Here is a 71390-nt window from a genome sequence, read left to right as displayed (position 1 = left end):
GAATGGAAAAGTCATGAATACCAATATCGTTCCACTCATCAAAATCTACATTTAATATATAGACCATTTTTGCATTTGACAAAGTTTTGGGAAGGTGTAGTTTAAAATCCACAATTGACACATATAGTTTCATATAGTTTGTGTTAGTTTCAAGAATTGGTGGGTATTGTTAACTTAAACTTTCTCAAATGGAGAAGTCATGAATACAAAATTCACAATTCTCAAATATAGTTTCATACAATTCTCAGAATTCGTACATTTTACAACACATACTATTAAATATGACTTTATGTTAAGCCGACACAACAGTGAACTTCTTGACGTATGACCCTTGGTTATGATCCTGCCGTAACCATGGTGTATCCTCATTGTTTAATAGAATGCTTGGGTCTTTGTTGACTATGAAGGGCAGAATTCGATCATCCCTTTCGTAATCGCCTGACATGTCTGACTTGTCCTCAATTCCGACAATGTTTCTTTTCCCAGAAAGGACAATGTGGCGCTTTGGCTCATTGATGATTGAGTGGTCATCATTTTTTCCTCTCTTTGGTTTCGTAGACATATCTTTGACATAGAACACGTGACTCACGTCTGCAGCAAGGACGAATGGTTCGTCTTTGAACCCACTATTGTTAAGGTCCACGGTTGTCATCTCATACTCCTTGTCGACTGTTACCCCACCTCCGGTCATCTTCACCCATTGACACCGGAACAAAGGAACTTTAAAATTAGCTGTATAGACTAGTTCCCATATGTCTTCTATGCGTCCATAATATGTTTGTCTGTTCCCATTTGGATCCATGGCATCCACGCGTACACCACTATTTTGGTTGGTGCTCCTTTTATCTTGGCCAACTGTGTAAAATGTGTTACCATTTATCTCGTACCCTTTGTACGTGAGGACATGCCATGATGGTTGCCTGGCCAACAAATAAAGCTGCTCATCAATGTTTTCATCACCTTGACATTTTTTGCGCAACCAATCGCCAAAAGTTTCCATGTGCTGACGCATTATCCAAGCTTCATTCTTCCCGGGCCACTGGGACCGTAGGAAATCTTTGTGTACCTCAACATATGGTTCCACCAATGAGGAGTTCTGGAGAACTGTGTAGTGTGCTTTATTGAAGTAATCGTCTCTCATACCAATGTATGTTTTCTTCCCAAGTGTTCCCTTTCCGCTGAGTCTGCCCTCGTGTCGAGATTTAGGAATGCCAATTGGGTCAAGGTCTGGAATAAAGTCAACACAGAACTCTATGACCTCCTCTGTTCCGTAGCCCCTGGCAATGCTTCCTTCTGGCTGGGAACGACTATGGACATATTTCTTTAGGACACCCATGAATCTCTCGAAGGGGAACATGTTGTGTAGGAACACAGGACCGAGAATACGAATCTCTTTGAGGAGATGAACTAGGAGGTGTGTCATGATATCGAAGAAGGATGGAGGGAACACCAACTCAAAGCTGACAAGACATTGAACGACATCATTCTGCAGAGTAGCTAGTTGCTCTGGATTGATTGCCTTCTGAGAAATTGCATTGAGGAATGCACATAGCTTTACGGTGGCTAGACGTACGTGTGGAGGTAAAATTCCTCTTAAAATGACCGGCAGCAATTGCGTCATTAGAACATGACAGTCATGGGACTTCAAGTTCAGGAATTTCTTCTCTGGCACATTAATTATTCCCTTGATATTGGAGGAGAATCCAGATGGGACCTTGATGTTGCTAAGACATTCAAACATGCTTTCCTTCTCTTCTTTGCTCAGAGTGTAGCTAGCAGGGCTTAAGTAATGACGTCCATCATCTGTCTTTTCTGGATGCAGATTGTCTCGTTCTTTCATGCACTGCAAGTCTTGTCGTGCTTCAAGTGAATCCTTAGACTTCCCGTAGACACCCATGAATCCGAGCAAGTTCACACAAAGATTCTTTGTCAGATGCATCACGTCGATCGCGTTGCGGACCTCTAGGACATTCCAGTAAGGTAGCTCCCAAAATATGGATTTCTTCTTCCACATGGGTACGTGTCCCTTAGCATCCTTGGGAATAGGTTCGCTGCCTCGTCCCTTTCCAAATACCACTTTTATATCCTTGACCATTTCGAGTACATCATCCCCGGTTCGATTGAGAGGTTTGGTCCGGTGGTCTGCCTTGCCTTTAAAATGCTTGCCTTTCTTTCGTACTGGGTGGTTCACAGGAAGAAACCGACGGTGGCCAAGGTACATGACCTTTCGACATTTTTTCAAAAATACACAGTCAAGGTCTTCATAACAATGTGTGCATGCATTATATCCCTTGTTTGACTGGCCTGAAAGATTACTCAGAGCTAGCCAATCATTGATTGTTACAAACAACAATGCTCGCAGGTCAAAGTGCTCTTGTTTGTACTCATCCCACATGCGAACTCCTGGTTTGCTCCATAAAAGTTGAAGTTCCTCAACTAATGGCCTTAGGTAGACATCTATGTCATTGCCAGGTTGCTTCGGTCCTTGGATAAACACCAGCATCATAATAAACTTCCGCTTCATGCATAGCCATGGAGGAAGGTTGTAGATACATAGAGTAACTGGCCAAGTGCTGTGACTACTGCTTTGCTCACCGAAAGGATTCATACCATCTGTACTTAAGGCGAACTGCAAGTTTCTAGCATCATCTGCAAAATCTGGGAATTCTCTGTCTATCGCTCTCCACTGGGATCCATCGGCAGGGTGTCTCAGCATATTGTCTATCTTACAGTCTTCTTTATGCCACTGCAACAACTTTGCATTGTCCTTATTTCTGAACAGACATTTTAATCGTGGTATTATAGGAGCATACCACATAACCTTGGCAGGAATTTTCTTCCTATGACGTTCTTCACCCTCAACATCGCCAGGATCATCTCGTCTGATCTTATACCGTGATGCCTTACATACTGGACATGCATCCAAATTCTCGTATTCCTCCCCACGGTAGAGGATGCAGTCATTAGGACATGCGTGTATCTTCTGGATTTCTAATCCCAAAGGACAGACAACCTGTTTTGCTTCATACGTAGTGGTGGGCAATTCGTTGCCTTTCGGAAGCATCTTTTTTATGATCTTCAATAACTGCCCAAATGCCTTGTCAGATGTACCATTCTTTGCCTTCCATTGCAGCAATTCAAGTGTGATACCCAGCTTTTTTTGCCCCTCTTCAGCGGTGGGATATAGCGATTTCCTGTGGTCCTCTAGCATGCGCTCGAACTTGGCTTACTCTTTATCACTTTCACATTCTCTTTGTGCATCACGGATGGCATCACCAAAAGCATCATCGCCCCGATCATCTTCTGCCGCTACCTCTTCTTCATTATCTTCTCCCATTGCAACATCATTGAAGCCATCGTACTGAGCAATAATATTGGCATGGTCCAATTCTTCTTCTTCTTCTTCTTCACCTTCATCCATTATAATCCCGCTTTCTCCATGTTTGGTCCAACAAATATAGTTTGGTACGAAACTAAACTTTAATAAGTGTGAATGAAGAGTTCTTGAGTTAGAATATTCCGTCAAATTCTTGCACACGGCACATGGACAGCACATGAAACCGTCCCTCTTATTTGTCTCGGCCACACTTAAGAAATAGTGCACGTCATTAATGAACTCTTCGGAGTGCCGATCGGCATTATATATCCAATTACGTGTTACCATCTGCATTAAATATAACATATATATTATGAAAACCATGCACACATATAGTTTCTCATCTTATTGCACAACATGTCTAAGATACATAGTTGATTAATTCAGAAAAGCTTGGCTACAACAAATACAATCGCAACTAGCACTAAAAAAACCAAAACTAGAATGCACTTAAGCAACATAATTAGTTCGCGTCCGATCCCAACTATAATAGATAGATCATTCGCTTGATCAACATCATTGAACTCCTTTCGTCGGCTCACTGCCTCACCACCTTCAGCCTCAACCACCTGTGCAAAAGATTTCTTAATGTGTTCAATGTATTCTTCCTCCCAGTACCAACCTGTACATCCGCCGGTACCGTCCCACTGAAATTAAAAGAGAGAATCAAAAGTTTAATTAATATCATTTAAAAAAATATGCACATATATATAAGCAAATGTCTGGAAATAACTCACATTACGATCTGGACACTTGTAGAATATACGACCCTTGTTTACTCCCTCTTTCGACACTTTGTACTCCATCAAAATCTTCTGCCCACACTTGCCACAAGTAATGAGAGGGAGTTCCGGACGGTATCGCTTTTGAACCCGTTGAGAGACCGAAGACCCGGTCACGGTTGCCATCTACTATCCATACTCAATTTTTCAACAATTATAAATTCTACATTTACTAGTAAACATGTATGATTAAAGAAGAACCTAATAATATCCTTTATTTGTCTAGTTACTTCAACAAATCTTCTAAATTATACAATGGACATTATGTAGTAATAAAAATAAATCAAGTGATACTAACAACCCAATTAATTTGAACTATCCTACTTTCTAAGATCATAAAAAGATACTATAATTCATTCTTGCAAACTACATTAATACTAGGTCAACCATGAAATATGATATATATATATAATGATTCAAAATAACAACGTGGATTTGAGCTAAAAATAATGGGAACATCACAAGCCAAAAACAACATGAAAAAGACAAGAAAGACAAAAGTTAGTTACCTCCAAACACGAAGAAACGATGACGGAGTCGAAGAAGATCAACAATGGGCGTCGGAGATGAAGAACAAATGAGGAAGAAGAAGCTCCAAGAACAACAATGGTGAATGGTGCTCTCGGTTTCAAATGGGCAGAGAGGATGAGGGATCCGGCCTATAAACCGGACCTTTAGAACCGGTTCAGGGACAAAACCGGTGCTAAAGGCTTTGCCTCGGCCCGTGGCGCTGGCCGGTGCTAAAGGGGACCCTTTAGCACCGGTTGGGAACACGAACCGGTGCTAAAGGGTTCTTGCCCTGACAGCATGTGTCAGTAGCCGTTGGGCAGGACCCTTTAGCACCGGTTCATGTTACGAACCAGTGTTAAAGGGGACTTTAACTCCGGGCCGCAAAAAGGCCGAGGTTTTTGGCTATTTTGGGCATCGACCAATGCCTCATTCTGTAGTAGTGACCCTAATAAATATTTTTATAGTGCAGTGGTCTGGATATCATTATCTTTTGGCAAGGTCTATGATTAATTGTTAGTTTTCTTTTTGCTTTTTTTTGTTTTTCGTGTAATACTTGGGTGTGACCCATTTTAATTCGCGAACCTATGCATGAGCTTATTTGGCTGAAAAAAAGAGTGAAGTCTAATGGTATCAGATATATTGGGTTGGGATACTCTCACTAGCCATTTACTAGTATAATGATTGTACTGACGCCACGGCTTTATTTTGGGATGCACATAAAAACAAACGTGTTTTCTCCTAGTTCAACTTTTATACAATTTTATTTGAGCATGTATACAATCTAGCAAACACTTTTACTTAAGAAGGCATAATAAAGTTATATCTCGTATTAACCATCTAGGTTACATTCTGCCTAAGTCCTTAAACATGACTTAGAGATCTTCAAGGAAGCTATCAAAGTATTCATTTGCACAACTCTTCAAAATATCTGGCAAGAATTACATCCCCAGTGAATTTTATAGTTGTGCATAACAGATCTTGCCCATACTAACACTACGACACACATTAAATGCAAAATTAATTCTATCAAGTTTGAAGTACTTAATTAATTGTGCTTTGACAATGTTGTTTTCATAGCATTGAAGTCAGCACAAATTCAACAATGCATTGCATAAACTAATGCTACCCCAAAGAATATGTGGAAAAATAACCTTCAAGTCACTTGACACGAAGCAAGAGATAAAAATAAAGGGATATAAAGGGAGCCGCCTATGTAGGGAGAACCACGTGGCTTAGCAATGGCATGGTAAAACAGAAAAAATATACCAGAAATTCTAAGATGGGTGGGATTCGAAACTGTACACTCTCTTCTGTCATCATTCAGGTGTTACACCAGTAGATGTTTAAAATTGATGGGCACAATAGATGTGGTTTTTTCCTAGTTCTTTCTCACTTAAAGCCCCCCAAACCGCTAGTTTAATAAGAGGATAATTCTTAATAGTTTTGCCTGCATTTGGGTGTCTATCAGTCTATGTATCAGATATAGAGTTTGTTCTTGGGAACAAGAGAAAACATGAATCATATCTAAAAGTAAGTCCTTTCATATCAATATTAAACCCAGAAAAAGGTTCAGCAAATAGAACACCACAAACAGCTGCTCTCGGGAGTCCAACCTCCAAACAAGAATGCAGCAGCGTGCTCCTCATTCAGTTTGAGCGCTTGAATTACAGATGCCCTGTGAAAATCAAGGTCCACAAGTTAGTTCACGGTTAGTGGTTTTAAAGTAGTTCATGATTATCAAAAGATTACAAGTGCTTGGAACATATAGAAGTCATAATAATAATAGAGAAAAAGAAGTAAGCTGAAGGAGAGACGCTAGTTGAAATAAAAATAAAGTCACATCATGCAAAGGTCGAGTTTGCTACTTTGCTTACATAATTGCTTCGCCAATCGAGAGATGCTTAGAAAATTTCTTTTCATCACATATCTGACAAATATGAGCTGTTAGTCAATGCATATCGAACTAAATTGTATGATAATGTATCAAGAATTTCATAAGCATCTAAGCTAAAACATATTTATTCCAAAGAGTTTTCATGGCTTCCACGAAATACAGGGGTTTGTCTTTCTTCATCAGCCATCTCAAGTAATTAAGAAAAAAACTATTTTTTTCTTCACATGACTAATTTGGTAACAACACTTTGCAAATTGCATATATAAAAAAATTGCATTACATGTATTCTTCCTAATATCTCTGATTGACCAACTCCAACAGCAACCCCTGGGTACATCTGATCAAGAAGCCTCAGACACCATTTACATGAGAAAACATACTTCAAAGATGATGAAAACCTTCAGACACCATTCCATATTTCCCACACTTACCTTGGTCATGTCAGCAAGCAGAGAGTAGTGATACCTTGCAGTCCCCTGCTTTATCACTTGGCCAGTGGCGGACCCAGAAATTTTGTAGAGCCTGGGCGAATGTTATGGTAAATAAAGGATAGCAGATTGGTAGTGGATTAATGTTGAGATAGTGGATCATGAATAGCGGGTGCTATTGCGAACGTTGAGTTCCAATATCAGCATATGATAATTAAATGTAAATTTAAGCATATATATTATGAATAATAGATATAAATAAATATTTAAATGTACTCAAAGAACTAAGGTTTAACATATTTAAATTAAGAAAAAACATGGTGTTCCATATAAAGCCTTGTTTAGATGCTCATGTATCTACCTTAATACATATGTGTTAGGGTAGATTAACACACATGGATTAAGGTGGTTATATGGATATCCAAACAAGCCCTTAGTCATCATATATTAGATTTTATAAAGAAATAGATTATGGGAATCATAAATGGTAGCAATTTGTAGCTAGAAAATAAACATGCCCTATGACACTAAAATTAAACAAGCCCTTAGTCATCATATATTAGATTTTATAAAGAAATAGATTATGGGAATCATAAATGGTAGCAATTTGTAGCTAGAAAATAAACATGCCCTATGACACTAAAATTAATTTTATATTGAATTGCTAAAAAGGATTTTAATATACATTATATAAGAGGGTGTTCGGTTGGGGGTGTTAAAATTTAACAGGTACTATAGCATTTTTGTTTTATTTGGCAATTATTGTCTAATCATGGTCTAATTAGGCTTAAAAGATTCGTCTCGCAAATTACTCTCTAGCTAAATTTTTAGTTTCGTAAATAGTCTATATTTAATACTCCATGCATGTATCTAAACATTTTATGTGATGGAAGTTAAAGTATAACTCCCTAAACCAAATAGGACCTAAACTCTTAGAGCATCTCCAAGAGCTGTTCTAAAAACAATAGCCAAATCCTATATTTTAGCTATTAAGTAAAATAGAAAAGTTCTAAAAAAGATATATCATTCCAACAGCTTAGCTATTTTTTTGTTTATATATATTTAACAATGTCACGTTAACACACAGGTGATTGAAACTTTAACCGATCGACATCCCTTCGTGGCTGTTATTATTTTTGCGCCCACCACCATGCCCGATCAGACGGACCAAAGGCCTCGCTACCAGATTGACGTTCAGGAAGGGAGCTCGTGTATGCGGGAACATGCAACCACAGACGGGAAATCGGAGAATAGCGAGCGAGCAGGCTTGCTTTTTATGGCCACCGAAAAGCATGGGATGGCTAGCTAGCCAATTTAGAAACAGGGATACAATAGCTGTTGGAGCATCATTTTTGCTGCTTAAACTCTAAAATGGACTCCAAAACAAATTTAGCACATCTCTTGGAGATGCTCTTAGGTACTTAATTTTTTTGGGGAACTAAACAAGGGCCTTCATTTGCTCATGTCCGTCACCGAGCAGAGCCCGGGCAGGCGCCCAGGGTCGCCGGGCCCTAGGTCCGCCCATGCACTTGGCCATGCCACCAAATCAGGAGGACATGCGCGGGAAGCCAAAAATGTTGGGATCTTGTTTCACAAATTAGTTGAGGGCTCATCTAAGCTGATAGCATTTCACAGAAACAAAGTAATAAAATAGGCTCTACTACATTGTTTTAGGAATCTAGCTACATCTAGATCTCTATGCATATGTTTAGAATAGAGACTCGTTCATCAGAAGAAAAAAAAATGCTAGCCTATTTCTTATTCAACTGAATTTCAACAAAACGACATGGGCAATTTTTTGAGAGCAACAAACTAAAGATCAGTGAAGCTGAAGTCAAAGGAACATTCGGAAATCAAATATATGTAGATAAAATAAGAATGTCATTCATAGGGTCTGGAGTTCCCAGTTCCCTGCAACTTTCAAATACATTCACATGCTTACTTTAGTCTAAGCTAAGATACAATGAAAAGGATCGAACACTACGTGGGCGGGTAAGAAAATCATCACGTCAAAAAACTTGGGCTCATATGTCAGGATGTTAGGATACACTTTGGGCCCACTGTTATGGGGATGAGTATTTTGGGATACTAGGCCTTATGCTTTGCCAAGAGCTTGAGAGATTGAGGGGGTATTTTGGGATAACTAGGCCTTATGCTTTGCCAAGAGCTTGAGAGATTGAGAGAGACTAGAATTGTTTCTTCATAATTCATTACTTGATTATATCGAAAGAGTCTACAGATACTTATGTCCCTTCTACTCCACCTCTTTTGCTAAATAACCTATCTGGGACTAATATAAATTGTAAATACAAAGATAATTAAACTTATAAAGATAACTGGGCCGAACTATCAGTCTGTCGGCCCTGACAGCCTGTTGGCTGCCCATGACATCTCCCCCTCCCTTGAGGACCAGCTCGTCCTCGAGCTGCAGTGATAGTGGTCGAGGAAGGTGCCGAGAGCGTCCTGGATCCCATGGGAAAGACCCAACAGCGAGTGTCGCGTGGGCTGAAAAGAGGACGACGTAGCAGCCAACGAGTCCGCTGGGCGCCTGAACAGATGAGATGGCCACTGCAATTCATGGCACAGGTACGGTTGAACCGTTGGTGGTGCTGGTCGCTGCGTTGCCATGGTTGTTGCCGGAAGACACCAGACCTAGAACGCCACAGCAGGCAAGCTTGAGTAGTCAAACCATTCGGCTGTGATTTGCCAGCGCGCCAGAATGAGAAACATGCGTCTAATCCGCACCATGCGACGGACAAGAAATCCTTGCACCACTGCTTGCTCCTTCGATGCTTTTGTTGCATGAAAAGCCTGCACTCAGCGGCGTGCCAGGAGTCCCCGTACTGCTGTCTGGAGGCGTACAGCCGCCCGACGTTCATGTTCCTCCTTGTCCTTCGCCTGGAGACGCGCCCTGAGGCGATCTAGCTGTGTGGACACATCAGCAAGGATGCATAGGGTGTTGTCGACACCAAGGGATATCGGATGGAGCAGGTTGGGGCATGGAGGCGATTTGAAGCGTAGGTGTAGGAGCTCGGTGAAGCGACGCCAAGCCGGGGTGCCTTCATCATGCTGAACTTGGAGGAACCAAACTCGGGCGTCATCTTCCAAATTATGGGAAACCAGCCATACCTTTTCTTCCTCCATGATGCGCTCTCGGTGGAAGTAGGAGTCACATTGGTTGACGAAGCCAAAGGATCAAATTTCTGAGAAAATTTAGGGAAGTCCATCAATGCAAAACATGGTGGTGGCAGTGTGTGGTGGGGTGGCGGCGGGGGGTTGCGGCGGATCTGGATCGATGATTGCGGCGGCGGCGAATGGTGGTGATGGGGCTACAGCGCGGCGGCTGTGGTGATGGGGGTGCGGCGGTGGCCATCAAGGCAAAATGTGGTGGCGGCAGTGTGTGGTGGGGTGGCGGCGGGGGGTTGCGGCGGATCTAGATCGATGATTGCGGCGGCGGCGAATGGTGGTGATGGGGCTACGGCGTGGCGGTTGTGGTGATGGGGGTGCAGCGGCGGTTGGTGGCGTTGCTGTGGCGGCGCGGCATGATGGATGAGGTAGGCGACGCGGCGATCTGGATCGCTATCTGTTTTTTTTGAAACGGCTGATGGAGGATCTGAGGTGCTGGAGGATCCGGCTGATGGAAGAGGATCGCTGGACTACAGATGTTATGGGGATGGGTATTTTGGGATACTAGGCCTTATGCTTTGCCAAGAGCTTGAGAGATTGAGAGGGTATTTTGGGATAACTAGGCCTTATGCTTTGTCAAGAGCTTGAGAGATTGAAGGAGACTAGAATTGTTTCTTCATAATTCATTGCTTGATTATATCAAAAGAGTCTACAAATACTTATGTCCCTTCTACTCCACCTCTTTTGCTAAATAACCTACCTAGGACTAATATAAATTACAAATATAAAGATTATTAAACTTATAAAAATAACTGAGTCGAACTATCAGTCCGTCAACCCTAACAGTCTGTTGGCTGCCCATGACACTGATAGTTAACCACCTAATCAGATGCGTTAGATCAAAGGTGATTCCACCTTAGGTAAAACTCAAAACAATCAGTTGCCTTTGGTTACGACCATGTTCTAAATTGGCTTAAGCTTTCTAGCCAGCAGCCAAAATAACCTTGCAAATTAATGTCATGGTTTTTGATCAATATCACTGTTAGAAAAAATACTCTCAAGAGCTTTTTTAAAGAATCACTCTCAAAATCTTTGCATGGTGCTCTGTAAAAGTAGTTCCAAATGTTTTTATCCCGTAAATTTCAGACAAATTTATTCTATGTTAACTGATTAAATAAAATACATTGAAAAACCAATGGTAAACATACGCCGCATTTCTACAGCCTTGCTTTTGTCCACTTTCAGTCAACAGAAGTTACGGACACATATTATACCAAGTATAATATCTCGTCTTGAGCGAGCACCGACTGCTCCACCACAATTAAATCTGGATTTCGGTCACATCAGCAGTCAGCGCGCCGTTATAACCCTAATATTCTTCCTGATATTAAGGCCGAAATAACCAAACTCAACAGGAGGCACAGGAAAGATGTTCCTATATAAGGCTCTCCTTGCTAGAGTTCGTTCCAGAGGATTGATAGCCATTGCAACAGCCACGTCAGGTATAGCAGCATCAATATTGCCTGGAGGATGCACTGCACACTCGAGATTTAAAATTCCAATTAAAATTGGGAACAATAGCATGTGCAGCTTTACAAAGCAAAGTGGCACTGCAGAGTTGCTTCGTAGGGCATCTTTGATCATTTGGGATGAAGTTGCCATGACCAAGCGTCAGTGCATCGAGACACTTGATAGGTCCCTACAAGATATCATGGAGTGTGCTTTGCCATTTGGAGGAAAGGTCATGGTATTTGGTGGAGACTTCAGACAGGTCCTCCCTATCGTGACACGTGGGACAAGAGCACAAGTAACTAATGCTACTTTGCAAAGATCCTATTTATGGAATAAAACACAGAAGATAAGATTGTCACGTAACATGAGAGCACAGTGAGACCCTTGGTTTTCTGAGTACCTGCTACGAATTAGAAATGGAACCGAGGAAACGATTGGAGATGATTATGTTCGACTCCCTGATGACATTGTGATTGGTTATACTAACACAGAGGTGGTCGTCAATAAACTCATTCAAGATGTTTTCCCATCACTTGAAGAGCATGTAACATCAGCCACCTATATGAGCTCACGTGCCATTCTATCCACCAAAAATAAACATGTTGATCGGCTGAATGCAATGATGATTGAGAGGTTTCTGGGTGAGGAAAAGGTTTATCACAACTTTGACACTATTGTTGATGATCCTCAGAATCACTTTCCTATTGATTTTTTGAACTCAATTACTCCAAATGGCCTCCCCCCACATGACCTGAAGCTAAAAATCAATTGTCCTGTGATTCTTCTCCGCATCCTTGACCTGAACAATGGCTTGTGCAATGGAACAAGGCTTATGGTCAGAGCATTACAAGATAATGCAATTGATGCTGAGATCGTTGCTGGACAACATGCACGAAAAAGGGTGTTCATACCAAAGCTCCCACTGTCTCCCTCAGATGATATTTTTCTTCCTTTCAAGTTCAAGAGAAAGCAATTTCCAGTGCGGCTGAGTTTTGCCATGATGATAAATAAATCACAGGGACAGACCATCTCTAATATTGGGATCTACCTTCCAGAACCCGTGTTTTCGCATGGACAACTCTATGTTGGTTTATCGAGGGGGGTGCCAAGATCAACAACAAGAATTTTGGCAAAGCTAAAAGATGATTTGGATCCTACACGAAAGAGCACCAAGGTTTATAAAGACGTCTTAAATTGGTGATTAACGGTGGGTATACTCAAACCATTTTATCAGCCATCGTATGAATAAAATTGCTTGGTAGGTGCTTCATTTTTTTATTTTTGGACATGTCAGTAAACCAAATTACTCACTGTGCATATGCTCATAAAATTATTATTTTCAGGCACAATGGAGGAGACAAGTGGATGGTTTTCTAATATATGGAGATGCGTTGTTATGCTGTTATGGTATAATGCCCGTCAAAGAACAGCTCTGGCTCTTGATTTGTTCTTTATTTTTCCAGTGGATGGCCCTTGCAAAATGGGTAGGATATTGCGTGAAAAGATTGTCGGCAATCTCACAGCAGCCAGACTTTGCAATTAGCGTCGATGCCACTCTTAGCAGCTTTAGGATGCGCATGGATATCCGTATATTGGGCATATATGATATATGTGCATCTCTACTTTTATTGCCTCTGCTCACATTTGTGTCTTGAAATATAATATATATGTGGCATGATGACGTTTGTTTGTGTATTTGGGAATATGGAAACATGTATATATTTTATCTCCGTTAAGAGCAACTCCAGCAGTAGCCTCCAAAACTAGGTCCCTACTTTTAATTTGGGTGCTCCCCCTACTTCTTAGGGCTCAACTTTTTTGCTTCAACTCCAACAGTAGCACCCAAATTTAGGCCCCCAAACCTATCCCAGAGAGAATGATAGAAGGGACCCACTCGTCAGTGTCTTTTTATTCTTCCTCTTTCTTCTTCCTTTGGATATGGACACAATTAGAGTATTGAGCCGGTTACCGTAGGGTGTCATGCACATGTAAGGGTAGAGAGAGAGGGAGCATGCGCTGGGGCTAGGACACGCGATGGAGGATGGGGGCTGCCCTGTTGGGCCAACAAGAATGAGGTCTGGGGGAGAAATATGGGTGCCCAGCCAAATATGGGGTCTGGAGTAGGGGCTCTGCTGGAGTAACGTTTTTAGACTGGGCACTCATATTTAGCTATTGGGGCTCGAGTAGGGGCCCTGCTGGAGTTGCTCTTAACGACGATGATGCGTACTTACCGTTAAGGACTTGGACAAAATATAACTTAGATGGTTAAGGACTTAGCTTATTCTGCATTCTTTATGCTAAATGTTTCTAGATTGTATACATACTTAAATATAATTGTATAAAAGTTAAACTATGAAACAAAATCATTGGATGTTTTTATGTACATTTCTAAGATAAAACCGTAGCGTTACTAGTCCTAATAGTAATATTCTACTCTTCAAATTTGATTTTTAATTTTGTACCTAGTTCTTCGCCAAAACGATTTTTTAAATATTACGAAGGAAAATAATGCAACCCTTTACCGAGAAAAGCAAAATTGCTTTTTGCCGTGGTAAACCGCATCGGTTCCTGATTTGACGGCGCGTTTCAGTTTCCGATTAGCCTGGCCGGCGGCCGCTCGTCTGCCGCTATAAATTGTACCGACGGTGTGCGGCCGGCCCAGCATAACCAGAGAGATTGAGCCTATCTAAAACAGTCTCTCGCGGCGAGGAACAGAGCTACCAGTTCCCGTGAGAGCGGAAAAAATTCATTTTTTTCCCCACCTGCGCCGCCTGATATGGAACCGGCGACAGCCAACGGATCCAGATTCGGATCCGACTCGGGGCTTATCGCCGGCGACACCCGTGATTGGTCCCGCTTGCCGGAGGACCTGCTGGTCAGCGTCCTGCGGGCGCTGCACGTCGCCGATGCCGTCCGCTCCGGCGCCGTCTGCACCTCCTGGAACGCGGCGTACGCCGCGTTCCGACGGTTCCGCCTCCCGTCGCCGAAGCAGCCCCCCTGCCTGCTCTACGCGTCCGACGCCCTCGGCCCCGGCGCCGCCGCGCTCCACTGCCCGTCCACCGGCGCCACGCTGCGGATCCCCTTCCCGCGGGCCCCGCTCGCCCGCCGGCCCCTGCTGGGCTCCGGCCACGGCTGGCTGGTCACCGCCGACGAGGCCTCCAACCTGCACCTTGTCAACCCCGTCACCGGCGCCCAGGTCGCGCTCCCGCCCATCACCGCGCTCCACCACGTCGAGAGGGGCGCGGACGAGCAGGGCGACCCCGCGTACCTCGTCTACGAGAACCTGATTATGTACAACTACAGCAAGCACCGGTTCGAGGTGAACACCAAGCCGGGTATCCTGGACATGGACGACGCGTACGAGTGCATGTACTTCCGCGTCGTGCTCTCGGCCGGCCCATCCGCCGGCCGCGGCTGCGTCGTGCTGCTGCTGCACATGCCGCAGGGAGAGATCTCCTTCGCCAGGCTCGGCGACGACCGGTGGACTTGGGTCCCACAGGGAGACGACGACACGGGTCTCCCGTGGAGGTACGGCTACCGTAACGCCATTTACAGTGCCGCCGATGGCTTGTTCTACCTGCTCGGTTTAGACGCCTCCATGTGCAGCTTGGACCTTAACGGGCCTTCGCCGGTGGTACGTAAGATCCTCGACAGCGTGCCGAAATCTGCCGACGCGAGCAAATACCTCGTTCAGACACCGGCCGGTGACATCTTGCAAGTTTGGAGGTCCAGGGAAGAAGTCGACTCGGAAATACCGGCAGAGTATCCACCGGACTACGTGGTGGACGAAAGCATAGGGCCTCAGGACCCATGTTTGGAGCTCAACACCATTGAGATGCAGCTGTACAAGGTTGACCTCCATGGACACAGGGTGGAGCTGATCAAGAGTCTGCCGGAGTATGCATTGTTTCTTGGCTACAATGGTTCTATGTGTCTACCGGTAAAGGATTTCCCTGGGTTAAAGCCGAATTGTGCCTACATGACTGACGACTCCATGGAGTATATTAATTTCTGGAAGCATAACCGTAGAGAAATTGGTATTTGGAGTTTGGCAGAGCGAAGCATGTCGAAGCTTGTTGATGCCTCACAGACTATTTATCCTTGGCTGAATTGGCCATCTCCTATCTGGATTCAACCATCCTTTTTCTAGCTACTTAGCTAGTGTTGGATGCTTGCAGAAACTATTGTACTTTTGTTATTCAGAATAATTGCTTCTTTTTATCTGGACAATTGCTATAGTGACTTTTATATTCAGAATAGTGGTGACCAATAATCTTAGAAGTATTGTCTTGGTAACTTTGATTGGTAAATTAATAAGTTGATTTAGTTTGCCATACCAAATAGTTGTATCATTTTGACATCAGGTAACATCTAGGTATTAGCTGTTCTGTTGCACCTTCTATGTCGGATGGATCCTCAAAAGGATTGGATCAGTCTGCGTCGGCTCCATCTCCCTTTTTTTATTATTATTATGGATAACTTCTTGACATTTGGGCAGTAAATCTATGTGCAGGTCCAGGTTCATATGAAGATTTATCGATTTAGATGTACTTAATCAAATCTTCCTATGGAACATTACTTTAAAGTCTTCATAAGCATAGATTATAAGCATAGTTGCAGATACATTTACTGTATTTGTATGGTGCTGCATTTGTTGTATTCTGGTTATTCCTCACCAGTACATGTCTACATTTTACTCAAAGTGCTCGCCTGCAGCAGCTTCACTGACAGCCAATGCAGCCAACCGGAGGCACTGTATTTGTATGGTGCTATGCTACGGCTCTTTGTAATTGGTTTATCACTCATCCTGTCTTTCAATCTCCGTAGAATTGGATGCAAATGTTTCTGTGGTGGGTTTTGTTCTGGAGATCTCTGCACTGCTAAAGCATGAAGAGGAATATGATTTTGTGCATAAATTGGGGGTTTGTGATTTTTGTTTTGAATGTTGCGAGTTAGCTTAAGAACAAGCAGATTTATTTGTACCTGAGTCCTTGATATGAATGAGAGGAACCAACAAAAAGGAACTGAAAATGTTCTTAATTAGTTATTTTTTTATCTGTATTAAATGTTCTACACATGTGCGTAAGATTCGATATGATAAAGAATCTTCAAAAGTTTTTCGATTTTGGCTTAACAAAGCCTTACTGCCTGTTAATCGATCAGAGATTCTATATTTATATTTTTTTCAAAAAATCTCTCAGCATTATCAAGTTAGGCTTGGTGAGTTTAGATTGGATCGGTTCAGTTACGGGTTCGGATTGGGAAAAAAATCATGTCAAAACTTTTAGCAGAGTAGTTGTGTCAGGTTACTAGTCGTGTCAGGTTATTTATTGAATTTTTTTCATTTATTTATTGCATTTTTTTGGTTGGGTCGGATCACATTGAGAATTGACGCGGCCTTGTTTAGTTTCTGCCCCCTAAAGTTTACCTCAGGCCGTGTTTAGTTTACCTCAAAATCTAAAATTTTTTTAAGATTTTTGTCATAGCGAATCTTGCGGCACATGCATAGAACATTAAATATAGATAAAAAATAACTAATTACGCAATTTATCTATAATTTACGAGATGAATTGAGCCTAGTTAATTCATAATTAGACAATAATTACCAAATAAAAACAAAGTGCTACAATACCCAAAAACTTTTAACCTCTTCAGCTAAACAAGGCCTCATATAAATTGACAAATATGTCATCTTTCTTGAGCCATAGGGTCATAGTCCAACGTACACGATTGGGCTTGGAGCTCTTTCGCATAGCGGGCAGGGAGGCTTGCGCCGCTTGGCCAATGGGGCTCCTCGCATGAAGGAACATGCCGCCCAGTCGAGGGAGCTCCTCCATACAGCTAGGGAGGTGCGGAGGGCTCGAGGCCTCAGCTTACTCACGCCGACTGCCAGGGGGCCTGGGGCCACGCGCCGCTGGCCATCAGGAGCTGAGAAAGGCGGAGGTGGCAAGGGATGCTAACAGTGGTGCGTGCGTAGAAAAAGAATGACGGGTCAGCGAAATAGAGTGAACAAGTAAGGCCTTGAAAAAACTTTTCAGAATTTCTCGTCACATCAAATTTTACGGCACATGCATAGAACATTAAATATAAATAAAAACAAAAACTAGCACAGTTTGACTGTAAATCACGAGACGAATCTTTTAAGCCTAGTTATTCTATAATTGGACAATGTTTGTCAAATAAAAACAAAAATACTACAATAGCGAAATCTAAAAAGTTTTCACAACTAAACAAGACCTAAGTTCTTTACCAGTGGTAGTAGTGGTTAATTTTCTCCAGGTCCACAAATCTTATACTAGTTTTCAAAGCACCCTTTGAGCTGCTCCAGCATTTGCTGGATCTGAGAGCAAATCCATGGAGTAAATGGAGTTTCCCTATGGTTATTCTGTGCCGATCTAGAACTGGTTGGCATGGAAAAGTAGATCTGGAGCTGCTGGGCACTCCGAAATAAGGCCTCAATTCTACCTTGAGTTTGAACTTCGACTTTGCTGTCCTAAGACCTTGATTTTATGCACTACTAATGCCCTTAAGTCCTTGACAAAGCATACACACATGATATACCTCTATAAGCACGTCCCAAATCTTCTTGTTTTTATACACTACTAATGCCCTCACAAAGCATGCACACACATCATAAATATCTCTATACGCACTTCCCCCAAAAAAATACAAGTTGACCTTCACACCTCTTATGATAAGAACTGAAGGCAGATTAACTGGTATTACAATAATTGGAAACAAAAGCTCAGCACGGCCTATTTGTCTTCCTTCCTTTAGTTCATGTATTAAGAACATTAGGTGGTGCTACACAAAAGGCAAACAATGATTAAAGGCCAGCAACATTAATGGCTCTGCAATCAGAAAATACCATTTGATCTAAAACAACTGCATTACTTCTCAATCCAGTTGTGTGCCTTCCATTCAGTTGCACTACCTTATTAGTCTTGTTCTTCTCAGATTTAATACATTAAGTTGAGGAAGAAATTAGATAGTATAGCAAGAAAAAAAAACATCATGTTATCAAATAAATTAGATAGTAATAAACTCCATAGACTACAAAGGCTGCTAGATAATAGTACAAATTTGTTAAATTTTTTAGCTAGTAGCACATGTCAATTCCCTAGACTAGAGAGGTTGTCTGCTACAAATAATAATAGTACAAATGTGCAACTTGAAATAATTAATGTAAGCTAGGACAGGATACATGTCCCCACAACCATTATTGATATTTTGTCAAAATTGGGATCTAAGTACTTCGTCTTCAAAACAACCTTGAAATCTTTCCACTTTTAAAACATTATTTGCAGACTTCAAAACATGCTTGTAAGACTCATTGATGTCAAAAAAATCCCTGCATGAATTTACATTTCTAATTAATCAACACTAACTTTCAAAATCATCAAGTAAATAAGTGCAGGTTGTGCCTATGTACCTTTTTTTTTTGAGGAAGTTGTACATGGCGAAGCTGTACATGGCGTGGTTCCATGTCCAGGCGGTGGCCAGCCAGCCTAGGCCATGCCCACGGCCAGGGAGCGGCAGCCAGACCAGCCAGCCTAGGCCACGGCCACGGCCAGGGAGTCGGCAGCCATGGGCACGGCCAGGGAGCGGCCAGCGAGCGGCAGTCAGACAACGTTAATAAAGCCATAAAGTCCAGGGGTAAAGGAGTCATGTCATAGCTAAATACATATATTTGAGGACTTAAAACATGGTTAATTGTATTAAAATGTCATTAGAGCTTACAAACAATGTTTAGAGTCCTATTTGAGAGAAACAAATGTTTGGAGTCCTATTTGAGAGAAGCCACAAGGATTGAAGTCCTGTAATAGCCATTTTCTCAATCACTACAATTTAAACATATTCTTCTCTGCCCCAAGTTTCAGTGTTGGGCTTTAGCTGAACTGAAGGGCATTAACAAAATGCAAAGGTCCACTAAAACACACTATTCTGTTCTGCAACTTCGATAAAGTACATCGTGACCTACCATCCTTCAATCATCGATTTTTTTTTTACTAATTAAGGGGTTCTCCAAACTCCTATGTGCAATCCAGAAATATTCAGCCCGATACTGTCAACCCTATAAATCAATTTATGAACCCTATAAATTCTCCAAACTCCTATCGATGCCAGATTGTATAGGACAAAAAAAAAATAAATATTGTTTGTTGGTAAATAAGGCTGGACGAAAAATTCAAAGCTCGTTAGCTCGTTTGGCTCGTGGCTGGCTCGGCTCGGCTGTTAGAATAACGAGCCGAGTCGAGCCAAGATTTTAACTCGTTAGCTATAACGAGCCTACTCGAGCTAGCTCGCGAGCCGCTCGCGAGCCAAACGAGCTACAGTATTAGAGAAAAAATCATCATAACTTATACTAGTTTTATATTACTTCATATCTTACACTTTATAAATGGTTGATATGTCAGCTCATATGAATATTTTGTTGGAATTAAAACAGTTGGATATATTATTATTGTATTATTACTATTTTTAAGCTTTAGATAAATACAAATATTATATTTTATATACTTTTTATACCTGGCTCGCGAACTTAACGAGCCAGCTCGAGATTTTAACAAACTGAGCCAAGCTGGCTTTCTAGCTCGTTAAGATAAAGAGCCGAGCCGAGCTAACTCATTATCCTAACAAGTCAAAACGAGATGAGCCGTGCTAGCTCGTTATTCAGCCTTTTATTGATAAATGATAATAATAACCGCATCATTTGGGTCACCTACTGTAACTCCATTTGCAGCAGCAAGCCCACAAATGACAGCTCTCCAAATCACATGAAAAGGAATTGATCCAAACATTTTGGCAGGCGTTCTGCCATTTCATTTAGTAGGTCAGAAATCCAATGCCACATGACTTACCGGCGACGTGTGAAGTGCAGTGGGCTCGGTTGACTACATTGTGCGACGACGAGGATGATGGATTCTGAGAACTCAACTACGATCCCAGTTTTCCATGATAGCAATTATTTTGATGAGTTGGACGATTTGGAAAGCAAGAAATGAAGCAATCTTCAACAATAGCTTAATGTCAAACCAAGAATGCAAAAGAGCCTTTTCCATAAAATTGGCGAAGGTCTCATGTCGTATCAAGACAAGTCTAAGCCTTTTATTTGATCAATGGTGTCAAAATCTACAATAGATTGCTTCTTAGCTCTAATTTTCTTCATCTCCTTTTTTGTTTCTTAACTCAACAACCCCCGCTTTCCTGTAAGTCTTGTATCTTGTAATTTCGGAACCTTCTTTATCAATAAATTTCTACACGGGCGAAAGCCCCCCCAGTTCAATCAAAAAAATATTGTTCTTCATGTTGGTCATAGTATTTTGCAATCCCAAGTTCAAAACATTTATCTCAACAATGTTCTTCATGTTCCTAGCGCCACTAAAAATCTTGTTTCAACACATCATCTAGTCAAAGATAACAATGCCTTTCTTGAAATTCATCCCAAATAATTTTCTCTTAAGGAATAGGTGACGAGGAAGACACTCCTCGAAGGGGCACGTGAGGGTGGTCTCTATCCATTGAAGCCTCATCATCCACGAAACCAGCCTTCATCAAAGTAACAAGTTCTTGGATTTGTTAAGGTGTCCACCTCCTTATGGCATAGTCATCTAGGTCATGCTTCGTCACCTATCATCAAGAGTATTCTTAGTCGTCATAAGTTATCTTTTTCTAGTGAGTCAAACAATAGTGATGTGATTTACGATGCTTGTCAAATGGCCAAGAGCCATCAGTTACCTTGTCCTAAGTCAAATAGTGTTTCCTCTAAACCTTTTGAGCTTGTGTTCACTAATGTATGGGAACCTACACCAACTTCGGTGGGTCGACATTCTTATTATGTTAGTTTTATCAATGATTTCAGCAAGTTCACTTGGATCTATTTGCTGCAGTTTAAGTCTGAGGTTTTCCGATGCTTTCATGATTTCCAGAACATGGTTGAGTGCCAGTTTGGTCATAAGATCCTTGCAGTCCAGTTAGACTGGCGAGGAGAATATCAATCTTTCAATACCTTCTTTAAGTGCCTAGGCATTGCTCACCATGTCTCCTGCCCTCATGCTCACCAGCAAAATGGATCTGTGGAACGCAAGCATCGTCATATTGTAGAAGTTGGTCTCTCACTTCTTGCTCATGCATCTATGCCACTTAAGTATTGGGATGAAGCCTTTTTTTACCACAATATTCATCATCAATCGTCTTCCCTAAAAAACCATTCACAACAACACCCCACACGATCTATTCCTTGGATCCTCTCCGGACTATTCTTTCTTTAGGACTTTTGGGTGTGCTGTCTGGCCTAATCTCTGTCCATGCATACAACACAAAAAAAACTACAGTTCCAATCAAAACGTTGTGTTTTCCTTGGATATAGCAATCTTCACAAATGCTTTAAGTGTCTTGAGCCATCTATGAGTCGTATCTATGTGTCAAGCGATGTGGTTTTTGACGAGACTGTCTCTCTGAGCTTCATTCCAATACAATAGCACGTTTCCGTGCTGAACTTGACCTTCTGCCGGATATTCTTAAGAATCTCGATCCATCACTTGAATTTGGGAGCGCAAATATACATGATCAATGTCTAATTAATTGTCCTACTAATGCAGTTTCTAGTGTCCCTAGTGTTGTGGCAGATACAGGGCAAATTTTGGAGCAATCTATAGAAGAAACGACGCATTTCGGATGTTATTTCAAGCAGTCGTCCGACATATCACGTCAAGATAATGCTGGTGTGGGACACACAGTGGATACGACCATACCTCGTGCGGTCTCAGTGGTGCAATCCTCTTTGGGATTGGAGACAACAGCACCTAGTTCTACAACAGGATCAGGTTTGTAGTCTGCATCAGCCACTACGCCTAACGTGTCGGGTGTGTCCCCAACTGCAGGCTCAGGATCTTCTCCATCAACTTCAGCTGCATCTAGCTCTATGCCGTCTTCGCCAGGTGCTGCAGTGGATCCTGTGCTCCCCTCGCCGCCAATTTGGGAGCAGGCCGGGGTCTAGGATTTGGTCGCTGGATCTAGTGCGACTGTAGATCCTGTGGTGCATCCAAAACATCATTATGACACTAGACTTCAGAGCAGAATTTCAAAACCTAAGCAGTACACGGATGGCACGGTCCGTTGGGGGCTAAATAGCATTGTTGAACCGGAAGAACCAACAACTGTGAAGGTTGCTCCTCGTGATGATCGTTGGGTCATGGCCATGAACAAGGAATATGATGCCTTGATGAAAAACCGAACTTGGCATTTGGTTCCTGCTCCTAAGCACAAAAATGTCATCAGATGCAAATGGGTCTACAAGGTAAAGCGTAAAGCTGATGGTTCTATGGATCGCTACAAGGCACAACTTGTTGCTAAGGGATACAAACAGCAATATGTTATTGATTATGAGGATACCTTCAATCCAGTAGTGAAGGCGGCTAAGGTTCGTCTTGTTTTGGTGGTAGCAGTCTCCAAAGGGTGGTCGTTGCGGCAGCTTGATGTTCAAAATGCTTTTCTCCATGGTGTGTTGGAAGAAGAGGTTTATATGAGACAGCCCCCGGGCTATGAAGACAAACGGTGTCCTAATTTTGTCTGCAAATTGGATAAAGCTTTGTATGGCCTTACTCCTAGGGCTTGGTATGCACGTCTTTGTGGCAAACTCATTCATCTAGGATTCACAGCATCAAGAGGGGACACTTCCCTATTCTTCTATTGGAATGGACAGGTTACTATCTTTGTCTTAGTCTATGTTGATGACATCATTGTCGCCAGCTCGTTGTTGGCTGCTTCAAAGGCGTTAGTCCATTCGCTTGAGGTCGACTTTGCTCTAAAGGATCTCGGTGATCTTCATTTTTTCCTTGGCATTGAAGTAAAACGTGGTTTTGATGGTCTTGTGTTGTCACAGTAGCGATATGCTATGGATGTGGTCAAGCATGCAGGTATGTGGAACTGTAAACCGGTTGACACTCCCATCTCTAGGGGCACTTCAATTTTTAACACTCCCTTTGTCGTTAATAAGGTGTGTCAATTTCTTCATTCTCCAACCACGACACACTGGAGTGCTGTTAAAAGAATCTTGCGGTATGTGAAAGACACTCTGTCTACAGGATTGAAAATGCGAAAGTCAAGCTCTACTCTTGTCAGCGCCTTCTCTGATGGTGATTGGATAGGATCATGTGTTGATGAGAGGCTCTCTACAGGAGGATTTGTAGTATTTTTTGGTCCGGATCTTGTTTGTTGGAGTGCTTGGAAACAACCAACATTGTCTCGCACTCTCGCTCTAGCACTGAGGCTGAGTACAAGGCATTGGCTAATGCGACAATAATTGAGATGATGTGGACACAAAGGCTAGTGACTGGGCTTGGAATTTCTCATTCTCCTGTTGCTCGGTTATGTTGTGTTAATGTTGGTGCCAAGTATTTATTGGCAAATCCAGTTTTTCATGCCGGGACGAAATATATTGAGATCGATTTTTGATTTTGTTCGTGAATGGGTGGCACAGAAGTTAGTGGATATCAGATTGTCAGCACTGGTGATGAAGTGGCCGACGGTTTTACTAAACCCATGGCGTCCAAATTGAGAGAGAAGGGAACACCCCGGCATATAATGAAACACCGAGGACCCTAGGAGGTACCTCTTCCTGTATATTTTACACGTCGAACATGCATATAAGAGAAGGGAACGCAATACGCAAGAAAGGAGCTGAGCCGCTGTCCCGCAGATATATATGGGCCCCGCAGCCTGGCAACTCTAGGCGCTAGAAGTCGGATGCAAATCAGAGTCCCACCTCCCACGGCGAGGAGCAGATCAATTCCCACGCGACAAGGTATGGAAACAGCCACGGACAGCAGATCTGGCTACGGCCTTGTCGCCGACACGGTCACCGGCCGCGACCGCGACTGGTCGCGCTTGCCGGAGGATCTGCTGGTAAGCGTCCTTGGAGCACTGCCCGTGGCGGAAACCATCCGCTCGGGCGCCGTATGCGCATCGTGGCACGCTGCGTACGTCGCGTTCCGTCGGCTCCGCCTTCCGTCACCGAAGCAGCCCCCTTGTCTGCTCTACGCTTCCGACGCCGTCGCACCCGGCGCCGCCGCGCTCCACTACCCGGCCACCGGCGCCACGCTGCAGATCCCCTTCCCGCAGGCCCCGCTCGCCTGCCGGCCCCTGCTGGGCTCCGGCCACGGCTGGCTGGTCACCGCCGACGAGGCCTCCGACCTGCACCTTCTCAACCCCGTCACCGGCGCCCAGGTCGCGCTCCCGCCCATCACCGCGCTCCACCATGTCGAGAGCGGCACGGACGAGGATGGCGACCCCGCGTACCTCGTCTACGAGAATCTGCCGGATTACAATTACAGCATGAGCCGGTTCGAGGTGGACACGGAGCCGACTATCCTGGGGAAGGACGAGGCGCACGAGTGCATGTACTTCCGCGTCGTGCTCTCGGCCAGCCCGTCCGCCGGGCGCGCCTGCGTTGTGGTGCTCCTGCACATGCCGCACGGCGAGGTCTCCTTCGCCAGGCTCGGTGACGACTGTTGGACGTGGGTCGCAACGGGAGACGACACGGGTCTCCCGTCGAGGTACGGCTACGGTGACGCCATGTACAGTGCCACCGATGGCTTGTTCTACCTGCTCCGGTTCGATGGCTCCATGTGCAGCTTGGACCTTAACGGACCTTCGCCGGTGGCACGAAAGATCCTCGACAGCTTGCCGAAATCTGCCGACTCGACCAAATACCTCGTTGAGACGCCGGCCGGTGACATCTTGCAAGTTTGGAGGTCGAGGGACTATGTCGACTCGCAGATACCAGCGGAGTATCCAGCAGACTATGTGGACGACAGCATGGTCGGTCGGGACCCGTGTTTGGAGCTCAACACGTTTGAGATGCAGCTGTACAAGGTTGACCTCCATGGACGCAGGGTGGAGCTGATCAAGAGCCTGCCGGAGTATGCATTGTTTCTTGGCTCCAGTGGCTCTATGTGCCTACCGGTGAAGGATTTCCCTGGGTTAAAGCCGAACTGTGCTTACATGACTGACGACTTCATGGAGTATGTGAATTTCTTTAAGCATAACAGGCGAGAAATTGGTATTTGGGATATGGCAGAGCAAAGTATGTCGAAGCTAGTTGATGGCTCAATTTGTCCTTGGCTGAATTGGCCATCTCCTATCTGGATTCAACCATCCCTTTTCTAGCTAGTGGAGGATGCTTGCAAACTTTTGAGTACTTCTTTTTTATCTGAATAATTGCTATTATATTATTGTCTTTTTGTATTCAGATAGTTGTGACAATTAATCTTAGAAGTATTGTCGAGGTAACTTTCATGGTACATTAATAAATCGATTTCTTTTGCTACCAAATAGTTGTATTGTATTATCTGTTAACATAAAAAATTTGAAGTCAATTGTGGCAAATATATCTGGAGATGCAGTCATCTGATGTGCATAGATGTTCTGTCGCCTTTGTTGGATGGATGTTCAAGCTACGGATTGGGTCGGTCAATATGAGCAGCATCTCCCATTATTTTTCTTGTGGATAAAACATTGTAACTTTTGGTTACTAAGTGCTGGTTCAGCAACCGTACGAAGATCTATCCATACTGTACTTAACCAAATCTTCAATCTTATGGACCATTACTCAAAGCCCTGGTCTCTTCGCTTGGCCGATAAGACATGGCTGAAAGTACTATTCACGAATTTATTGTGAGGAAAAAAATATTGTTAAATAACTAGTAGATTCGACGGACGAACATGCTCACATTTTTGCCCGATAAGCATCCTTATAACAACATTTACGACATTTGTATTGTGCTAAATTTACGCCCTATTATGGCTCCCGATAGATAATAACTATCTTCTAACAGTTATCTCTTTTATATCAAATAGGTGTAGCTAATAAAATATCTAATTGTTAGCTGGACCTATACATAATAACTATCTCACTGACTGACTGTACCAAGTCGCTAATAGATTTAGCTAGCTAATACTCAATCTATCCCAAATTATATGATGTTTGGTTTTTTTTATACCTAGTTTGACCACTCGTTTTATTCAAAAATTTATGAAAAATATAACTTATTTTATCATGGATTGGTTTATTAATAAATGTTCTTCATGAATGATTTAAATTTGACTATATTTGTATAAATTTTTAAATAAAACGAGTGGTCAAACTTGAGGTAAAAATGGTCAAGCGTCTTATAATTTAGAATTGAGGTATTATTAGATATGAGCTTTAGCCAACTAACTAGTAGTAGATAATGAATCCAAACATGGTCTTAGGGTGTGTTTAGTTCCTCGTAGAATGCAAAATACAAAATACCAAGTACTTTGTAATGATGAAAAGCAAAATGCTCATTTTTTATGGGTGTGTTTAGTTACATCCAAAATACCAAATTTTTTATGGTGCCAGTGGGGTGGGCACAGGCTCCCAGGCGCTTTTGGGCTTCTTTGGGCCTTTGAGGCCAAAATCCAAAATGGAGAATAACATCTTTTTGCCAAAAATTTTGCATGCTATTTACATCAAGAGCAATATCAATAAACACATCTCTCCAAAGTTGTTCTATCCTCATGAATTACAACAAAGTAGAGAGATTGATATCTTAAAAACCAAATCATGCGACAACCTCGCTGATTTATTCACTAAGTCCCTATCAGCTTCCTCATTTGAAAAATGCACCAAAGAAATTGGTATGTGACGACTTAGGGATTTGAAAGGTTCAAGGGGAGAAATCTCCTAGACATTGGTCTGTCTGGACCATTATATTACACTCTTTTCTCCTCATGAGTTTTCCTCACAAGATTTTTAATGCGATAACGCTCCTTATAGGGCGTCCGTCCATCCGGACAGACCTCGACTTGACCGAGCCATAAAGGGAAATGACGCGCTCCATCTCATCCCTGTTAACCCCCGCGCCCACTCCCTACTCTGCTTGCCTGCTCCCCCTCTCTGCTCATCCCCATTGTTGCACCTGTTGCTGCGCTCACCACTGCTCTTGCCGTTGTGCTTGTTGCTGCTCTCACCATTGCTCTCGCTGCTGCTCTACAGGATGGCTGCCACGCTGGCATCCACTCGCTGCTGCCTCGCCTCGCACTCCCTTCCTCCCTCGCTCCGTGACCTCCATGCCATTGGTGAGGAGAATGATGGCGGTGGCTTCCGGCGAGCCGCTCCTGCCTCCCTACCTGCCTTCCTCCCTCGCTCCACGACCTCCATGCAACCAAAAAGGAGGGTGATGGTGGTGGCTTACGGCAAGGTAGGTCTAGATCTGAACCATCCTCCTTATCCATCCCATCCTCTGGATCTGAGCTCTCATCCTTCTCCTTCTCTTTCTCATTCTCATCCTCCTCCTGCTCCTTTGGATCTGGATCTGAGCGACATCGCGATGGCTAGGGTTCCAGCGAACGCTGTTGTAATAGGCTTGTTTTGGTGTTTCAATAAGCAATACTTCTTTGTTGCATTAGTCTTTTTATGTTGCATCTCTCGTTGCTTTTTTGTTTTTGTTGTTGTAATAGTGTTGTTTTGCTATTTCAACAAGTAATTTTTCATTTGTTTCATTACTCTTTTTATCCTAATGTTGCATCTCGCATTTGCCTTTTTGTTTTTGTTGCTGTAGTAGCATTTTTTTCCTATTGCAACAAGTAATTTTTGTTTGTTGCATTAGTCTTTTTTTGTGTTGCTCTCTTTTTGCATTTGCTTTTTTGTTATGTTTTGTTGCAGTAGTATTTGTTATGGTGTTACAACAAGCAATGTTCCTTTGTTGCCTTAGTTTTCTATTTTTCTGTTCTTGCATCTCATGTTGCAGTAGTTTTTGTTCTATTGTTGCAGTCATTTTCTTGCAATGTTGTAGTAGATTTTGTTCCATGGTGAAGATACGACGCACCTAGCGGGATGAGGCAAGGGATGCGGCCGCACAATAGAATGGTAGTGCGACAGGCGGTGGGGTGGGATGGTGGGATGGACAACGCTTGCCTTATTCGCTGATGCGGCTTGACCCCCCCATCTCGGTCTATTATGCTCCGCGCCTCCCTCCCAACCCAATGTCGTCTGTTCTTGGCGTCCTATTGTGGCATCTGGCCATTGGCGTCCTGTGGCAGGGACAGCGTGGACCTTGGGGTCGACAACCCATACGACAACGTCATGGCGCCAGCTGCAGAAGACACAGAGGTGCTCGGGATCCGGCGACCAAGCATACTGCAGTGTGAGCAGCGGTAGTAGCGGTGGCGCCACTAGATTTGGGATTCTTGGCGACGGGTGCCTCGGCAATCGGAGCAGCGTCCGATGGGCCCTTTCCCTTCCTCTTCTTATCCTTGGAGGAGGAAGACAACGACTTGTTCTTGGCTGCGCAGTGACGGAGGCATTGGCGGGCTTCTTCGGCACCGGCTTCAGCGAAGACGATGGCTTCTTCTTGGATGACGCGGTGGTAGGGGCATCGACGCAATAGCGGGCACCTCGGCCATGGGTGCGGGTGGAGCGGCCGCTGGGAGGAGTGGCAACGCCGACGAGAGCATTCGCGTATGGAGGTGGCGGCGGTGGAGGCCGGGTCACATGCGGAGGGGGTGATTTGCAGGACTTTGCAGTTTGCAGGCTGCCCACAATGCCTACAAACCCTAGCAGACCTACTGCCCCAGCCCACAATAAAAAACAAGTCGCCAATGGGCGCCCAGTGGGCCTGTTTTGTGTGGCGGGCCTAGCAGGCTTGCGGACAGGCCCGCCCGCTTGCAACTTGAGGCGTGACGGCGGCGGTGGCCCAACCCTCTATAGGCAGCACCACCTAGAACCATCATGTAGGGCGGCACCACTACCGCTGATGCCGACGAGGGATGTTGATCTGGGACACGACAGGGAAAGGAAGCGGAGAGGATGGGATCCGTCTGCGCAGCCACATGTAGGGCCAGTCACACCATTCACGGAGGCAACAGAGACGGTTTGAGTGGCGTCAATGAGCTGGGGGAGCAAGGGAAGAGGGAGGCGGACGATGGGAGGAGCGGCGGCGGCGAGCAGAGCACAAGTTTCTTTTTGAGTTAAATAACACAAGCTGCCCTTTAACTTGTGTGTGTGCCACTTAGGTCCATACACATGCAAACTCAAAATTTGTCCATATTTCTTCATGTAGCTGCTGACTAAGATAAAATTTTATAAAAAAAAAGACACCTAGCATAGTTATTTCCTCAGTTGTGCACCCCACGTTCACCCACCTACATCCGGTGCGCGTTCACCTATGTTGTCCATCTCTCAATCATCCTAAGACACTTCAGTGTCTTTAAGGTGCTCTTTCTTCATTTTGCACTTCATATTAATTTTGCATGCTGCTATCCTGAAGAATAATTTTTTCATTCTTGCTCATCCTACTTTCGTAGTTGTTCTAAGTAATATATGCGGTACAAAGTTCGTGGTATGAACTTCTATTGTCTTTTTCTATTCATACGAAAGAAAAAATATGTGATTTTCAAATTGGAAAATCCCAGCAAGCATCCTCCACACTAGCTAGAAAAAGGATGGTTGAATCCAGATAGGAGATGGCCAATTCAGCCAAGGATAAATAGTCTGTGAGCCATCAACAAGCTTCGACATGCTTCGCTCTGCCAAACTCCAAATACCAATTTCTCTCCGGTTATGCTTCCAGAAATTAATATACTCCATGGAGTCGTCAGTCACGTAGGCACAATTCGGCTTTAACCCAGGGAAATCCTTCACCGGTAGACACATAGAACCATTGTAGCCAAGAAACAATGCATACTCCGGCAGGCTCTTGATCAGCTCCACCCTGTGTCCATGGAGGTCAACCTTGTACAGCTGCATCTCAATGGTGTTGAGCTCCAAACATGGGTCCTGAGGCCCTATGCTTTCGTCCACCACGTAGTCCGGTGGATACTCTGCCGGTATTTCCGAGTCGACTTCTTCCCTGGACCTCCAAACTTGCAAGATGTCACCGGCCGGTGTCTGTACGAGGTATTTGCTCGCATCGACAGATTTCGGCACGCTGTCGAGGATCTTACGTACCACCGGCGAAGGCCCGTTAAGGTCCAAGCTGCACATGGAGGCGTCTAAACCGAGCAGGTAGAACAAGCCATCGGCGGCACTGTAAATGGCGTTACGGTAGCCGTCGTCTCCCTGCGCGACCCAAGTCCACCGGTCGTCGCCGAGCCTGGCGAAGGAGACCTCTCCCTGCGGCATGTGCAGCAGCAGCACGACGCAGGCGCGGCCGGCGGATGGGCCGGCCGAGAGCACGACGCGGAAGTACATGCACTCGTACGCGTCGTCCATGTCCAGGATACCCGGCTTGGTGTTCACCTCGAACCGGCGCTCGCTGTAGTTGTACACAGACAGGTTCTCGTAGACGAGGTACGCGGGGTCGCCCTGCTCGTCCGCGCCCCTCTCGACGTGGTGGAGCGCGGTGATGGGCGGGAGCGCGACCTGGGCGCCGGTGACGGGGTTGAGAAGGTGCAGGTCGGAGGCCTCGTCGGCGGTGACCAGCCAGCCGTGGCCGGAGCCCAGCAGGGGCCGGCGGGCGAGCGGGGCCCGCGGGAAGGGGATCCGCAGCGTGGCGCCGGTGGACGGGCAGTGGAGCGCGGCGGCGCCGGGGCCGAGGGCGTCGGACGCGTAGAGCAGGCAGGGGGGCTGCTTCGGCGACGGGAGGCGGAACCGTCGGAACGCGGCGTACGCCGCGTTCCAGGAGGTGCAGACGGCGCCGGAGCGGACGGCGTCGGCGACGTGCAGCGCCCGCAGGATGCTGACCAGCAGGTCCTCCGGCAAGAGGGACCAGTCACGGGTGTCGCCGGCGATAGGCCCCGAGTCGGATCCGAATCTGGATCCGTTGGCTGTCGCCGGTTCCATATCGACGCACCAGGCGGCAGAGGAGGCGGCGGCGCGGGTAGGGAAAAAATGTTTTTTTTTTCCGCTCTCACGGTCACGGGAACTGGTTTGTAGCGCTGTTCCTCGCCGCGAGACTCTGCTTTAGGTAGGCGCAATGTCTCTGGTTATAGCGGCAGACGAGCGGCTTTTCTCGATGTTACCGTATTTTTTTTGTTCGTAGTTGGTAATTATTGTTAAAAAATCTGTCTTATAAATTATAAGTGTAATTAATTATTTTTTATCTATATTTAATAATTTATATATATGTGGCGCAAAATTTAATATAATAAAGAATCTTAAAAAGTTTTTTAATTTTAGCTTAACAAACCTTACTGCCTGTTAATAGATTAGAATTGAGATTCTATAAGACTTTGTTTAGATCCAAAAAGTTTTTGGATTTTAACATTATAGTATTTTTGTTTTTATTTGACAAACATCGTCCAATCGTGGAGTAACTAGTCTTAAGATTCGTCTCACAATTTAAAGTCAAATTATGCAATTAATTTTTGTTTTTATCTATATTTAATACTTTATATATATGTCGCAAGATTCGATGTGACAGTAAATCTTGAAAAATTATTGGTTTTTGGGTGAACTAAATGAGGCCTTATAATTTTTTGAATAAAATCTCTCAGCATTATCGAGTTAGGCTTGGTGTGTTTAGATTGGATCGGTTCGGTTCCGGGTTGGGAAAAAAATCATGTCAGAACTTTTAGCAGAGTCCGAGCCCGTCGTACTAGTTGTGTCAGGTTACTAGTCGTGTCAGGTTATTTATTGAATTTTTTCATTTATTTATTGCATTATTTTTTGTTTGAGTCGGATCACATTGAGAATTGACGCGGACTTATTTAGTTTCTCCCCCTCAAGTTTACCTCAGTCCTTGTTTAGTTTATTCTAAAATTTTAAAAACCTTTTAAGATTTCTGTCACAATGTATCTTGCATCATATGTATGGAATATTAAATATAAATAAAAAATAACTACTTACACAATTTACCTGTAACTTGCGAGACAATTTTTTTGAGCCTAGTTAGTCCATGGTTGGACAACAATTGTCAAATAAAAACAAAAGTGCTACAATACCCAAAAACTTTTAACCTCCCCAACTAAACAAGGCCGGTATAATATCGGATGTTTGAACATATGTATGGAGTATTAAATATAGATTAAAAAATAACTAATTGCACTAGTTGTAATTAATTTATGAGGTGAATTTTTTAAACCTAATTAGTCTGTGATCTGACAATATGGTGCTATAGTAAATATGGGCTAGTAATAGATTAATTGAGTTTAATAAATTCATCTCACGGAATACTGAGAAGGACTTCTATAATTTGTTTTATTATATTATCCAAGCACTCGATGTAATACCCTATCTAACACTCCTAATTAAACTCTAGCCCTCGGATTTAAATACCCCATGAGGTAATCAGGTCGAATGGCCCACAATTAAGGCCTATTCAGGAGCGTTTGGCTCTGAAATATAGATTCAAATTACTAGATCTTTCTAGATACATCATAAAGCAACTCCATCATAGAGCTAGATACTAATCTATTTAAAAGAGCACAGTTGTGAATCTAGACCTTAGCAGCCTAGAAACGGGAATATGACACACGTTCTCGTTCTCATGTTCCATGTTTCGGGAACGTCTACGTTCAGAAACGTGAATATTCTCATTCCCACGTTAAAAATTGATACCCTAAGTTCTCGTCCTCGTTCCAAAAAGTAAGACAGAAACATGGTTGCTATGATCTAAGGGCTTGTTTAGATGCAAAAACTTTTTGGATTTTAGCACTGTAGCACTTTCGTTTTTATTTGACAAACATTGTCCAATCATGGAGTAACTAGGCTTAAAAGATTCGTCTGGCGATTTACAGACAAACTGTGTAATTAGTTTTTATTTTTATCTATATTTAATACTCCATGCATGTGACGCAAGATTTGATGTGATGGAGAATCTTGTAAAGTTTTGGGTTTTTGGGTGCATCTAAACAAGGCCTAAACTTACATGTGATTTTAAAATACTAGCTAGGGGGCCAAATTGACAAACATGTCATCTTTCTGGAGCCATAGCCCATAGGGTCACGGTCTAACGTACTTCTATAACTGCATTTAATAGGGGTAGACAGAAAAAAAATATGTCATAATTAATGACTCATTGGTAAGCACAATTATATTCTAAACATCTTCTAATTACGATTACACGATGGGCTTGGAGCTCTTTCGCATAGCGAGAAGGGAGGCGTGCGCCACTTGGCCAATGGGGCTCCTCGCATGAAGGAGCACGCCCAGTCGAGGGAGCTCCTCCATACAGCTAGGGAGGGAGGTGCGGAGGGCTCGAGGCCTCGGCTGACTCACGACGACTGCCAGGGGGCCACGCCGCTAGCCATCAGGAGCCGGGAAAGGCGGAGGTGGCAAGGGATGCGAGCAGTGGTGCATGCATAGAAAAAGAATGAACGGTCAGCACAATAGAATGAACAGGTAAGTTCTTTACCAGTGGTAGTGGTGTGGTAGTGGTGGTTAATTTTCTCTAGCTCCACAAATCTTATAGTTTTCAAAGCAACCTTTGAGATGCTCCAGCATTTGCTGGATCTGAGGGCAAATCCATGGATTAAATTAAATGGAGTTTCCCTATGGTCATTCTGTGCGGATCTAGAAGTGGTTGGCATGGAAAAGTAGATCTAGAGCTGCTGGGGCGCTCCTAAACAAGGCCTCAATTCTACCTTAAGTTTGAACTTCGACTTTGCTGCCCTAAGACCTTGTTTTTATATGCTACTAAGGACACTCCTAATGCAAGACTCTATCACAGAGTCCAAGACAATTAATTACATATTATTTATGGTATTTTGCTGATGTGGCAGCATATTTATTGAAGAAAGAGGTAGAAAAAACAAGACTCCAAGTCTTATTTAGACTCTAAGTTCACATTGTTCTAGGCTCACAATGCAAGACTCTATCACAGAGCCCAAGACAATTAGTTACATACTATTTATGGTATTTTGCTGATGTGGTATCATATTTATTGAAGAAAGAGGTAAAAAAATAAGACTCCAAGTCTTATTTAGACTCTAAGTCCACATTGTTTGAGGTAATAAATAACTTTAGACTCTATGATAGAGTCTGCATTATGCAAGACTCTATCACAGAGTCCAAGACAATTAATTACATATTATTTATGGTATTTTTCTGATTTGACAGCATATTTATTGAAGAAAGCGGTAGAACAAATAAGACTCTAAGTCTTATTTAGACTCTAAATCAACATTGTTCGAGGTAATAAATAACTTTAGACCAGGGGCGGGCCCAGGCCTAGGGCCATGGCCCTAGTCGTGGCCCAGAAATTTTAGGAAGAACTTTTTAGTATTAGCCCAAGAAAGAAGCCCATTAAGGAGGAGACTAGGGCAGACCAAGACAAGGGGAGAGGAGTCGCTCAGCCACCGAGCCACGCACCCACGCCGACATACCCCCTCTGCTCTGCTCTTGCGTCTGGCGTCCCGCCTCCGGCCTCCCTCCTCTTGCTCGGCCTCGGCGCAACGGCACCTCCTGCTCGGCTGCTCCAGTGGTCGATGACTCGGTATGGCGCTCGACCCCTTCCCTTGCCCGCCATCACCCTCACGCACTCCGCCATCGGCCATTCCCTACCTGTCGTCCCCTACTCGTGGCCTCGCCCCTGCCCTCCCAGTCACGGACAGGCATGGCGCCAAGGCCGACCGCGAGTCCACGACCGCCCAGATGGGCTCGCGCCCTTGCCCTTGGGCTGCCGCCTGCGGCCTGCCGAAGCTCGGAGTGGCACTGGCTCGGAGGCCAAATCACCGGAGCCAGGAGCCCCCTTGTCTCACTGTCCCTGTGTTGCTGCGCGAAGGGGTGAAGCCGCCAGGGGAGACCCCTGTCCAAAAGCCTGAAGCTGTGAACGTGAAGAGAAGGTATTCCTTTAATTTTTGTGTAATTTAGTTCTTCTTTTCTCTTGATTTTAACTCCTAATTGTGAACTTTTGATTCGAATTAGTCAATTAGATGAAGAGTACAAAGACTATTGCATTGTTAACAAATCCTGGGTCCGCCACTATAGGCCGTAGCTTTTGAATTTTGGCCACTACGATTTAGCCACCAGCACTACCGGAAAACCAACCTTTGCCGAGAGCCACTGAGTTTGCCGAGAGCGAAAACACGGGAGCTCGGCAACCAAGACGTTTGCCGAGATCAACGCTCGGCAAAGGATGGCTCACGGCAAAGGAACGACTTGCCGTGAGCCAGAATCTCGGCAAACAAAAACGCTCGGCGAACAGGGTCATTTCGGCGAGAGGGCCTCTCGGCAAAGAAAGGCTCACGGCAAACTGGGTCTTTGCCGTGAGCTGAGCTCTCGGCAGAAGGCATTTATCGGTAAAGAGCTGCTGCCGTTGCCCAGTTTCACGACGTGAGATCTTTGCCGAGAGCCACACCGTTAAGGCTCTCGGCAAAACTCTTTGCCGAGCGCCCCTCTCGGCAAAGAGGCTATCCATATTTCATGTGCATATGCATATGTTTCTCTTTTCCCTAATTACTCTCTCCAATTAAATTTATTTATTTTTTCTTTCATTTGCTCCAAAGTTTTTTCTCTCTACACATACTACGTGTTGTTCAATATTAATTTTTTGTTTATTTTTGTAATTATTTGCTATACAATTAATTAGTTGCAAATTTGAACAGTGGGTGTTGTATAGTATATACTCTCTCCAATTAAAAATATTGTAATTACCTTTTTCTCTCTCCAATGCTACGGGTCCACGACTGCACTCGTCTTTGGCTCCGGTCTCCTCGCCTCCTTTTTATATATCTCTTGGATGAATAGTGAGACAAAAAGCTTCATCCAAGTCCGACACCAATTGCAACACCCTTACCCACTCTGGGCCCCTTTGCCTTGCGGTGCTCTATAAAGCCGGTCGGCCAACCGTACACCACACTATAGCGAACGTGGCTGTGCTTCGCCTCGTCCAACTCTGACCGAGTGCGCCCCTTCCGTCCTTGTAGCCCTCGCCTTCATCGGTCCTTGGCACCCGCGCAAGCTGCGATGGCCGTCCCGAGCAGCGTGAGGCGCCTCTATCTTCCCTGTACATAAAATATAGTCTGAACTGAAAATGAGATAACCCACATCGTGTCCCTTTTTGTTTTCTTCTTTTGGCACATACAAGAATAGAGATTTCAGTTCTCTTAATTCTAGCAAAGAGGTAGAAGAGGACATAGAATTTCAAAGAGCTAGTGAGTATCCATTACAAATTACAAACACTGTTACATACTAATTAGTTTTGGAGTTCCAAACTTTTTCTATAATCATTAGAGAGCATAAACTCTAACAGGGTAAAATTTTGTATTTTTCTGACACCGTTTGCTATTTATAAATTATTTTTCAGTATATTCTTTGCCGAGTGTTTCTTGAAAAGCTCTCGGCAAAGACTTTTTTACCGAGAGCTATTCGGTCAGCTCTCGGCACAGATTTCTTTTTTTTTTCAGGAATACCCTTTGCCGAGAGCCTCCTGGTCAAGCACTCGGCAAAGAGTGTATTTTATTTTTTTTTATCCCAGTTAGATAAACAATAGGAAATTAATATTTTTTAAAACATCGTGCTTTGCCGAGAGTGGCTCTCGGCAAAGACTTTTTATAAATTACTTTGTAGTGCAGTTTTTCAAACAAAGCAAATTTTTTTAAAAAATAATATTTGGAGAAGTGGTCAACAGGCAAACTTTGCCGAGAGCCCTGTCCAAGTGGCTCTCGGCAAAAAGGTCGTTTGCCGAGCACTGCGCTCGGCAAAGGCTGTTGGCTCTCGGCAAATAGATCAGGATACTTAGGCACTTAGCCCAGCCCGACTCGCTGCACGCGCCCGACTTCATTCTTCACCGCCACCGCAGCCTGCTCGCCGCCCAGCTTAACCGCCACCGCCGCCCGCTCGCCGCCGGCGCGCCGCTCACTGCCGGTGCGCCCCTGCCCCCGCTCCCGCGCGCTCGCGCCCCTGTCCCCGCGCACGCGCGCCGCCGTGCGCTCCCGCCCCCGCCCCCGCGCGCACGCGCCCCCGCCCCCGCCCCCGCGCGCTCGCGCCCCTGTCCCCGCGCACGCGCGCCGCCGTGGGCTCGGCCTCGCTTGCGCCGCCGCGCGCGCCGCCGTTGCCCACGCGCTGCTCGCCGTCGTGCGCTTCTCCCTCTCGATCTACCTCCACTGGGGCTTTGGATCTCGGCCACCGCTCCTCGTGAGTCCCTTCTCTGGCGGTCATTGTATTTTTTCTCGGCATAGCTGAATTATGCTTAGTTGTAGTAGTATTTTTTCTCTGTTCTTTCTAGGGTCATTGTTAGTTTAACATTAGATCCGAATACTACGTTTTAGTGTTACTTAAATGTGCTCATGTTTAAAACAGTTCAGCTATGATGTGCTCATGTTTAAATCGCTTGTGAGGTAAATTTAGGGTTCAGTGAGGTAAATTTAGGGTAAATTTAATTGTTCGCTTGTGTTTGTGTGATATCTGTGGTTGCCGGCCATCGAGCCGTTTGTTTTTGCAGGTTTGGAAAACCTCACCCTGCAGGGGAGGTGCTGCCGAAATTTTGAATTGATGATCATGTATCTTTTTGATTTTCAGAGAATAGTTTGTTTCGAGGCTAGCCAGAGTACCTCGCCTTCCTCGCTGTTGCGGACCTGCCCACACCGTTTCGCCTCGCCTCTGCACCGAGCTGCCACGGCCCCGCTAGCCTGACGTCACCGCCACGTAAGGTATAACCACTCTTTATTTGTCTTGGTCATCTATCTCCACGTAACTTAGTTAGGCATCTCCCGTTCGAAATAGATACGGTTAGAAATATGCAGATCTTTGCATATCAATAACCGTATCTGTTTCGAATTGTCCATGTTTTTTTGGACAGCCCGAGGATGTGTAGATGATGTTAGTTTCCATGGTCTGCTCTGATCTGAGACAGAGTTTCGATAGTACCTCCTTGTTGTTCTTCGGATACACAATCTCCCTGTCAGGACGTGTATTTGGAGAACAGCGAGGAGGTGCTGCCGAAATTCTGACTCAGATCGGAGCAGACCATGGATTTCTGACTCGAGAGCAGTACCTAAAGGTAAATATACATCAATATTGATTTCTTCTAAGATTTGGTAGGCTTCAATTCTTCTTATATCTGTCAATGTACTTGATGTCATGCAGGTGCCTCCTAGCTGGTGCGCCAATAAAACGTTGGCTTGGGAGAAGATGGTCGATGAGTGGCTGAGTGAACAGTGGGCTAATAGCCACACTGTCCTCCGAGACCGGCGTATGATGATGCAAGGTGTATCCCACCACCAGGGCAACCTTAACATCGATGAATACGGGGCTAGATGGGTAGGTGACTTGGTGTAGCTTCATTTATTATTTCAAACGCTTATTCTTGCATTCCTATTATTAATTGTCTTGCTGTTTTTCTCGCAGTCGGCTGCACATCAAAACCAGCCATGTGGACGGCTCAAGGCATGGGTTCTGTCCCACAAGGACAAGGCGACCGCAAACATTGATTGGAACCCGGACAATGACCCAGCTGAGTCGTACACCAACACCAGCATACCTGAGATTGTCAGTCAGTACACCGAGGCAGCAAGGACGGTCCATGGGGAGGGGTTCGATCCGCACACCGCGGACCTTGACGGTGACATCGTCATGAGGGTGGGAGGAGGCAAGAAGCGTGGGCGGTACCTAATCGGCAACAGCACGCTTGACCCGCAAACCACTCCCACTCTCTCACAGGTTCGGGCAAGCAGCAGGAGCGATAGCGTGCCCATACGCCCAAGGGTGGACACTTCTACGACACGTGTTGCTGCCCTACAGGTTATTTCTGTTTTATTCATCATTCATTGGTTTTTACATTACTCGAAATTGCTTGTAACAATGCGGTGAAAAATTATAGGCCCAGGTGCAAGCGCTAGAGGAGCATAAGGCTATGATGGAGGAAGCGCAACGGAGGGAGCGAGAGTTCCAGACACAGAGGTTTGACGCCTTGGCTCAGTACGTGGCAAGCCTTGGCCTCACGATGGGTCGTCCAGCGCCACCAGAGTTGTTCGCTCCTCCACCTTACCCACAGCCACCTTACGTGAGTTCAACTTCTCTAACAAAACGTCTTTATTGTGCATGTCGGACATCGTGCTGTTCATATGTGATGGGATGCCTTCGTGCCATTGATATATATGTGTCTCGGCCATCGTGCCGTTGAGATGTGGTGGACGGCCATCGTGCCGTTAGTTTTCTTGCAGGTTTTGGAAACCCCAGGTATAGGGGAGGTGCTGCCGAATTTTTTGTGTCTAGGCTTAGATTACAAATTTATAACTAGTTCTGTAAATTTTTGACTTTACTAAGCCTAGATTACAATTTTATGCCTTAGTATAAGTACTAATTTTGCTTCTCCTTTGTGCAGGTTCAATCGGCGGGTTCGAATGAGGTGCCTCCGTCCGGAGGGTTAGCGAATCCACTTCTACAGCTTCAGCCACCGTCGAGTGGGTCGGGGTATGGGTATCCACCACGTGTGCCTCCGTCGCAGCAGCCGCCTCCAGGAGGGGCAAATTGGGATGCATGGCAGCAGTGAACTTGTGGATGTTGTGAAACTTTGAGATACTTTGTGATATTTTGAGATAATGTGATGGACATGGTGTGGATATTGTGATACACTTTGTTAATATATGTGATGGACATGTTGGTTTTGCAAATTGAGTTGGATGTGTTATATCTGTTAATTGTTAATATGTGTTTTATCTGTGAATAATAGCTGGAATCAAAACAGATTTAAAAAAAGCTCTCTGGAGCCTTTGCCGAGAGCTAAACGTTTGCCGAGAGCAGTAACTGCACTGCTCTCGGCAAAGCCTGGACCTTAGCCAAGAGGCCAGCTCTCGGCAAAGAGTCCGTTTGCCGAGAGCCAAGCTCTAAGCTCTCGGCAAAGTAACTTTTTGCCGAGAGGCGAGCTCTCGGCAAAGCCCTGAAAAAAAAATGGCGGAATCCTTCTTTCATTTTTTTTAAAAGTCTTTGCCGAGCTGGGCTCTCGGCAAACCTCAATATAAAATAAATTTTGCAAACCAGCTCGGCTGCCATTCTTTTTCTTTTCTTTTTACAAAAATTATTTGCCGAGAGGGGCTCTCGGCAAAGAAGTTCGAAAAGTTGTCAGAACCGACCGTTAACGGTCGTTTTGGCCGTTACTAGCGCTAACGTTCGCCGAGAGCTATAGTTTGCCGAGAGGTGGACTCCATGTGCTCGGGAACAATTTTGCCGAGAGCGGCTCTCGGCAAATGATCCTTTGCCGGCAGCTTGTTTGCCGGCGTTTCTTTGCCGAGAGCTGCTCTCGGCAAAATGTTTGCCGAGTGTGTTTGCCCATTTGCCGAGCGTTCTAAGCTCTCGGCAAAGGACTGGAATCCGGTAGTGCAGGATTTGGCCCTAGTCTTGGCCAAATCCTGGGTCCGCCACCGCTTTAGACTCCATGATAGTGTCTGCATTGTGAGTGTCCTAATGCCCTGAATCCTTGACAAAGCAGACACACATACCTCATAAGCACGTCCGAAATCTTCTTGTTTTTATACACTACTAATGCCCTCACAAAGCATGCACACATCATAAATATCTCTATACACACTTCCCAAAAAAACAAGTTGACCTTCACACCTCTTAGAGAAAGTATTATGGGTGGCTGGGAGCGGGCTGGATCCCTGTTGGTTGAGAGAGAAAAGGGGAGAGAGTGCCCAGCGGGCGTCTCACCAAACGCTGGCATGAAGCGGGCGATATACTTGTTGCTCACCCCCATTCGCTGATCTCCTGCCTAGCTTGGTCCTCATTGGTTGCATGTGCTCATACGTTGCTATGCCTGCTGCTTCCGCATTAATTGAAAGCCACGTCAGACTTCATTTCGTCGGATAGCGGGCGGTGTTATTGTTCTTGCTCTTATGATAAGAACTGAAGGCAGATTAACTGGTATTACAATAACTGGAAACAAAAGCTCAGCACGGCCTATTTTTCTTTCTTCCTTTGGTTCATGTATTAAGAACATTAGGTGGTGCTACACAGAAGGCAAACAATGATTAAAGGCCAACAACAATAATGGCTCTGCAATTAGAAAATACAATTTGATCTAAAACAACTGCATTACTTCTCGATCCAGTGGTGCATTACTTCTCGATCCAGTGGTGTGCCTTCCATTCAGTTGCACTGCCTTATTAGTTTTGTTCTTCTCGGATTTATACATTAAGTTGAGGAAGAAATTAGATAGTATAGCAAGAAAAAACATCATGTTATCAAATAAATTAGCTAGTACAAATTAGATAGTAATAAACTCCATAGACTATAAAGGCTGCTAGATAATAGTACAAATTTGTTAAATTTTTTAGCTAGTAGCACATGTCAATTTCATAGACTTTGTCTGCTAGAAATAATAATAGTACAAATGTGCAACTTGAAATAATTAATGTAATCTAGGACAGGATACATGTCCCGCATTTGATGTCCAGTGATTCACTAGCCACTCCTATTGAGGTGCTGGAATCCTTTTTCCACAACCATTATTGATATTTTGTCAAATTAGGATCTAAGTACTTCGTCTTCAAAATAACCTTGAAATCTTTCCACTTTTAAAACATTATTTGCAGACTTCGAAACATGCTTGTAAGACTCATTGATGTCAAAAAAATCCCTGCATAAATTTACATTTCTAATTAATCAACACTAACTTTCAAAATCATCAAGTAAATAAGTACAGGTTGTGCCTATGTACCTTTACAGTTGTCCACAACTTCTCTTTGTGATATTTATCTTCCTTGCTCCAATGTGTCCTAAAAATATTTCCTTCCCTCTAACAAGGTATCCAATGAATCTTGTTAATTTGCATGTCTTTGGTCCACATGGCTTGCTGAGGCACAAGGTTGATTGCTGGTATTTTGCAAATACCGTGAGCAAAATGTCATACTTTCATTGAATTGGTAGCCTTCAACTATTGCTCCTTCAGGATGGCTGCGAGTTGTAACCATGGATTTGTACTTAGATAGACATCTCTCAATAGGGTACATGTTCCGGTAATGCACTGGTCCAGCAAGCCTTACTTCTATAGCAAGATGGATAGTCAAATGGACCATGATATCAAAGAAAGGAGGAAAGACCTTTTCTAATTGGTACAAAATCTTAGGTATCTCTGCTTCCAATCTTTCAATCTCACTAACACAAATAACCTCTGAGTATAATTTCTTAAAGTAATTGCTTAGACGAACCAGCGGCATGGAAACTCTATCTGGTAAAATGCTAATAGCTAAGGCTAGCAGGTCACACATTATAATATGACAATCGTGAGTCTTTAACCCAACTAGTCTTTGACGACACCTAGAGTATGAGCGTCCGTACAAGACAAAACATTTCTATAGTAGAAAACCCAAAAATAGTTTCATGATCATTCCGTTCGAGTGTACAATCGCAAACCAGTGGCAACTCTAATGCCTCAAGTTTTAATGAAACAGTACCCATCCTTGCATGCAAATGGTAATAAACTGCACTATCTGCTTGGCAAAAATATGATTAAGCACAAATACAAGCGTAAAGTTCTGTGCGACCGCGACACTAACAAATGTTCCAAATTATGAATATGCCCTACTGGACAGCCAGATCTAGTATAGATAACCCCTAAAAAATGGTATGTTCCTCATCCCATTGAGTTAGTTCATCAAACAACTACAAAGTGGGCAACGTCAATCAAAGCTATGAACAGGACAGGCAGCCAGGTTAAATAGAAATAACCTTTCTTGACGATCTCCATGACCATTATAAGCTATAGCCTCATCTGTTTGGGATAACTGAGTGGAATTCCCTGTGTTAGTACTTGTATTTTTCACGAATCATCTGATGAAACAATAGTAACAGGACTGTAACGAACTCCATTTTGTCACAATTTACTTCTATTTTTAGTTGTGCCAACAAATGAAACACTAAAATCTACAGATCGATGGCCTTGGTACTGTCATTTGGGAAAAATGTGAAAATAGCAGAAATAACTTTATCTACATCTTTATCTTTACCTGTATAATGTCCCCTGTTTCTTGATCTCCTCTGCAACTGATGACTTCTAACCATGTTTCTCAACAGTATTGCTGGCAGGATTAACATCTTCAATATCATCAGCACTGATCCACTTAGCAGCTAATCCTGGATCTTCAGCCATGCATTTCTTTAATTCTGTCTGCAAACATGGTTACCATATACAATATGAGCAAACAGCTGTATAACTTGACCTAAACTGCATAGTCTGTTACTAATATATAAGCTATCAGTGCAAGAATTCAGCTAAGAAATAAATGCCAAATCGAACTCATATGGTGTCAGTTAAAATTAACATACCTCAGTATTAGATATATCTGCAGGTAGAGTCTTCATCTTCTCCTTAATGCTTTCAAGAACCTAACGTCCTTTCTCAGGTAATGACTTAGGCCCTACTCCACTCAAAGGTGCATAGGACAACCATTTTAATGCCTCACTGCTCTTGTTGAAGCAGATCATGTCTTCCTGTTCTGAATCTTCACAAAATGTCAACCCATCCAGAGAATCATCACCCTCTAATGCTTCATCACAGAGTTTCTGATCCAATACTGACTGAAGCTGTGGCGGCCGGCAGGATTGCCTTTGGGTGCCTACTGCAGATGTGTGACAATAGCAAACCAGCATCCACGAACTTCTTACAATCACAAAGGGGACAAAAATAGAACCACCAGGACTTGAGTTCCTGACAAAGCTCTGCACATCAGACATGGTGAACCATGCGACCGATCAACCATGTGGCAGCACATTGAAACAGACCTGAAGGAAGCTGTCATATTGCCCCTCACCACTCATGGAGTCCCAGTAATATATCACTGGCCAGCATAAGGATATTGTTGATCAGCTCGTGGAACTCAATGGTCAGCAAAACCATCCTGATGTCGTGGTTGTCCCCACTAATGGACCCAGGTGGGATGCAGTCTTGCTGGCCATTGGGTTCCTTCATTTCCAGCGCGGAGCAGAATATCCAGGCTCATGAAATGACTACATCTCCAGATATATTCTCTAGGCCATAAAACAACTAACAACCGTCTTCAAATATTTGCTTTAACATATATTACAATACAACTATTTGGACTGGCAAAATAAATTGATATATTAATTTACAATCGAAGTTATCTAGAGTTCTAGACAATACTTATAAGATTAATGGACACAACTATAGGAAAAAGCCAATAACAGCAATTATTCAGATAAAAAGTACAGCAGTTTTTGCAAGCATCCTCCACTAGCTAGAACAGGGATGGTTGAATCCAGATAGGAGATGGCCAATTCAGCCATGGGTAAGTAGTCGGTGAGACATCAATAAGCTTCGACATGCTGTGCTCTGCCATACTCCAAATACCAATTTCTCGGCGGTTAAGCTTGTTATAATTCACATACTCTGTGGAGTCGTCGGTCATGTAAACACAATTCGGCTCTAACCCAGGAAAATCCTTTACCGGTAGACACATAGAGCCATTGAAGCCAAGAAACAATGCATATTCCGGCAGGCTCTTGATCAGCTCCGCCCTCTGTCGATGCAGGTCAATCTTGTACAGCTGCAACTCAATGGTGTTGTGCTCCAGACACGGGTCCATACCCCTTTCGCCGTCGTCCACATAGTCCGGTGGAAAGTACACCGGCGTCAACGAGTTGATGTACTTCTTTTTCCTCCAAACTTGCAAAATGTCACCGGCGGCCGGCGTCTCGACTAGATATTTGGTCGAGTTGACTGAGTTCGGCAAGTAGTTGAGGACCTTACGTGCCACCGGCGAAGGCCCGTTAAGCTCCAAGCTGTACATGGAGGCATCTAACCGGAGCAGGTAGAACAAGCCATGAGCGGCACTGTAAATGGCGTCACGGTAGCCGTACCTCGACGGGAGACCGGTGTCGTCGTCGCTGACCGGTGCGACCCAAGTCCACCGGTCGTCGCCGAGCCTGGCGAAGGAGACCTCGCCCCGCGGCATGTGCAGGAGCAGCACGACGCAGGCGCGGCCCGCGGACGGGCTGGCCGAGAGCACGACGCGGAAGTACATGCACCCGTGCGCCTCGTCCACCGGCAGGATGGTGGGCTCCGTGTCCACCTCGAACCGGCTGTTGCTGCAATTGTACTCCGGCAGATTCTCGTAGACGAGGTACGCGGGGTCGCCATCCTCGTCCGTGCCGCGCTCGACGTGGTGGAGCGCGGTGATGGGCGGCAGCGCGACGTGGTCGCCGGTGACGGGGTTGAGGAGGTGCAGGTCGGAGGCCTCGTCGGCGGTGATCAGCCAGCCGTGGCCGGAGCCCAGCAGGGGCCGGCGGTCGAGTGGGGCCAGAGGGAAGGGGATCCGCAGCGTGGCGCCGGTGGACGGGCAGTGTAGAACAGCGGCGCCGGGGTTGACTGCGTCGGAAGCGTAGAGCAGACAGGGCGGCTGCCTCGGCGATGGGAGGCGCAGCCGCCGGAACGCGACGTACGCAGCGTGCCACGATGCGCATACGGCGCCCGAGCGGATGGTGTCCGCCACGTGCAGTGAACCAAGGACGCTTACCAGCAGATCCTCCGGCAAGCGGGACCAGTCGCGGTCGCGGCCGGTGACCGTGTCGGCGACAAGGCCGTAGCCAGATCTGCTGTCCGTTGCTGTTTCCATATCGTGGGGATTGGGGAGTGCCGGGCTAACCGGTTCAGAGAGACAATCATCATCATCAGAGCTAAAAAGGGCGAACCTGGTAAACGAGTTGGGCTTTATGGAACAGTCCTGTTCGATTTGCATCCGACCTCTCTAGCGAGTTGCCAGGCTGCGGTGCCCATATATCTAAGGACTGCGGCTCACTTCCTTCCGTATGCATTCCCTTCTCTTCGGCACGTGCGAGACGGGGGCGGTAGCGACGGGTGACAAATAGTCTGTTGGCTTATTAAAAAGTCATGGCTGATAGTATTGTTTGCTAATTTATTAAAGAGAAAAACATTGCTGGCTGACAAAAAAAAGTACGGCTTATAAGACAAGTGAACGAAGAGGAAGACGGCTACTGGCAAGCACATCAGAGGCCGCCGACGACTCTAGTCTCATCTCGAGAGGAAACATGCTGGCAATGACATCGTTGGAGGCTTCAGGAAGCTCGAGTCAGAGGAGGATCGTCAGATCCTGATGAAGGTCGGAGGAGGGAAAGATCCTGAAGCTCAAGAAGGAGTTCATGGCGGCGAGCCAGGTGGGACTAGCTAGGGTTTCCCCTACCATGGTTCCCAGGGTGAAGGTGGCCTAGCCGGCCAGAAAGAACACGAGGAAGGTGCTGGTCAAGAGGTTGATGACCAAGGCACAGATTGACTTTATCAAGGCAATGGCCGCACATCCCTGGCCGACCAGGAACCTCACTGAAGACCAGCTAGGAGCTGGCCAAGCATCCAAGAGTTTCCTAGACAACTGCCACGAAAACATGCTTGTCAGGAACAAAATGCTTGCCTACCATGAGGCCCTCGTCGACCAGCACGAATAATTTGGCTGCATGGTGGACGAATCGAGGTCAGGTCATCGACGACAAAGGCGACGATATGGTGAGGAACTAAAAGTCCGCAATCAGCTCCAAAAAATTTTTCACCCATCTCATCGAATCTTTGAATATATACATAGAGCATTAAATATAGACAAAAAATTAATTATATAGTTTAGTTGTAAAATCATGAAACGAATCTTTTAAGCCTAATTAGTACATGATTAGCCATAATTATAGATTAGTGAGACTTAATAAATTTATCTCGCAGTTTTCAGACAAGCTATGTAATTTATTTTTTATTAGTATATGTTTAATATTTCAAATATGTACCGACATATCCAATGTGACACCCAAAAACTTTTCGTCTTGAAACTAAATAAGGCCTAAGCAAAACATTGTTGTGGAAAATAGTTTTTTCTATAGCAAACCATGAATGACTATTTATTGAAACTGTCAATTAAAAGTATATTGAGTATATGTAGTGTTTATATAAATTGACAAGTATGAAAACTATTCCATAATTTTTAGTGTGGGAGAGTGGCCTTACTCCATCGGTGCCGAAGATGCAATTTTAGAACACAGGTAGCTCAAACGATCTTTTTTTAGCATGGTAGCTCAAACGATCTAAGACAGCCTCTCCAAAAGCAATGAAATCACGAAAATCCTATATGGTTTTTCAACTTCTAAGGCCAGTCTCAGTGGAGATTTCACCAGGATGTCATACACATTTATTAGAGCGCCATGTCAGCAAAACTGCACTTTTTGCATGAAACGAAGAGGAGAGAGAAGAAAGTAGTTTCACCATGGTGAAACTCCGCTGGCGTTGTTTCCTACGCGGTGAAACACGATGAAATCCCCACTGAGGACTAAATCGTTTCACCATCTTACATGTGATCCAATCATTTTACAGTAATTAAATGCTTTGCCTAGCCTAGGAAACATCAAGGTGAAACTCATGCATTGTGGAGGTTGTTTCATTGTTCGTTTCATTGATGCTCTGTCAGCAGATTTGTTTTGGAAACAGTGCATTGAAACGGGCCATTGAGACTGGCCTAAACTAAAGCGGATTTGGCTTCATCGTCTTTTCATTTGATTTTGGTTTCATAATCTGTTTTGCATGTATACGTTGAGCAGGGTTTTTTATTAAACGTGTGAAGAAGTCCCAACAAAAGCCATACCAAAAGGGACTAAGTCTAACTAAATTTATACCATAAAATGACACTAAATAAATATCACTACTATATTCTTATTTTTGTAGTATATCTATTTGAAGTTATATATGTGATAGTACATCTAAAAAGTTTAGTCAAATTTAAGATAGTTTTTACTTTGGCCAAATCTAGAATGACATGTTTATAGGATAGAGATAGTACATGTTTTGGATTATATTTGTTTTTTAAATATTACTGTAGATGCACACACACTGATCACTTAGAGCATCTTCAACAGGAGACCTTAAATCAAAGCTCATACTCTTTAAGGCATATCTTTTTATCTATGTAAAGAGGTCACCTAAATCAAGGCCCTCATATACATTTCCAACATACACTGACATATAAGACACAACTCGTCATTTGGCCATATCCATGATCGTTCCAATCTACTAAACTATAGGGCCACAAGAGAGGAAGGGAGGAGCACGAGAGACAACATGGGAAGGGGGGGGGGGGGGGGGGCAGGGCGCAGGGGTCTAATCGACGGCACAACGAGAGGAGACATGGAAGGGTTGAGTGTCTTGTTAGGAGGAGATAAATATCCCAAAGTAAGTTGCTCCTAAAGTTCGACAACTCAAAGGCCTTTGACACTTTGTGATGGCTCTTCTCTTTTTTTTTTCTTTTTGAGAATTATGCTGTATAACATAGACGTCCACAACATATACGTGCACTCAGCCGTCAGCCCTATGAAAAAATGTGCACATTGAGGAAAAAACAGGGAAGCTTCTTAACTTTTTTTTGTATATATATGAACAGAAACAAAGTTACATATGTCCAGGGTACAAGGCTTATAAATCCCAAAATAAAAAGGCGGGTGAAGATCAGAAGCTGCTCTCTGGCCACACCGATACAGGACCAGCAATACTTGTCATGGCTCTTCTTGCTGGGTGTTGTTGATGCGTTCGACAAATTATCATGCATGGCCGTTCCTGTTGGACGTTCTCGATGTGTTCCTGCTGCACCAGGAAAATACTCAAAGCACACTTGCAGATCCTCATCGACAACGTCGAACGGAAGCTCCCGCCCTCCCTCGCCCACTCATGGCAAGAAGCTGGCACGCCTGCTAGCTAGCTGACGGCCTGCCGCGCCTCGCACCCTCCTTTACACACGCCTTCTTTTGGTTTGCTTTCAAGCAACACACTGCCACACTGGACAACAGACCCAAGACATCGCTCCACGAGCTGGATGGAGCTTTTTCCTGAACCTGTAGTGCACAGACCACCTGCTCATCCATTGCTCGTTTTCTCGACAAGTCTGCTGGCACATCCTCTTAGCTATTGGGAAGACCCTGCCACCCGCCGACGATTGCATCTCATTGCTTGACTGGAAGAGTCAACTGTGACGTTATGGATGGGTACACGACAACAGGGGATTGACTCGTTCTTCTCGCTTGTCTCTTGGGAGCTATGGAAAGAATGGAATACTCGGTGTTTCCAGGTCATTCGACACCAACTCGCCCATCTTCTCCAAACAAGCCAAGGGTGCTTGTACTCATAGATTATTTCAATATAGAGTTTCTTTTCAAATCGTGACTTCCTTTTTAATAAACATTGCCAAATTGAAACATAGTCATTATGTATAATGCATTTTATATCAATATATAAATTTTAGAAATCGCACAATGCACTTTATTTTTGGACGAAAATAGTTGTTTTAGCGTGCAATACAACCCCATGACGGATGTGTGGGCCCTACCCCTAGAAGGCTCCAATCTCACTTGTGAGAGCGCTAGGGGGCCATTTCCAAAGTTGTTATGTTATATTCATAAACTCTTCTACCTTAATACAACGATACAAAAGTCATTTGAGTATTCTACATAAAGAAATAAAAGTCACTAATTGTCATGTATATACTTCAATTCAGTTTCATTTTCATGCCTCTTCAACAATTCGGGTTCAGTTATATATTATATATATACAAGTATTAGGTTAAACATATCACAATTCCTTTTTTTGTAAAAAAAACAGAGAAATCCAATCTTTTATGATTGTTGCATGTTCTAAATATTTGCAAATGTGTGTACAAAAATTATTTTGAGAGACGTCTCGCTATTGACGGACACGTCGTCTACCACTAAAAGAATAGCATCGTCAAATTCTGAAATAAATCGAGAAAAATACGAGTACCCATGTCAAGTCCGGGACTTGATCACATGTGAGCAGGTTGAACACATATGAGCAGGTTTCACCACAAAGAACCCAACTAGCTGATTGAGCTCAACAAAATTTATAACTCAATATTAAAGGATAATTGACAAATTTTGTATCACATCTAGCCACGCATACACCTTGCTAGTCACATACAAAAGAAGTACGACATGAGTTTTACTTAACTCGCATTCTCCATTAGCTAGATAAAGGATGGTTTTATCCAAATAGGAGATGGCCAAGTTAGCCAAGGATAAACAACGGGCGAGACATCAACAAGTCTCGACATGCTTTGCTCAGCCAAGCTCCAAATGCCAACTTCTCGGGGATTATACTTCAACATGTTGACATACTCCAGGAAATCGTCGGTAACGTAGGCGCAATCGGGTTTTAAACCAGGGAAATCCCTAACCGGAAGGCACATTGAGCCATTCAACCCAAGAAACAGTGCACAATCAGGCAAGCTCTTGATCATATCCATCCTCTGGCCATGGACACTACGTGAAAAACTTACTAAGAGAGCGCCCCTCCCCACACTGTAGGGGCGGTTAACATTTGAACCGCCCTTACAGTGGGTGGGCAGCCAAGCACAAAGCCAGCCGCCCTTGCAGTGTTCTCTGTAGGGGCGGTTGGTGTTACCAGCCGCCCTTACAGTGGGGGAGGCACTGTAGGGGCGGCTGGTAACACCAACCGCCCCTACAGAGGTCTGTAGCATAAGTAGCCAGCCCACTCTTCTTCCTCCCCGACGCCACTCACTTCCACTCGCAAAAAAAAGGTTTGGGAGGCCTTGGGCACCTCCCTAAAATCACTCTAGGAAGGGGGGAGGTTTTGAACTTAAATCCTTTGGTGGGGAGCTTGTTTAAGGTAAGAAAATGCTATTCCCACCCTCTAATCCATGTTTTATTGGTTGGTTAGTGAGCAATTTACATTTTGGTTTTCTCTCTCTTCCATGGAGCTTGAGCTTTGTGTTGACCAAATTAGAGCTTATCTATGATGCTATTAGTGTAGAATAGGTAGAGACACCACCTTGCACCATCAATTAGGTGATATAGCTTTATTTTATTGGAGATTAATTGTAGTTTCATGTATGGAGAGAAAAGGCATTCTAGATCTAGGGTTTCCTTTTTTTGTTTTTGTTTCATGAATTTGGAATGTGGTTGGCATGAATAGTTATTGGTAAACTAATAGTTATTGTTAATATTAATTGTTTCTAATAATGGTAGATCATAATTGGTAAAATTAATTATGTCTAATAATCGTTTCTAACACAATTATTACTAATAATGATAGATAATAATTGTTGCTAAAAATGGTAGATAATAATTGTTACTTATTAATTGTTGCTAATAATGGTAGATAATATTTGGTAATATTAATTATGTCTAATAATCGTTTCTAACACAATTATTACCAATAATGATAGCTAATAATTGTTGCTAATAATGGTAGATAATAATTGTTACTTATTAATTATTGCTAATAATGGTAGATAATAATTGGTACTTATTATTTGTTGCTAATAATGGTAGATAATAATTGTTACTTATTAATTGTTGCTAATAATGGTAGATAATAATTGTTACTTATTAATTGTTGCTAATAATGGTAGATAATAATTGGTACTATTAATTATGTCTAATAATCATTTCTAACACAATTATTGCTAATAATGATAGCTACTAATTGTTGCTAATAATGGTAGATAATAATTGTTACTTATTAATTGTTGCTAATAATTATTCTCAACTAATTAATTTTTTTATTTATGTAAAGATGGAGAATAGGGCTACTTGGATGTATGGTTTGCCAAGGTACTCACAAGCCTATGCTGATGAGGTGGACAAATTTATTACAATCGCAGTGAATCATGCAAAGACGTTGTCAACAGGAAATAATTGTTCAGTTATTTGTCCCTGTAAAGATTGCAAGAACCACTTAGCAACTTATGATGTGGAAATCATCAGATCACATCTGATTAGGCGAGGATTTGTCCCGAACTACACAGTATGGCTTCATCATGGTGAAGTAATGTTTCTTGATGGCAACGATGATGACCAAGAAGACGATGCTGAAGAAGGCCAATTGTTGTCCCAATACGCAGACATGTTTGAAGCACAAATGCAACATGATTCAGCAAATGAACAAGCACGTGGTGATGATGTCGGTGGTGTCGACAATAATGATGGGGATGTTGGCGGTGTTGACAATAATGATGTTGGAGCATGTGAGGGGGATGCAGAAAACTTTGACAACTTAGAGGAAATGCTTCGGGCCATTGGACCAGAAATACTACAACAGAAGAAGGGTCTAGAAAATCTAGAGCGGGTGAAAACAGCGTCAAAGGAGACTGTGTATGGTGTTGAGAAGGGCTGTCCAACACATTGGACACTGCTCCGTTTTGTGCTTGAGCTACTCATCCTGAAGGCTAAGTACGGCTGGTCAGACTGCAGTTTTGACGATCTGTTGCATCTTCTTTCATCTGTGCTGCCACTGCCGAACTTAGTTCCCTCCAACACATACCATGCTAAGAAGGTCATAAGTCCATTGACAATGGGTGTTGAAAAGATCCATGCATGCCCCAACCATTGTATCCTTTTTCGTGGTGAAACGTTCGAAGGTCTGGATAAATGTCCTCGTTGTGGGGCAAGTCGGTACAAGGACAATGACCTTTACAGTGGTGGAGAAGCCTCCACCGGGAACAAGAGGAGTAAGAAGGGTTCCAAAAAGGTGGTACAAGAATCTCGACCTCCAGAGGACACCCCATTAGGCAACGACGCAAAGAAGAGAAAAATTCCTGCCTTGGTAATGTGGTATCTGCCAGTGACCGACCGCTTGAGGCGTATTTTCCTGAACCCTAAGGAAGCCGCGCTCATGACATGGTGGGACGATGAGCGCAAGGTCGATGACGATGTGATTGCACACCCGGCCGATGGCAGTCAGTGGCAGGACTTCGATAATAACAACCCACTGTTCAGTTCGGACCCAAGGAATGTACGGTTTGCCTTGAGCACCGATGGAATGAATCCCTTCAACGAGAGGACGAGCAACCATAGCACTTGGCCAGTGATCTTGACCATGTACAACATCCCAACGTGGTTGTGTCAGAAGAGAAAGTATCTTTTCCTCACTGTTCTTGTTTCTGGCCCTCAGCAACCAGGCTTTGATATGGACGTGTTCCTCGAGCCTGTGATGGAAGAATTCGAGAAACTATGGAGGACAGGGGAGCTGATGTATGATGCTTTCCAAAAGGAGACCTTCACATTAAGAGCAATAATATTTGTGACTATCAACGACCACCCTGCATTGTTTGCCTTGTCTGGACAAATCAAAGGCAAGACAGGATGCTTAGTCTGTCTGGATGATACTAAATGGGTGTACCTAGATGGATCTAAGAAGATTGTTTACATCAGGAATCGTCGCTTTTTAAAGCAAGGTCACAAGTACCGCAGCAAAGTGTACTTAAAGTATTTTGGCAACATCCCAGAGGATGAAGATCGACCTCCGGAGAGACGTCATGATGGACAATATGTGTTCCAAATGGTGAAAAATATAAGTGTCATCTATGGAAAGAAGAAAATGGATGGAACACCTAGAGATAGAAGCACACCTCCTATTGAAGGCGTGCCTTTTAAGAAAAAGTCAATCTTCTTTCAGTATCTTGAATATTGGCAACAATTGGAGGTCCCCCATGCCATTGATGCTATGCATGTGCAGAAGAATGTCTTTGAGAGTCTCATCGCTACCTTGATGGACACACCGAAGTCAAAGGATAGTCTCAAAGCAAGGAGAGACATGGAGCAGCTACATGTGATGCCAGAGCTTCACCCGGTACTTGAGACAAAAACTGGAAAATACACCCTACCCGCGGCTAGCTACAACCTGGACCTAGAAGAGAGGAGAGGTTTATGCACTTCTGTGAAGGGGATCAAAGTCCCGACTGGGTTTTCGGCAAACCCGAAGAAGCTAGTGTCGATGAAGGACCTATCATTTCCACACTGCAAGGCTCACGATTGTCATATGATGCTGACGGTGTTCCTACCAATCGCAATAAGGGCTATCAAGCCAGAGTTTTTGAAGATGGCTATCACCCGCATGTGCTACTTCTGGTCGAAGATCTCACAGAAGAAGATTAGCAAGACAGAGCTGAGTGACCTACATGATTTTGTCGTAGAGACCCAAAACCAACTAGAGATGTGTTTACCTCCCGCTTTCTTCGACCCTATGGTACATCTCATGATTCACATGGTTCATCAGATACAGGCGTTGGGCCCTTGCTACTTGCATGAAATGTGGTCGTATGAGCGGTTCATGTCGGTTCTAAGTCGATATGTGCATAATCGTGCATACCCAGAGGGCTCTATGATAGAGGGCTACAGTAGTGAAGAAGTCATCGAGTGCTGTCAAGAGTACCTAAAAGTATAGAGAGGGATTGGTATTCCCGATTCTCACTACAAGGGTAGGCTGGCCGGGAAGGGCACAAATGGTAGAAAAATCTTCATCGACAATGAATACGCTGAAGTGAGTCGGGCGCACTACGCTGTCTTGGCGAGCACAAAACTGATGGAACCATATATTGATGAACACATGGAGATCATCCAATCAGAGAGAAATGGTCGTACAGGTGATTGGGTCATGAAACAACACAAGCAACGCCTAACTTCATGGTTGAAGGACCAAAACATACAGCCTGGAGAAACCATAGATTCTATTACCATCAGTAAGTTGGCAGCGGGGCCATCAAGACAGGTGACATCTTGGAGTTCTTATGAGATCAATGGGTACACATACTATACCCACGCAAAGGATAGTAAATGTGTGAACCAAAACAGTGGTGTTCGAGCAGTGGTTATCGGCGCAGGGGGACAAAAGATCGATTACTTTGGCATAATTGAAGATATATGGGAACTTGACTATGGAACTGAGGCACTAAATGTGGCCCTATTTCGATGTCGCTGGATCAAGCAACATGAATTCAATGAAATCGGATTGAGGGTCGTGGACCTTCACAGCATAGGCTACCAGGATGATCCATGGGTCCCGAAAACGTGCGTGTAGCAGTAAAAATTTGAAATTTCAAAATTTGAGTGGTCCAAACCATCTCATATGAAAAGTTGACCATGACACCAAATGTGTGTCTTGAGAAGGGGAACAAACTTTGTATTCATGACTTTTGCATCTGAGACCATCTCGGGTCCGGTCAAAGTGTATTTTGTCAAAAATCCAATGTTTGACTTGGTCAAACTAGGTCAAACTAGGCAATAAAAGACCTCAAATGAAAAAAAATTGAATACAACATAGTTAGATCTCATCAAGGTCTACCTTTGGTACACAATACATTTTTGCATTTGGAAAAGTTAAAGAAAACTCAGTTCACATGTTTTGAAAACCCAAGGCGTGGCTTGGACAAACCTGGTCAAACGAGTGAGTAAATGACCTCAAATGAAAAACTTTTGAATACAAGGTAGTTAGAGCTCATCAAGATACACATTTCATACATAGGACATTTTTGCATTTGAGAAAGTGTTTGTAAACTCTAGTCACAAAATCTTGAATCACACATAGACTTTATGAAACTACATGCGGGACTTGTGGATTTAGAACTGCACTTTCTTAACGCTTTGTCAAATGCAAAAATGTCCTATATATCAAATGTACATCTTGATGAGTGGAACAAAGTTGCTATTCATGACTTTCGGAGTTGGGGCCATTTAGGGTCCCGAAAACGTGCGTGTAGCAGTAAAAATTTGAAATTTCAAAATTTGAGTGGTCCAAACCATCTCATATGAAAAGTTGACCATTACACCAAATGTGTATCTTGAGAAGGGGAACAAACTTTGTATTCATGACTTTTGCATCTGAGACCATCTCGGGTCCGGTCAAAGTGTATTTTGTCAAAAATCCAATGTTTGACTTGGTCAAAGTAGACAAAAATGAATAAACTTTGCATATATATATATATATATATAAACTAATCATAAAAATGTATGAAATAATTCAAAATTATTACATATTAGGTCAAGTGAGGCACTAAAGAATTTTTAAGTTTACACAATTTTATTTTTTAATTCCAAACCAATTTAGTTTGAAATTATATAATGTATATAAATTAAAGATACAAAAACTTGGAATAGTTTGAAATTATATAATATATATAAATTAAGTATAAAAATACATGGAATAAATTAAAATTATTATATAAATACATTTTGAACTTTAACTAAATTAAAAAAATGATTTTAAATTTCAAGAAAACCACAATAAGGGCGGTTCACATCTGAACCGCCCTTACAGTGGGGCTGCCCTCCATAAAACCCCCTTCCGTTCGCAGCGCCTAAGCCAGGGCGTTCTCATTCGCAGTTGGACGCCGTCAGGCTGCCCGATTCCCCCCGATCGGAACCCTAGCCGCCGCCGCCCGATTTCCACGCCACCACTCTCCTCCCCCTCCCCCTTCGCCGGTGCCGTGCAACGCCACCACTCTCCTCCCCGCGCTCTCCTCCCCCTCCCCCTTCGCTGGTGCCCGTGCCACGCCACCACTCTGCTGCCGCCGGGAGCCAGATCTGCACACGGCCGCCCGCCCACGCGCGCCTCCACGAGCTCGGCGAGTCTGGCCGAGGACCTCGGTCGTCCACGAGCTCTTCGTCGGCGCGTCCACGAGCTCTTCTTCCGCGAGCTCGACGACCTGCTTCCGTCCATGTGCGAGCCCGTGCGCTCCGCCCTGTCAGAACCCTAGACGTCGCCGAGGGCCGAAGATCCACGCGCGGCCGCCCGCCCGTCGGTGAGCCTGGGCACTCCGCCTGCTAGGAACCCTAGGCGCCGCCCGTCCGCGACTCTCTCCTTCTCCTCCAAAGGTATGTGAGTTTGCTCACTTTGCTTTTTTGAAACCATCTAGTTTCATAGGCTGCTCAGGTATGTGAGTTTGCTCACTTTGCTTTTTTGAAACCATCTAGTTCTATATGCATGATCTGCAGTAGATTTTAGGTGCCTAGCAAAGTCACAAAGGTATATATACTTGTTGTCTGTACTGGTGTCTGCGAGGGTTATAACTATGTTTGAAATTCTGGTAGCTCTGTGTTTGAAGTCTTGTAGACATTGCTGCAGTAGTTGAAGCAGCTGGATGGTTTTACCTTTGCACGTTCTGAATATATCAAACTTTTGGTAATAGAAGTCTCTTTCATTTCTGCTATCAGCAGATAGCTATAATCCGGGGCTCTGATGTCATAATCGATGTCGATCATACTACTGTAATTGTCTTTTAGAGCTATGTTGTCTGGTTAATGATGCTTTTGCCTGAGTCATATTTGACATGAATATTATTATAGATTCAGGAAATGTTCCCTCAATCATCTATTATCTTTATGTTTGACTCTGAACTCTATTTGTATGATCTTTGACTTCTAGTTTGTTCCATTATCATTTTATAGTCAATCTGTTTACTTTGACTTCTATGCCTTGCATTAGCTTATCATTTGATAGTCAATCTGTTTCTTATTTCTCCCACAAGTTACATAGTTTAGTCACTGGTTACCTATTACTGGTTACGTTCTGGTGGCTTACTGTCATTTTAATTTGTGGCTTACTGTAATCCTACTACTACTGCTTTTGTACTACAACTGTACTACTACTCTCTCTATGACAGTTTTATATACTGAGGCATAATTACTGTTGTTTATATAGCAGGCTGCTTATATGCCACTCCTCTCTACTACTACTACTACTACTACTACTCTACTGTTGTGGTGGCTTACTGTAATCCTACTACTACTGCTGCTTATATGCCAGTCCTCTCTACTACTACTACTACTACTCTCTACTACTACTCTACTACTACTCTACTACTAGTCCTAGCTGCTGCTCTACTCTAGTACTCTACTAGTACTACACTACTGTTGGGGCTTACTGTCATTATAATTTGTGGCTTACTGTAATCCTACTACTACTGCTGTTGTGCTCCAACTCTACTACTACTGCACTAGTCTACTACTAGTGCTAGCTGCTGCTCTACTCTAGTCCTAATTCTACTACTCTTCTCTCCTACTTCTATGATTTTTCTTCTCTCCTTTGTTTTGCCGATGATTAGATTGTCTAAGTCCATTCATTATATGGAATATGAGCTGATGATCAGGAACTTGTGAGGAACTTGGCATCGTTACCAGCGGCCCCTATATGACCTCATCTTCTCTATTACGATGCCTTTATGCTCCAAGTTCATGATCAAATGATGATTGACATGGTACTGAGGCCTTCACTACTTGTAATACTTTTTTTTTCAAAATTTCTTGCTCGATGATACTAAAGGTGTAGTGAGACAACATGACAGTCAAATACCCATAGCTTCTCCTAGACCAAAAGCTTCTGGGGGAAACTCGTCTCGAATGGAGTGCCATTGGATACTAGCCTCCCCCAGAGGTTTTTGGTCTTGTAGTGCAAATGGGTTTTCTCTTAACCTATTACTGACTGTCATATAAGTCTATGATCTATGATCACCACAGAGCAGCGGATGGCTCTATAAAGCAGCAACCCGCTAATTTGAGGGCACATTTGTTTCTCCTTCTTCTTCTTCTACTACTACCAAACTAATTTGTCTCCTTTGTGTGTTCTCTCTCCTATCTTCTCCTCTCATCTGCTGCTGCTGCTACTACTAAAGCACTGCTGCTACTACTAAAGCACTGCTGCTCTCTCTTCTCCTCTCTTCAACCTACTTCTCTGTTTTGATGCCTTGATGCTCCAAGTTCTTGATCAAATGATGGTAGACATATTTCTAAGGCCTTTTTAAAACCTTTCCCTCTCCTCACCTCTCCTTCCTCTCTGCTCTTTCTGTCTCTCTTCTATTTTCTACTCTCATCCTCTCTCCAACACTGCTGCACTAGTCTACTACTAGTCCTAGCTGCTGCTGCTGCTGCTGCTACTACTACTACTACTACTACTACTACTACTACTACTACTACTACTACTACTACTACTACTAATACTACTACTAAAGCACTGCTGCTCTCTCTTCTCCTCTCTTCAACCTACTTCTCTGTTTTGATGCCTTGATGCTCCAAGTTCTTGATCAAATGATGGTAGACATATTTCTAAGGCCTTTTTTAAACCTTTCCCTCTCCTCACCTCTCCTTCCTCTCTGCTCTTTCTGTCTCTCTTCTATTTTCTACTCTCATCCTCTCTACAACACTGCTGCACTAGTCTACTACTAGTCCTAGCTGCTGCTCTACTCTAGTACTCTACTAGTACTACACTACTGTTGGGGCTTACTGTCATTATAATTTGTGGCTTACTGTAATCCTACTACTACTGCTGTTGTGCTCCAACTCTACTACTACTGCACTAGTCTACTACTAGTGCTAGCTGCTGCTCTACTCTAGTCCTAATTCTACTACTCTTCTCTCCTACTTCTATGATTTTTCTTCTCTCCTTTGTTTTGCCGATGATTAGATTGTCTAAGTCCATTCATTATATGGAATATGAGCTGATGATCAGGAACTTGTGAGGAACTTGGCATCGTTACCAGCGGCCCCTATATGACCTCATCTTCTCTATTACGATGCCTTTATGCTCCAAGTTCATGATCAAATGATGATTGACATGGTACTGAGGCCTTCACTACTTGTAATACTTTTTTTTTTCAAAATTTCTTGCTCGATGATACTAAAGGTGTAGTGAGACAACATGACAGTCAAATACCCATAGCTTCTCCTAGACCAAAAGCTTCTGGGGGAAACTCGTCTCGAATGGAGTGCCATTGGATACTAGCCTCCCCCAGAGGTTTTTGGTCTTGTAGTGCAAATGGGTTTTCTCTTAACCTATTACTGACTGTCATATAAGTCTATGATCTATGATCACCACAGAGCAGCGGATGGCTCTATAAAGCAGCAACCCGCTAATTTGAGGGCACATTTGTTTCTTCTTCTTCTTCTTCTACTACTACCAAACTAATTTGTCTCCTTTGTGTGTTCTCTCTCCTATCTTCTCCTCTCATCTGCTGCTGCTGCTACTACTAAAGCACTGCTGCTACTACTAAAGCACTGCTGCTCTCTCTTCTCCTCTCTTCAACCTACTACTACTACTACTAAAGCACTGCTGCTGCTACGACTACTACTAATGCTGCTGCTGCTGCTACTACTACTACTAAAGCACACTTTATTCCTTTCATCTGTTAGAACAAATCACGAAATGACACGGACAACAAGCAATGCAGCCCGATCCAACGAACATGAAGAGCACCCTAGCCCTAGAGAGCAAGAAATACATGATCAGTTTTCTCAGGAACAGTTTGATGAAGAAGTGGGCAATGGTGTAGCATTTATGCTTACTCAGGAGGAGTCTGGCGAGGAGCAAGGGGGAGAAGCGGGAAGAGGAGAGACTGATGAAGGATCTAGCAAGGACGATGACTCAACCTCGGGATATGAAAGTCCTGAGGATCCACACCCATGTGAACCTAGACGGAAGCCAACGACGGATGAGTTGGACAAGGACTTTGACCCAAACGAGGAGGTAGGGATATGAAGGTCACTTAGTAAACCATAAATTTTGGTAACGATATGGTTGTGTTACCTCTACTAACACTTTGACCTGTTGTTTATACAGGTCCCTCCTAAACCTCCAAAAAGACCACGTCGGCGTCCGACACGTTTCGCCGGACACGACGGGGCAAGGGAAAGGAGGGCAGAGGCAACAGGCACAGAGACTACGATTGTGGCCTCTGCTCCGCAACCTGAAGGCACAACCTCGGCCTCGACTACCAAAGTGAAAAGGAAAGGAGGGGTCAGAAAGCCAAACCACTATCCAAATGCAAAAATGGTTTATGTGATTGATGAGGTTGGGGAAGAAGGGCAGATCCTTAAGCCAAAGGAGTTCCAATCAAAATTCCGCAATGCAATTGGGGCCCTAGTCAGAGACAAGTTGAACCCATCAATCCGTAATTGGCACGACTATCCAGAGGACATAAAGGATGACCTATGGAAAAATCGTCTGTTGGTCAATTTTAATTTTAGGATTCCGGCAGAGAAGCTACCCCTAGTAAGACGACGTGCTATGAAGATGATGGGAGAATCCTTCCGACGTTGGAGGAATGAGCTGAACACCGAGTACATCAAAAAGGGGTTAACTCCGTACCATAAGTATGGACACATCACTCCTGCTATCTGGGCGTTGCTCGTGGCTGAGAAGACTGCACCAGAATCTTTGGCCTTAAGTGAAAAGAACAGCTTGCAGGCGAAGAAGAACATCCACCACCCTCGTCTAGGCCCCGGTGGCTACGAGGGCAAGGAAGAGATGTTGAGAAAGATGGAAGAGGAGGCCGTAGCTGCTGGGAATACAAAAGTAATGAAATTGAAGCCACGCACCAAGCGTTGGCTCTTTGCCAGGAATCTTGAAGAATCAGGCAGCAGTCTGAAATTTGCCAAGCCAGAGACCGAGGAGGCAGTGTCAAGGATAATGAAATATTCTGAAGACATCGAGAAGGGCTCATTCACTCCTTCTAGAGAGAAGGACGAGCTTAGCCTTGGCTTGGGAAACCCCGAGCACCCAGGCCGTGTCAGGGGGTTAGGGAAACATAAGACCTGGAAGGAAGGATTTCGAGAGGATGTGGAGATGTACAAGAAACATGGTAGAAACCGGGAGGAGAGTCTTGCCACCCTAGTGAAGACCCTAGTTGCCAAGGAACTACAGGAGCAAGGACTGTCTACTGAGCGACGGTCACAAATGGAGCCGCCTAGGGATTTGGTTCTAGTTGGTAGCCCTCCAAATGTTCAAAGCAGCCAAGGTTCCAATGCAGCCTCCGCCTCAGTCGATCACATACGGGTGCCAACTCGTTGCATCCTGTTGATTCCCATCGGTAGGGGACAGGAGATGGCTGAGGTGGCAACGGGTCTGGCACATCCTCCAATTCCAGGCGACATCTGGCACCATAAACCGGTCCCGGCCGACTATAGTAAGGTTGAGGTGCATACCGTGAATCCCGAGTACGCGAAGCATAAGATTGAACACCCAACTAGCGAGGGGATTCGTGAGCTTGGACTACTCATGAAACAGTTCATCCTATGGTACAAAAAGGATATTGTGTTGAATGTTTCCTCGCCAACTCCAAGTGATGTACACCTGGAGAGAGTCCACCTTGAGGATGGAGCGGTGTATTCACCGTCTCATGAGGACCACTTGATGCATGAGAGGGTACCGGCTTCTCCAACCGCTGGTGAGCAAGGGGTCGAGCCAGGGCATGATGAGACGCCACATGAGCCTCAAATAGGTGAACCTTCTGTAGCTCGTGCGGAGCCAGAGCATGAGATGCCACATGTGCCTCAGAGTCCGCAATCTTCTACAGCTCGTGCCGAGCCAAAGCGTGATGAGACACCACATGTGCCTCATAGCCCAAAACCTTCTACAGCTCGTGCCGAGTCAGAGCATGACGAGACACCACATGTGCCTCCTAAGCCACAACATTCTCCAGCTCGCCCCGAGCAAGGCCATGATGAGATGGCACAGACTTTTCAACAAGCACCGCCGACACATGAAGAACTACTCCCTCTAGTATGTGAAGCTCGTGAAAAGATCCCCATCATGATAAGGTCGACAGGGTCAAAATCTTTTGTGGATATGAATGTCTCGGGTATGTACAAGTGGTATGCTCATGACCAGTTCAAGCCTGAGAACCAAGGCCCGAACAAATTTGCCTACAGGATGCCCACTGACACCTCAGACTACACAACGATAACAAAGTATCCAGATGTTGAAACCATCAAGTGGTCAAAGGATTGCCCGAAAGAATATGTAAAAGGCAAACGTTTCCTACCAAACCGGGTCTTGTGTAAGATGCCATATGGAATGAGAAGGTTCCATGATTGGTACTACTTGCATGTTTCACGTACAGAACTGAATGTGTTGGAAGCAGTAATACCTGCTTGCACATTTGGAGGCCCTGCTTCGGGTATTGCCTTTGACTTCAGCGACATCCAATCATGCTTTCACCTTAGTTCAATGTCGATGAATCTGATTCGCACTTGGTGCCTGTAAGTCCTCTTCCTCTTGATATGATTTGAAAGTAACCTAGTTGGATTTTGCTAAAACTAACTTACGTCATGATTTTTAGAATGCAAGCAAACTTTATGAAATCTACACGCTCAACGAAAGCCGGGTATGTAGACCCTATGCCTATAGCACAAATAAATTTTAATTACCCATCGAGATGGGAATTGGATGCGCCACAGCTAGCTGCTGGAGGGACGTTGGCGGAGAAAGAAAAGATCCGTGCGGCCAAAATAAGAGAAGAGTCTCTTAAGGTTGCGGCATGGCTTGCCGTATGTTTAAAGAATCTCCAACACTTCGAAACAATATGGATTCCATACCACTTCAAGTAAGTTCGATTAATTGTATACTTAACGATTGTTCGGTTTATCTTATTTTGATGCAAAGGTACTAATGTATTTATTTAAAATTGTTGTAGCAATCACTGGATAGTCATAGGTCTCGATGTCGGGATGAACATGGCATGGATTTGTGATTCTGCAGATTTTGACCCTCACACATATAAAGACTTCATGTCAATTCTCATTACGTAAGCAAATTTGTAATCCTAGTAACCTTATATGATTCACTTTAATATCGACTTCTGCATACTACAAGTCACATCGATTCTCATTCAAACAGGGCATTCAGGGCCTATGTCAAGAATCACAAAGGAAGGCATGATCCAGGTCTGGGGAGCCACTTGCGTTTCAAATCTCTATGTTCGGTAAGTGCGACTTAGTTTGGCATAAAATTACTAATTTTTTCAGTACTTATACTTGACACATCTCCATTTGCAAATTGAAACAAAGTTTCCCAAGCAAAGGCCAGGGAGTCTGCATTGTGGATACTATGTATGTGCTTTCATCAGTAACACAAAAGGCTACAGGAGACACCCTGAATTGGTAAGTTTGAATCTCTTAGTGGGTTGTAGTATGAAAACATAGTATTTCTCACTTAGCTTTGCAATCTCTTCTTTACACTAGACCTAAACTTGTCTTTTACGATCTTGTAGTGGAAAGAAGAAAAAGGACTAAAAAGGGATGTCTACAGGGATGATGACCTCTTAGAGATTGTCGGTGACCTTTGCAACTTTATAATGGACCATGTTGTTTATTACAAAGGTGATTACCATAACCCACAGTCCGACTTAGGTAGCAATCCTCTTTACCAGCACCTCCGTCAGTGGGATAGGCTATGTCTAGGTCGTTGATTACATGTGAACTTGTTGGAATGGACTGTGATCGATTTGTATTAGTACCTGAAAAATTTCGGACTCTTTTGGATAGATTTGGACATGGAAACATTTTGGACTTGAAATGTGGTGCTGTGTATATGTATGGATATTTATGTTGTGAATCTGTGATGTTTTCTGTCTCTGATTATATATGTATATATGTATGTGGTGCTGTGCTGTCAACTCGATTATTGTAATTTTTATTTTTTTTTCTGAAAAATAACTGTAGGGGCGGTTCTAGATAGAGCCGCCCTTGCAAATACAGATAATAGAGGCGGCTGAGACACAAGCCGCCCTTACTAAGGCTCACTATAAGGGCGGCTGGAAGCACCAACCGCTCTTACAGTAGGCCACTGTAAGGGCGGCTGTTGTTTCCAACCGCCCTTACAGTGGGCCTCTGTAAGGGCGGCTGGTGTTGAACCGCCCTTACAGTGAATTCCACTGTAAGAGCGTTTGCATAAGGGCGGCTGGGCCAGCCGCCCTTACAGAGCTTATTTAGCCGCCCCTGCAGTACCTGACTGTAGTAGTGGGAGTTCAACCTTGTAGAGCTGCACATCAGTCGTGACCAGCTCCAAGAACGGGTCCTGGATGTCATCTTCGTCCACGTAGTCCGGCGGAAGCTCCACCGGCGTTAGCAACTCGACATAGGTCCTCCGCCTCCAGACTTGTAAGATGTCACCTCGGGGTGTCTGCACGAGGTACTTGGTGTAGTTGGCCGATTTGGGCACGCCGGCGAGGACCTTGGCGGCCACCGGAGTTGGACCATCAAGGTCCAAGCTGTAGATGGCGGCATCAGATCCAAGCACGTAGAACAAGCCATCGGCGTCACTGTACATGATGTCGACGTAGAAGAACCTCCATGGGAGGCCGGCGGTGTTCTCCGGCGCCACCCATGTCCAACGCTCGTCGCCGATCCTGGCGAACGAGATCTCGCCGTGCGGCATGTGCAGTAGCAGCACGACGCAGGCGCGTCCGGCGGACGGGCTGGCCGAGATCGCCACCCGGTGGTACATGTAGTAGTGCGCCTGGTCCAACTCCAGCATGGTCGGCTTCGTGTCGATCTCACATCGACGCTTCGAAGGATTGTACTCGCCGCATAGATTCTCGTAGACGAGGTATGCCGGGTCGCCCTGCTCGTCCGTGCCGCGCTCGACGTGGTGGAGCGCAGCGATGGGCGGCAGCGCGACCTGGTCGCCGGTGACGGGGTTGAGGAGGTGCAGGTCGGAGGCCTCGTCGGCGGTGACCAGCCAGCCGTGGCCGGAGCCCAGCAGAGGCCGGCGGGCGAGTGGGGCACGAGGGAAGGGGATCTGCAGCGTGACGCCGGTGGACGGGCAGTGGAGAACGGCGGCGCCGGGGGCGACGGCGTCGGAAGCGTAGAGCAGACAGGGCGGCTGCCTCGGCGATGGGAGGCGCAGCCGCCGGAACGCGACGTACGCTGCGTGCCAGGATGCGCAGACGGCGCCCGAGCGGATGGCGTCGGCGACGTGCAGCGCTCCAAGAACGCTTACCAGCAGATCCTCCGGCAAGCGAGACCAATCTCGGCCAGCGACGGTGTCGGCGACAACACCGGAGCCGGCCGATCGTCTGCTGTCCGTTGCTGCTTCCATAGCGACGTCCACGTCGTCGTCGGCGAAGCCGGTGAGGGAAAAATTGGAATTTTGCACAGCTGGAGTCCCGCCCCGAAAAAAACTGGTACTCTCTCTATATGCGCCGCCTCTGCTTCCGGTGAGGCACGCCGTCGTACGGAGTACGTGTTTGTACTGGATCCGAAATAGGTTCGTAGGATCTCAACAGTACATGTATACAAACAAAAAGGTACACCCTTTTTGATGAAATACTTCATCGGTTTCTAAATAACTGTTGTTTACACTTCCCGAGAAATAACTTTATACTTATGGTACATAATTAGTATTATTAGAAAGATCTTTGAATCTTGTTTTTTTAGTAAATTTATTTAAAGATATAAATATTGCACGTATTTTATATAAATGAAGTCAAACTTGTGACATGCACACCAACGATGATAATTAAATAGGGACGGTGGGGGTACAAAGGGCGATGAATCATGTCCGACAATACAAGAAGCTCTAGGAACTCTGAATAGTTGTTTGAATACCGAGTTACATTTCCGTACGATTCATGCTAATATTGACATTCTTGGGGCCATAGAATGGAAGAGATTATTAAATTTATTAGGTTTTGAACTTCTACTTTTGTTTAGAATTTAGGTGTTATTTTTCCTTTGCTTACAAAAAATCAAAGAAACACTAATCCAGTTTCATAACCTTTCCCAAACAACAACCAACTTTCCAACGATTTACAAAAAGTGATTTCCAAAAATTTCTAAATGCAGCAACATGATTTTTCTTTTTTCACACTGAGGTGGTTTTAGGCCGTTTTTGTGACCGCCTCGGTTAATAAAAAATAACTGCCTCCGTTAAAGGTCAAGAAAAATACTTTATGTAGTAGTGGCAACTATGATATTCCTGTTGAGTCCTATGTAGTCCGAATATAGGTCATAGAAGTAGGACACGGTTACATCGAAGGGAGAGGTTAATGTACTCGAAAGTCCTTAAGTAATGTCTCTTATGTGTAGATACGATGACGATATTAACAATGATTGCTAGGTGTAATTGTACTAATAGTATTCTTAGACATATAGTTAGAATGGCTTAGGAATATTCTTTTACTCTGGCTAATACTATGCTAATACTATAGAATGGAGTGCTCTAGGTATATTTATCATTTATGACTTATTACTTATCATTTATTATATATTATCTTATGACTTGTGACACATATCCCTGTTACGAGTAAATTGATTAGACATGGTTAACTCTCTATTGCATGTACAAGTGATCATTATCATATATTCCTTAGTCATCCCTTCCTAGTGATAAAAATATAAGTAACGGTACATGGAATACTCCTCGTAAAATGTTGCAGTGATATAGTTAATTTGTATGCTTGCAGATATCATTTCCTATCTTTGTCTTCTACCAAGTTACATGAAATAATAAGATATCTACTTAGTAGTAATGCTAATGCCATTAAACATTTCTAGCTCTATTACTAGGAATGCCAACCTAATATAATGCTTAGAGATGTAGGTAGTTAATAAGTGACTAGCTAAACCAAGTGTTACATTAATAAATACTATAAGCATTTCTAGTGCCATTAATGTGGATGGAGTTAAAACTCTATTCTTAGTAGTGATGCTAAGAAATATCAACACACTCCCTACGCTGTTACTAGCCCCTAAGTGTTGTCGCTTGGGGCATTCGAGCACCCTCCTGACTATAATGTGATACGACATCAGAGGGCCGTGGAGGGTGCCGCAAGCCACACTGCATGCTCTGACGAAGGGGCGCGACTAAGCGGGCAATACATCGCCACTGCCTACCACGGTGCAGCATGACGATGAGGGGGACTAGATTATATTGCCTTTCCCCTCTGGGGACCTGGCCAACAGGACTTGCATGGAAGGAGCGGTGCCACCCCTAGAGCTTCTTCCTTGGTACTCTTTTGTTTCTCCTCCTTCTCCCTTGTACGCCAAGGCACCTCCTTGAACTATAAAGGTGAGGACTTGGAACCCTTCTAGGGCAAGCTTTCTGAACTTCTCTATGTTCAACAGCACACAACTCTGACCACACACAACATAGAGACTTGGAGGCCGTCTCCCTCTTTCGCCGATTTGTAACCCCTACACAAACTAATCAAATAGCGGGTAACACAACAGCTAGCGCTGCGACTGGAGTTGGGATGTTCTGCTCGATCCAGTATAATTCATTGTGTCTATCTTTGCTAACCATCTGAGCCTAAATGCGCAATCACACAAAGTTACTAGCCAATATTTAACACCGACAAACTTCAACATACTTTGCTCTACCATATCCCAAATACCAATTTCTCGCCTGTTATGCTTCAAGAAGTTGATATGTTAAAAAAAAGCCGTTTGGAGCCATGCTCAACACAGAAACCCGGTTAGCCGAGGTGCTAAAGTGAAATAAGGAGACTAATTGGGTTAGTTATTATGATTAAATCTAGAATTGATAGCTCTTTGGCGTGTATAACTTTGGCTTAAAAATCCCAAAAAATAAATGTCCATTTAAGAAATTAGTACCAAGGATATTAATTATTTCCATTCTGGTACTGTTTGGAATAGCACGTATATCTCGTAATGGTAGCTATATAAACAGTGTAAAAGTGACTTCCATCTTCCACCCTGTTCTAGAGTACCACTTTAGCATTATTTTTAAGCGAACGAACAATATTTTTTCCTCTCACAACAAAACGGTATAAACCATATTTTAGGGAAACAACGTGTGTTTAGTACTAGTCATTCAGTCATTCTAGTCATACCTGGTGGAAGATGGAATCAAATTCAGAGGGTGGAAGATGAAAATTGCCACGGATCATCAAGCTATGTTTCTACTTCACAACTTATAATACACTCTTCAACTCACTTTCCCTATATAATTAACAATATTATATAAATATATTTCATATATAACTATATATTAGCTTAAGTTAATTTGTACCTAAATTATGACACGTGCGGACCAGCAGGGCATTCGAACGCCCGCACCTGCAGTCCGCTTCCACGCATTTCACTAGCCCCACGTAGGCCCATGCGCCAAAGGCACCTAATTAATCGAGAGCTGCCTCAAGCCACCGATGACCACTGTTGCATGGGCGTGGTTTGCCCGCCACGACTTAGGCCTTATTTAGTCCGCTCTAAAACCAAAAAGTTTTCAAAATTCTTCGTCACATCGAATTTTACGATATATGCATAAAACACTAAATATAAACGAAAACAAAAACTAATTACACAGTTTGCCTATTGTGGGGGTATAAACCCCTATACCCTTACGGCTAGACTTGGGCCAAGAGGCTTGGCCCATTACGAGACAAGTTCGGGGCTTGATCCGATTGCTCGGAGTTTCGTGCAAGGAAACAAGACGCGGAGATCAAGCAGGATTCTAGTCGGTTAGAATAGGAATTGAGATCGAACTATCTATGGCAATTGTAACCGATTAGGATTAGTTTCCAGATCTGTAACCCTGCCCTCTGGATTATATAAGGAGAGGCAAGGGACCCCCTAGGACACATTATTCTCTCAACACAAATCAATACAAGACGCAGGACGTAGGTATTACGCCAACTCGGCGGCCGAACCTGGATAAAAAATTTGTCCGTGTTTTGCGTCACCATCGAGTTCGTAGTTTGCGCACCGTCTACCGATAAACTACTACCGTGGGTATACCCCAAGGTAGACTGCCGACTAGCTTTCGTCGACAGTGGCGCGCCAGGTAGGGGGTGTGCGTACAACTTCTCTGGCGAACAAGATGGTCATCGTTCCAGCTTCCGCGGCCGTGCCTGAAGGCCTCACGTTCACCGTCGGCCAGATCACGTGGACGACGCGCGGCGGCAGTCTCACGACCGCGGTTTCGGAAGGAACCCAGATTCGATCTGGGACAACAACGGCATCGGCTCCGACCACGCTTATGCCGAGCACACGACCACTGCCCCCTCGTTACAAGGGGAAGAAGGTCGACGGCTCGAACCTCTTCCGAGCCCTTGATCGCGCTGATCTCAAGCTTCTCGAAGCTTGCCGACTACTAGAAGGGATCTCGCACCAGTCTGATCAAGCCACGCCAACGGACTTTTTCAACTCCTGCCGGCCAACTCGTGTCTCCACACACGAACGGCTGGGTACGTCTCTGACGATAACTTCCACCCCCTCAGGACGGTCCGTTGAACTCAAGGCTGATCCGGACCAAGGCTCCCCTTACGGGCTGAACAACTCTGCCGTCCACTACTCACGGCACATCCAATCCCTTTTCAACGGGGCGGGTTGGTCGCCACGGCGGAGCAGTCGACCAGCTCGTCACTACGTCAACATGGTGACGATCCGAGAACTACGGGACGGCCAGGCTTCCAGCACAAACTCCAGCACTGGGTCCGTTCCCACCGAAGTCATAAACTCCGAGGACGAAGACTACGACCTGGATCTACCGCCATACCCTCCGGGTTTCTCTCGTTTCCCGGTCTTTCCACCCCGACGAGGAGACCTCGTCTTCAATGTCAGCGCCGATGAACCGGTCGTTGACGGAGAGACAGACGAGCAGAGGTAGCTCCGCGAGCAGCGCAATGCCGACCGCGCCCGACGACGCGCGGACGAGGAACGACAACTCCCGCCGCACAACCTCAGCGACGCTTTCGACATGGTCGGGGATCAACAAGTCTACAAAACGCCGAGCGCTAACGTGGCCGCCGCTATGGCAAACTTAGACCGACTCCCTGACACTCCTGAGTGCCAGGGTGTCCGATCCAGCGTCCGTGCGCACCTGATCGCCGCGATGGGACAGACAGCCACCTTGCTCAAATGGGTCCAAGCAATCTCCTACGCAGAGGTCTCCTCCGACCATACTCATCACAGTCAGACCTCGCCACAGCCCACCGAGCGTCACCATAGCCGCTCCCCCAATAATCATCGGAGGGGCTCACGACGCGACAACGGTGGTCGGGACGCTGGTGGCTACCGCGAGCAGAATCGCGGTCGTGGCCAGGAAGTGAACCAGAACAGGGATCTGCGACACAACATCCCTCCCAAAGACGCCCGGGACTGCATCAACAGATGCGCTACGGAAAGAGCAGTGCACGAAAACCTGCGTCGCATTGAGTACGACGCCACGCACGGTCCTCCCGACCTGAGACAATTCTCCTCACACCTTCGCCAGGTCGTGTGGCCCCGCAATTTCAAGCTCGAGAAACTCAAAAAATACGACGGCAAGGAAAACCCAGAGAACTGGATCACTCTCTATGAGATTGCAGTCCGTTCAGCA

At 44.5% G+C, this 71390-nt stretch overlaps 7 protein-coding genes across 7 annotated transcripts; 4 read left to right on the top strand and 3 right to left on the bottom strand.

The window, feature by feature from the left end:
• Window positions 14253–16544, top strand: LOC8071999. The gene is made up of 2 exons (XM_021461098.1): window positions 14253–15156; window positions 15235–16544. Exons 1-2 carry the CDS (start codon window positions 14405–14407, stop codon window positions 15776–15778), a joined length of 1296 nt encoding a protein of 431 aa, XP_021316773.1. The 5' UTR covers window positions 14253–14404; the 3' UTR covers window positions 15779–16544.
• LOC8062688 lies at window positions 24436–28813 on the top strand. The gene is made up of 4 exons (XM_002450997.2): window positions 24436–25652; window positions 27650–27854; window positions 28427–28464; window positions 28696–28813. Exons 1-4 carry the CDS (start codon window positions 24436–24438, stop codon window positions 28811–28813), a joined length of 1578 nt encoding a protein of 525 aa, XP_002451042.2.
• On the bottom strand, window positions 30086–31435 carry LOC8062687 (F-box only protein 7). Its single transcript, XM_002449732.1, has one exon. It carries the CDS (start codon window positions 31433–31435, stop codon window positions 30086–30088), a length of 1350 nt encoding a protein of 449 aa, XP_002449777.1.
• On the bottom strand, window positions 43527–46104 carry LOC8071998 (F-box only protein 7). Its single transcript, XM_002449731.2, has 4 exons — window positions 44841–46104; window positions 44255–44310; window positions 44052–44132; window positions 43527–43640 (listed from the first exon to the last, which is right to left on the bottom strand). The coding sequence occupies exons 1-4, from the start codon at window positions 46102–46104 to the stop codon at window positions 43527–43529; spliced, it is 1515 nt and encodes a 504-aa protein (XP_002449776.2).
• Window positions 51129–54728, top strand: LOC110435992. Its single transcript, XM_021462127.1, has 2 exons — window positions 51129–51170; window positions 52091–54728. The coding sequence occupies exon 2, from the start codon at window positions 52101–52103 to the stop codon at window positions 54726–54728; it is 2628 nt and encodes an 875-aa protein (XP_021317802.1). The 5' UTR covers window positions 51129–51170; window positions 52091–52100.
• LOC8062686 lies at window positions 63212–64122 on the top strand. Its single transcript, XM_021460745.1, has 4 exons — window positions 63212–63310; window positions 63391–63654; window positions 63745–63855; window positions 63948–64122. Exons 1-4 carry the CDS (start codon window positions 63279–63281, stop codon window positions 64045–64047), a joined length of 507 nt encoding a protein of 168 aa, XP_021316420.1. The 5' UTR covers window positions 63212–63278; the 3' UTR covers window positions 64048–64122.
• On the bottom strand, window positions 65034–66149 carry LOC8071996 (F-box only protein 7). The gene has a single exon (XM_002449730.1). It carries the CDS (start codon window positions 66147–66149, stop codon window positions 65034–65036), a length of 1116 nt encoding a protein of 371 aa, XP_002449775.1.

Source organism: Sorghum bicolor, chromosome 5 (assembly GCF_000003195.3).
Source record: "Sorghum bicolor cultivar BTx623 chromosome 5, Sorghum_bicolor_NCBIv3, whole genome shotgun sequence".
NCBI lineage: Eukaryota > Viridiplantae > Streptophyta > Magnoliopsida > Poales > Poaceae > Sorghum > Sorghum bicolor.
Note: the sequence above shows the minus strand (reverse complement) of the source record. Positions and strands in the feature narration are given on the sequence as shown.

Excerpts from the sequence above, each read along its gene's own strand:
- LOC8071999 (XM_021461098.1), top strand. The coding sequence starts at position 14,405 with ATGGAACCGGCGACAGCCAACGGATCCAGATTCGGATCCGACTCGGGG. Across the intron at positions 15,157-15,234 it reads GACACGGGTCTCCCGTGGAG|CTTGGACCTTAACGGGCCTT; the intron begins GTACGGCTACCG and ends CTCCATGTGCAG.
- LOC8062688 (XM_002450997.2), top strand. The coding sequence starts at position 24,436 with ATGGAAACAGCCACGGACAGCAGATCTGGCTACGGCCTTGTCGCCGAC. Across the intron at positions 25,653-27,649 it reads ATGACTGACGACTTCATGGA|GATGGCTGCCACGCTGGCAT; the intron begins GTATGTGAATTT and ends GCTGCTCTACAG. Across the intron at positions 27,855-28,426 it reads TGGTGGTGGCTTACGGCAAG|TCATTTTCTTGCAATGTTGT; the intron begins GTAGGTCTAGAT and ends CTATTGTTGCAG.
- LOC8062687 (XM_002449732.1), bottom strand. The coding sequence starts at position 31,435 with ATGGAACCGGCGACAGCCAACGGATCCAGATTCGGATCCGACTCGGGG.
- LOC8071998 (XM_002449731.2), bottom strand. The coding sequence starts at position 46,104 with ATGGAAACAGCAACGGACAGCAGATCTGGCTACGGCCTTGTCGCCGAC. Across the intron at positions 44,311-44,840 it reads GCTTAACCGCCGAGAAATTG|TGATATATTACTGGGACTCC; the intron begins GTATTTGGAGTA and ends TATGCTGGCCAG. Across the intron at positions 44,133-44,254 it reads AATATGACAGCTTCCTTCAG|AAGTTCGTGGATGCTGGTTT; the intron begins GTCTGTTTCAAT and ends TGTGATTGTAAG.
- LOC110435992 (XM_021462127.1), top strand. The coding sequence starts at position 52,101 with ATGTATGGTTTGCCAAGGTACTCACAAGCCTATGCTGATGAGGTGGAC.
- LOC8062686 (XM_021460745.1), top strand. The coding sequence starts at position 63,279 with ATGTCGATGAATCTGATTCGCACTTGGTGCCT. Across the intron at positions 63,655-63,744 it reads TGGATTCCATACCACTTCAA|CAATCACTGGATAGTCATAG; the intron begins GTAAGTTCGATT and ends AAATTGTTGTAG. Across the intron at positions 63,856-63,947 it reads TTCATGTCAATTCTCATTAC|GGCATTCAGGGCCTATGTCA; the intron begins GTAAGCAAATTT and ends TCATTCAAACAG.
- LOC8071996 (XM_002449730.1), bottom strand. The coding sequence starts at position 66,149 with ATGGAAGCAGCAACGGACAGCAGACGATCGGCCGGCTCCGGTGTTGTC.